At 33.6% G+C, this 60948-nt stretch overlaps 2 long non-coding RNA genes across 3 annotated transcripts; both read left to right on the top strand.

Moving 5' to 3' along the window:
- Nucleotides 1-471: 471 nt before the first annotated feature.
- Nucleotides 472-5825, top strand: LOC134274691 (uncharacterized). Its single transcript, XR_009993679.1, has 4 exons — nucleotides 472-607; nucleotides 2415-2496; nucleotides 2623-2656; nucleotides 5760-5825. It is a non-coding gene; the product is annotated as an uncharacterized LOC134274691 (long non-coding RNA).
- A 9652-nt stretch (nucleotides 5826-15477) lies between these two features.
- Nucleotides 15478-21650, top strand: LOC134274690 (uncharacterized). Of its 2 annotated transcripts, none has more exons than XR_009993678.1 (4): nucleotides 15478-15543; nucleotides 17438-17512; nucleotides 20263-20337; nucleotides 21337-21650. It is a non-coding gene; the product is annotated as an uncharacterized LOC134274690 (long non-coding RNA). The 2 variants fall into 2 exon arrangements; XR_009993677.1 differs by having other exon boundaries at nucleotides 17441-17512; nucleotides 21337-21649.
- The last annotated feature ends 39298 nt before the right edge of the window (nucleotides 21651-60948 follow it).

Raw genomic sequence — 60948 nt, 5'->3', positions numbered from 1 at the left:
CCAATTTCCCCGAGTGGAAACGTATTATTTTTCTTTGCTCCTTTACTCTGACTGAGTACATGTATAAGCATGTTTATTGTCTAGTTATGATGAGCAATAGTACCTCTTTTAAAATTGTTAAATTCACGACCTTCGATTTCAAACATGAAACAAAGTCAATTGTTACATTATAGTCAGATGACTTAAAAGCCCCATGGGCCTTTTGCTCAAACAATTATTTATTTTTAACATTTTAGCCACACTTTCGAAGAAGTTCATGAAAAGAGCAAATTCTATTGGTCGCAACTTCAAACAGATTTCTTGGAAGAATTTAGCGTGAAGAGCATATTTCCGATGCATTTCCAACTTATAGCTTTACCAGCTTGCCTAGTTCATTTTATTCTGTGGTGTATTATTCATTTCTTGCGCTCGAAATTAATCTGTCCGCATGGAAGAGCTGATGATGTTGATAATGAGTTACTGCAGGATTTAGAGGATGGGGGTGAGAGACCTAAAAGTTCTGAGATTGACCAAAACGTGAAAGAAGACGAACCGAAGAGTCCACAGATTGAAATAAATTTTAAAGATAAGGGGAAGAAATTGAACAGAAGCCCAATGTTTGTAAGGGGTAAGTTGGCATCTTTAGTAACAAGAGACGCAAGGGCCTTGAATCGCTCTTCTGATACAATCGTACAATCTATCACTTCTGTTAATATTTTTACCAACATGACCTTCTTTTTGGTCGACACTCTCCGAAAACCCAAAATGAATCAACTAACAAAGTTTGATGACTTTAAGTTAATAAGTATCTTAGACATACCTAATTTAGCCTTATGTCAAACTTGGGTCACAGTGACCTAGCTTTTTTTTATGATGATGCAAATTAATACCTAAAATATTCGAAAGTAGGTCACAGTGACCTACTTTTTGGTCGACATTCTCTGAAAACAATAGATGCATCAACTGACAGATTTTAACAATTCTAAGCCAATAAGTATCCGAGATACTTAAATATGGCCATAAAATGTCAAAAGAAGTTACGTTGACCTGCTTTTTGGTCAACGTTCTCCGAAAACTCAAGATGCACTAACTGACAAAGTTTAAAGATTCTAAGAAAGTACCTAAACTATTCAAAAGTAGGTCACCGTGACCCCTTTGAAAATTGGGAGGGTATACTGTAATCGGTATGTCCGTCCAGCTGTCTGTATGTCCGTCCGTCCGTCTATTACGCTTTAGGGTACCCATCTCTTATCCGAAACTCCTCTTATACCACTGAGGGAAATTTAATGAAACTATCACAGAATCTTTATTACATATTACGCCCCGTGGGGATCCGGGTTAGAATAGGTCCTCAGTACCCCCTTGCTTGTCGTAAAAGGCGACTAAATGGGGCGGTCCTTCGGATGAGACCGTATAAACAGAGGCCCCTTGTCACAGCAGGTGTGGCACAATAAAGATCCCTCCCTGCTCAAAGGCCGTAAGTGCCGAGCATAGGCCTGAATTTGCAGCCCTTCGTCGGCAGTGGTGAAGTCTCCATATCAGTAGAATTTTCTGGAGTGGGACGTTAAACAGTATACAATCAATCAATCAATATTACATATTACCGTTGTACACCTCCTTTTTGATTCGACACATATTTTGGGTTTCCCGGCCACAGCAAAACATGGTCTTGTTATCAGCTATAACCATATGGGAGGCGGGGGGTATCATTTTGTGAGCTAATTGCTCACTGTACCTCTTGTTATACCCCCCGCTTGAAAAGTGGGAGGGTATATAGTAATCGGGATTTCCGTCCGTCCGTCTGTTACGCTTTATCTCTTATCCGCAACTCCTCTTATACTACTGAGTGAAATTTAATGAAACTTTCACAGAATCTTTATTACATATTACAATTGTGCACCTCCTATTTTACTTTTTCATTCGACGCGTATTTTAGGTTTCCCATAGCAAAACATGGACATTGCCATTATATGTTTACCTATGATGTCACATATAGAAGCTACTGGATAACATTTGATAGGACGAGTTATTCCTCTTTACACATTACCGTAAAACAATACATGGCAACACATGGACATTATGGGAGGCGGGGGGTATCATTTAGTGAGCTCATTGCTCACAGTACCTCTAGTTTTATATTGCAAGGTAATCATCACCATTTCAAAGGCAATATGATAGTACGACTTTTTCACTTAGCTGTCTACGATTTTTTTTATCCTTGAAGAGTCTTCCTTAAAAGACACAGCAATACGATAGCACTAATATTTTATGTGTGTGTTTTTCCAATGGACCTTAAGGAGAAATGTTTTTTTTTTCTTTTTTTGACAAAAAAAATTATCACCCCAAAAAGTTTTATTTTCCAAAGAATTGAATATAGTTTCCTTCTTTTTCTATAATATAGTGTTTAAAATGTATAATATAGTGTTTCTCTACAGTTTTCCTATATGACACAAACTTTGATTTAAAATTGGAGGAAACTCGTGATGCGGAAGGACAAGCCGCCTTAAGGGCATCAGGGTAACTTTCATTTACTATTGTGGATACTTTCAGGTAAGAATTTAAATGGGAGAAGTGCACATAACTCATAAACGACTCATTCATGTACCTGACTTAATATTTGTTTCTATTTCCTATTTTCTCAAGAAATCTAGAAGTAACAGATGAAGACAAGTTTACGGTAATATATTTTTGATTAAAATATCTTTATTGCTTGGAGAGACGGAAGTTTGTATACATAAAAAGTGAATTTCTCTGTGCTTTTTAAATTAATATTTCTTCACTTAGGGCAGTTTAGCTTGTATTTAATGTTTATTTATTTAAAGTCAATATCTAGTAAATGACTTAAGACTAACTTTCTTGGTGCTATCTCCCGTACTTTACGGCTGTAATGGAATTTTTTAGAAAATTAAGTATTTTCATGGAATTCAATATGAAATCACATGAAAAGTCCGATTTCTATATTTAATTTGACATTATTTTAAAGAAGAGACCAAGAACATGCAAATTATCGTCATCTGAAAAATAGCAGTCAATCGGGATATATTTTCCATGTCTGATATGTAAAAAAAACTCCCATAATTATGACTTGTTTTCTTATTTTTTCATTGGAAATGACAGTTTTACATTGTAAATATGATTTTTGTATCTTGTTTACCTACAAATTATGCCCCGAAATACATTATTTGACTAAAATAAATAAAACATCATTAGTGGGTTTTTTTTTTATTTTATATATCTGTAGGCACCTTTCATTAACTAGATCATGACCTTAACGTATGCTTAATTTTTGTTAATTCAACGCGAGATATGGCGCAGAAACGAAAGTGTAACAGACAGAAAGACAGACGGAAAGATAGACCGAAATTAATAACTCCCACTTTGGAAGTGGGGGACAACCAAAACACTGACATTATTTTTAATGGGGAAATGTACCTTAAACCGCTAATTCAAGTAATATTGATAGACCCCCGACCAGTCAGGTAACATTACAAACTAGTTGCATTTACTAATATCACCAACTTTTTTTCATCCGAATTAACAATACAAAATTCAAATTGAAAATGGTTTGTAGTATAAAGCGTTGATTATTTTTTTTTCAGAAATGGGTATGATAATAATCATGGTGTAAAAAAAATTCGAAATGTTAAACAAAAAGATCAATAATTTTTAGTCTCAAGATACAATTAAATGATATATATATATATATATATATATATATTTATATATATATATATACATGTATATATATATTAAACAAAACATAATGCAGCGTTGCTTTTTAAAAGGACACAATGAGTCAAAATCATGTCTCTGTAGCATACTGAGAAAGACGTATGAAAATTGTGAGTATATAGCTAAGATATGACAAACTGCAAGAAAAAACTGCACGATATAAGTGCCGGAAAAACAAAGGTTGTATCTACCGTTTCGTTGTTTTCGTGTGTGTCAAGGTCACGCCACTTTTATTTTTACCTCAAATTTGTAAACAACATTCAGCTGGAGCATGGAAAGGTGAGAAATATGTTCTAACAAAGTTTTAAAAAGATTGCCTCTAAATCTTTGGTATACTTACATTCTTTCCTGGGTACTTGAGACTATGGTAACTATGGAAACATTCAACTTTTCTGCGCACGCGTAGAATGAGGTGGAAGAAGTATTGAGCAATATTTTCTGTCTGGGTTATACTAAAATTATTTTTACTTTTATTTTTCTCCTTAAAGTAAAATATTTACGTTCTGAAACCTGTAATTTTCTGAAACCTAATACTTTTAGGAATTAAACAAAATTAGCAAGGGTCATTCAAAAATTCTACAATTGTCAAATTTCCCCCTTGTGTGTCACAATGCCGCTTTAATCAGAGTATTACATTTTTTCTGTGCTTGTAAAAAAAATAGTTACAATAGTTGCCTTTCCATTATCGTTCTTGAAATTTTTTAACTGAAAAAAATATTAATCCATTGATAATAAAAATTTTGCATCTGAGATATCTTACTTAATTAAAAGACAAAGGTTATCAAATGGAAACATTTAGGTAAATAATTAAACAATTTGGCCCATATTCTAAAACCCGGTAAACAAGTTAATAAAAATATTGGCAAGGGAAAATAGACATCAACATCTGTATCATTCATCAGATCTGAATGATGTGGTTGTAAAATAGTCCTCATTACTAAACCCTTACTTGACAATCCATTAAATTGCTTGGAAAATATTCCCCGGAAAGTTATCGCTCTTATCAAAGGGATATTAACTTAACTGTTTAAGCACATATATCAAACACATTATAAATTTGAAATTTCGCCAAAAGCTGTCATTGATTTTAAAATTAAACGAACTGGTTTTACAATCCTGCACAAAGTAAAAAGTTTGGTTTGAAAAATGAATTCAAAATTAATGGATGTCTTTCTGGCATCAAACATAGTGAAATGTAAAACTGATCAACATAGAAACTATATACTAATAGTTTTATACACCATTGACGTATACTATATATTACAACTATTTAATGAGATATTAAGACAAAAATGATTATGCATGGGAATATCGTATTACATGCAACCATTATTCTTGTAGCATTATAATGCAAAAGTAAGCATCGTTTACTTTAGAACCTTTAATGTTGATGCAAAATTACGTATAATGACGTCATTATTTACTGTTACTTAAAGCATCATTGAAAAACAAGATGTGTTTATGAAACACTAATACCAAGGTCAAAGTTGTTGGTATCCAATGAAAGTCTTGTAACAAGGGTTAAATATGTGAAGGATGAAAGCCCTACATCTTATCGTTTAAAATGTCCAAGAATATATTTTTTTTGTAAAAAAAAAAGTGTGTCAGACTCCAAGGTCAATAGGTCAAATTTTGTGGTACCATAAAAAGGGGCTTTTCACAAGGAATACACCTGTCAAATTTGAAAGCCATAGTCCCACCCAGTAAAATGTTATTTGCAAGATTAAAGTTTCTGCAGACAAACAGACGGACATAGCAAAAACTATATACCCTCAAAACTTCGTTTACAGAGACATTAATAGGGGAAAAACTAGTAAGAGTTACATATAACCTATGACAATAAAAAACTCTAAGACTTGACTGATTAAATTCCGGGATAAATTCACAAATGAAGAAAGAAAATTGCCAGAAGTTTCCATTTTTACCATAAGCGCAATCGTACATGCATTTTAATTTCCAATATAAAAGCAAAATGTCAAATTCTGATATTACTAGAAATTGCAATCTATTTTAATAACTTGCTATCCTATATATGTTTTTTTTTACAGTTGCTCCAACGGAAAATCAAACACGTCAAAAAGACTACAGAAAACATCGAAAAAACAACCTTACCGGTAATTCTTACGTAAAACATTTTTTCTTCCTGTATTATTTTTTCTAATACTTTTTTTTGGGGGGGGGGGGTTTAAAATACACATCAAACATCTGTTCGATCTATTTGATAAATGTTTTGGTCACGTGAGTAATTTAAGGTGACCTATTGATATCCATTTTCGTCCGTCGTCATACGTTGTGTGTTATCATTTGGCATTAGTCTAGGTACAGGAGAACAAAGTTGTAAATTTCATTGTCCCTGCCCCCCCCCCCCCCCCCCGGGCCTAATGGGTAGGTAAAAACTACTAAAATTTATGCATTCTTTAAAAATTTTCATTACTCCTGTACATCAAGAAGTCAATCTGTTGGCATATATGTAATGAGCATTGAGTCGTTTTCAAAAATTGTGAATTTTATGGCCCAAGGGTTTGGGGTTTAACTGTGGGGGCTCTATAAATCATTTAGTGAAAATCGCCAAAGTCCGATGGTGCGAAGGAACAATCAGTGTTTATGACGTCACAATAGTCCGACGACATGACGTTGTTATGCATTCGAAATCCATTAATTAAGTATTTGTTTCGCATACAATTTTACCGATTGTGCTTATTGTTTTCACCCACCAGAGCTATAAGGGTTAGTTCTTGTACACCATTCGACTGATAAGGGTTAGTTCTTGAACATCAATGTGTTTCTTCGAACTCACCCAAGAGATTTTATGGTCAGTCCTCGCACACTATCGGACTGATTTGGGCTAGTCCTGCACCCATCCAAGATATCTAACTTATAGTTGTTAGTTTTTATGCCCCCATTCGAAGAAGGAATGGCACATTGTTTTGCATCTGTCTGTCGGTCAGTCTGTCTATCAGTCCACTTAGTTTCCGTTCATTTTCTTCACAACCGTTGCAAATACTGAATTGTTTAGTATACAGATATATCAGATGAATATCTACACCCCTACTAATGTGTTCGGAACCTAATATTTTTCGGTGTTCTGCAAATTATGAAACCTGATGAGTTTAGAGTAGCTCTGACAATGGCTCTGGCGAGAGTTAGCGAGACTTCAGCGAGATAGGGTAAATTATTCACGGAAATGTGGCTAGGAAGTGACTAGCATGTGGAGACATGGTCAACAGAAAAGTTATGTTGCGTTTTAGTTTTCACCACCCTATAATATCGTTCTGTAGAAAATTAATGTACTTCAATCGATCTGTCTTGAATTAATTCAAGTTTGAATTATTTTTAAGTATTCTCTATGATACAATTGAATTTAAATTTCTTTTTGGACAAATATTTTGAATGGGAACCGGGACTATATTTTTGGGCGTCAGATTAGCAAATGAGGCACCAATGTGACTTAAACTGACAAATCAGATGAATGAGAATTGCTTTGAGGGATACTATACGAATACTCCAGGAATTTTACGCTTGATAAATTCTTTTATTGTACTATCCGTGAATACAATTGCCAGGTGGATTCCCTGGCCAACACACGTGATCACGAGTATAGTTATGTAAAAAATGTTTTGTCCATTTAAATGCATACGAGAAGCTGCTCGTTTTCCTTACCCTTGAAATGCTGGTGTTCGGAACTTGACACTTACTATGTATACATTTTATTAAACATATTTGTCTCAACTTAACAACAAATTAAAAACGCTTGTGATATTTTCCATAGTTTCTAATGTTTACATTTTGTTCATAAGAACATTTTTTTATTTTGCTCTCCATTCATATGATCACAGATTGACCTGAACCACGTGTTCGAAGTAACGTGTAAACATGTATTTGGCGTAAACGTATTCAATCAACAATTGGTCAGTTGCTCGTGGTAAGATCCTCTGTGCGCATTAATAGCAATAGCCATATAAGGCAAACAAAGGTTTGTCAGTGTATAAATGATATAACACATTTCTTTACCAGCGTATCGGTCGCTAGTGAGCTGTAATTTTTGCAGTTAACTATAAGATGTATTAATTGGTATTTAACCCCCCACCCCCGCCCCTCATCCCCCTTAAGCCACCCATTTCTGTTGAAAATCATGCAAATCTTTCAGAAAGTAGTGGAAACACAATTTTCACAGGACATGTTTTCAGAATAAATAGACTATAGCAATTTCCTGTTTACTGCCAATTTTATTTATAAAACCGGATCTACCCTATAACCTTTGAATAGGTAAACCTAAACCACGTGTCTTGTTTTTAAATCACAATAACATTAGTAGGGGTGATCTAGGTCAAGTTTTGTTTTGGGTACGGTCGCGCCATTTTTGACAGAGTTATGCCACTTGGAGAAATAGCGAATTGGAATATCAGCAATGCATTTTCTAATTTCAAATTGATCAACAAATATATTTTAGGTTAAAAACAATATGTATCCAGATATTCAGAGAAATTGTCATGATTTTTATACTTATTTGGTATTTTTTTTTTTGACTTCTATTTCCGTTATGTATTCTATAATAAATAGCGTAAAAGGCTTTTGCTATCATTCCAAGACATCACAAATCAATTCTTATTACATATCATGCTAATAAGCATTACTATCCACGGCTGGATTCAAGAAAATCTTATTTCACTAAAACTGTATGAAATTTTCTTTCTTTTATAGGGTACAAATGTCAACTTTTATATATCTTTTCTAAGGTTTCCAAAAACCTTGAATGTCATAAAGATAATTAAAATGACAATTGTTGCATGAAAAAAATTCATTTACAAGCTTCATTTTGAAGCATTTCAAATTAAATATTAGTTTTTGGAGTTATCCTTCCTGGCTGAGGATCGGATATCCTTTACTTATTGTAATATAAGATTTGATCATTAGTCTTACATGTAAGACAGCAAATACCTTGGACAAATCTGATTCCACTTTTAGGATGTCCATAGTTAAAATCATAGTTTTCAAGACAGATAAAGAGCATAGATCTTTCATGTACTTCTTCGCACATACACGTCTGATCTTGAAGCAGCTTCACCAAGATGTGTGGTAATGACCAGCAAGTTGGTTTTGATGGCTTGTAATGCTTTACTCTGACTAGCAACCCATCTCACCTGTAATCATTTATCAAACAAAATTATACTTCATTGTTCTAATAAAGTTTTTAAGTTATATAAATTCACTTAACTATTCTATATGCAACAGACTGAATATTTAACAGGTAACAAATTTTCATGTAAAAATTTAAATTGCAGTGCTATTTTTTTTTTATTCAGTATTATTGTAACATTGTACATGTTAAAATATTCACCTCTTTTAAATCTGGAATATGGGCCAAGTCTGCTTCAAGGACGTTGGCAACGGCTTTTACTTCTCTCCTCCGTTTAGGGGATCCGTGGTAGTACTTACAAATGCCTTTGAGGGTTGCCTCCAGTTTGTGTAAAGCATCAACATCCTTCACTGCATCCATTACAGATAACTGTAACTTGTGAGCAATACACCACACAGATATTACATGGGAATAATCCCTCATCAACTTTCCAGCAACGCCATTCTTTTTCCCCTGCATAACAGATGCCCCGCCAAAATTCAGACCTACAAGACTAGGCCCACTCTCAGTTGATTTTAAAGTCTCTCTGATTAATCAAACTGATGATAAAGCGTTAAATATGCCATCAATCACACCATCTGCATGGCCATGTTCTAGATCAACGACTCCAACAAGCATAGTGACAGGGGTATTTGAACTTGCTGAAATATATCTGACACAAACATTTTCTTGTTCCAAATTGCTTACATCAGTAGTCCCGTCAGCCAGAATGGACACAAAGTTAGATTTATGCAAGTCATCTTTTACTGCATCAGTCATGGCCTCACAAATTGCTTTTATAAAGTCCTTGCAACGATTAGCGTTTAGGTAATTATTTCCTAGATCAACATCTACCTTTTTTATTAATTGACAGTCTATTTCAAAGTCAGTATAAGGTTTTCCATATTTTGCAATCTTGTAGGCAATGTTGAACAAAGAAGAAAATGTTTCTATTTGTAATTTATTGAGTTTGTCGAAAGCGCTCATAATTGGTGTCTCTTTTACTGCTGTGGCACATATTTTTGGCTGATCTTGTTTCTGTTTGTAGTACCTGGTACATAATAAATGAGGTTCACTAACTTAATGAGCTTTCATAAATTCTACCCTGAAAAGGGCACATCCTTCGAAAAATCTATTTGTTTTATTAGAATGTGCAGGCTTTGCAATATTGGGAAATGTTTTACAATACGAACAATACATCAGGTTTTTCTCCGCGTCATGTGTCAGCCACGGCCACTTTTCTTCCCAAGCTTTAATATAAACCCTTACTCGTTTTGTTTGATCATACTTCTTATTTTTCGATACAACATTATTGTTATTATCAGGTTGTGCTTTCCTTTTATCGCCTGGAACGATGTTAGGGCAAGGCAGAGCGTCATCTTTTCTAGGCCTGACGACAACGAATATCTCCATTGCTGATGCTGGTACAATCTGCGTTAAATTGAAGCTTGACACACTTCACATGTATGCATATCATCAAAGCGCTTACTTGATACTATAGCATTGGCCTAGAGGGGGGTATTGTTATTGACGATTACGATTAGAACTTCGGAACCTCTCCGCATTTATGTAATACAACATGCGTGTTTAGTTTCGATTTCTCAACAAGAACAAATTGAAAAACTTTAAATTTATTTATTTTTGTTTTACGGGAAAAGTGCTTGTCCGCGGACAACTACCTCTTATCGAATAGTTGTCCGACCAACAAAAGTGGTCGTCCCGGGCGTCGGGCAATGCTATTTGTCTAGCCCTGAATACTATTGGAAAATGCTTTACAATTGGTGAACTGATCAATATTGTTAAGTAAAAGAATTCTAAATATGCATATTTTCTTTATTTATTCAATTATTCAATCTTTTAAAAATGTTTACAAGGGCAATAACTCCTTCTAAGATCTCTTCATTTAAGCATTTGGTTTATTGTACTTCTAGTGTAAAATAGTTCCCTGATATTCACAATTCAAAAGTATCTTATAAGTAGGAAGTATTTAGGAACATTCTGCATCAGAATAATGCATATTCGAGTGTTTACATATTTCTCATAAAACTGTTTACAAAAAATGTGTGATTGTTTATTATGTTGACATACACTTCTGTTTATTTATGTTTCTCAACTTAAATAATATGGTGACCTATAGATTTCTTGCAATAATTGGAAGATTTAAAGTAAATTAAATGAAATAAATGCAGTTTTTATACTTTGAACCATTAAAACTGTGAGGTTGGAAACACCTTAATCATATCCAAAACTATTTCAAAATATGGTGATGCTTGAAATTCCAATTTCAATGGAAATTATCGTCAACCCCCCCCCCCCCCCCCTTTTCAAGAGCTGGAGTTGTGGACAATTTCCTACTTATCGTTGGTATTCAGAAAATTAATCAATTACCACTGAACTGTTCTTTGTATTAAACAAAGATTTTACAGAGAAATTGCCATTTATATTGGATTAAATGATTGCGAAATGTAGGCGGGAATTGAGAGTTAGCTTGCGTATTTCATTGTTCTTATTAGGGATGGAAAACCTTAAGTAAATCTATGAAAAAAAAAATTTATAAAACACAACTTTTACTAAATATATTTCAACAAATAACCATAGCAAATAATCGACATTTATTTGTAGATCTGTGAGTACAACTTACTTTCAACATATACTGTAAATATATTCATACACATTCTTGATAATCGCCTCGAATTTTTTTAAACATCGGGTTCGATGGCTGTGATAAAAGTGAGATCGGACATAAATGGGAAGCATTTGTACATTTTGTTTTCTAATCAATAATCACAGCTGATTTCTTTTATAACAATTAAATACATTTTTGATTGAAAAAAATATTTATGATGTTTAAAGAAATTAAACGCCTACTTTTTGAAAATTTCACAACAAAATGCTAGTAATGTAGATCCGCACACCGAAACCACCACTCTTCTCTCTTATTCGATATTTCGAGACAGTTTACCGAATATAAGAGTAGAGTAGACTTCAGTTTTCATTAAATTTACGATAATTACTATGCGAATGAAATCTTTATAATAAAGTTTCAGACATAAGCTTATTCCTAGTGTATATCTAAAGTAGTAAGTAAGAACTCTTCAGTGGCGTAGCATTATTTTTGAAAGTGGGGGGGGGGCAGCCAGCGAAAATTTTTTTTTACTTACCTGAAAAAGTTGACAAGCAAAAAACAAAAGGAAAAGGTTGCACAAAAGTCAAAAATCCTATTTCGTGGGGGGGGGGGGGGGTAAACTTTTCCTTAGTGTCAACTACTTTCAGTAACAATTCTAATACTACATTTTCGGTACCTCACTAACAGTGGGGGACCAACCAGGTTTTCAATTAACATTTCCTATGGTATAAGTAAGGTTGGGAAAAAAAAGTAGGGGGGGGGCAGGCCCCCCTGTTGCTACGCCCCTGCTCTTGTACAGCTATAGATCTAGTAAAATATACACTTATAGCAAAACCGATTATAAATATACATTTATTTATTTATTTTTTTGTAGATTTTGAATGAGATAAAGAAGAAAACACTTGAGATAACGAGATACCTGTATGAGAAGAATGAGATAAAGAAGAAAACACTTGATAGTAAGTACTTGTTTTTGATTATAATTTAAATACTGAACAAAAATAAATCTTACTTCATGGAAATTTGAATCGGATGTCCTTTCTTATGGCATTTACGGATAAATGAATTTGCATAGATTTATCCGCTATCGAGTATGGGAGCTTCGTCGAGTAAACAAAATTAATGGCAATAAAATTGCGATCCAACTTGTTTTTTTTTTTTTATTTACATTTTCTTTCTTGAGTTATGCCCTAATTTTCTTGATGTGAAATCATAATCTTCGCAGATCTGAATACTGGGGCAGCAATAAGATCATTATATGGGAAATTACACCTTATAAAACTTGAGACATTTATTTATAAGAAAAGCCGCGGATGACACATTTACTATCATTATCCAATATTTACATTTGCTGTGTTTTCCTAGTAAGCCAACTATGAAATTGATTTGAAAACCATTTTCGTGTATACTCACGCGTAGAAATATACACGGAGAAACGTGCGCTAACGTGACGTCACAATGAGGCTACAGCGACGTTAGTAATAGTATAACGATATAGGGCATCGAAAAATTCAAACATTGAGTATAATTTGGGTGCTTCCAAACTTGTAAAATGTAAATATAAAGAATGTGACAAGGCTGTGTGATTCACACACCAATAACTCACACAAAACATAAAAACATTCCTTTATTGTACAGACATATATATTGACTTTTAGCCTTAAAGAAGTACCTCACTAGGCGTTGTCACTTGCCTTCTCTAATATGAAAAGTGTGCCGTATGGCACAACTACTTCAAGGATAATGCATTCTTTTTGTAAAATTCATCGTGTCAAAAGTGCTGTTAGAATCCTACTTTCCTTTTCAAAACTTCCAAAGTTATTTCACTAGTTTTTTGGTCGATATAACGACCTACAGGGCTTGTCAGCACATACAATCTATTATTATGTCAACTGTCAATGGACGTTTTTCACACCATAACGCGAGTTTCGAGATTGTAACTCTCCTACGATTGAGGCGCAAAAAGTACCCATTTCTGCATTGAGGTGGGACAGGTTCTTTCTGTATACAAACGTGCATAAATAATTGAACAAAATTTATGGCTTTTAAAATTTATTAAATGTTATAGAAAGATAATAATGTTTAGCAGAGATGCATTTGATGATTTTATCAAGCTCAGTTATGCCTATTTACAAATCAACCTTCAAGTATAGGGTACTTGAAAACGAAAGAAGGGTCATAGTCGTTTTAAAAAGTAGCCGATTTTCTTGATTGTACAAACATTTTTTTAAAAAGTTGGAGGGTATGACAAGTTATGACAAAGAAAAAAAAATCAATATGTCATTTAGATTGGCGACGTAAAATGATCTTGATCAGATGCATGTGTAAAAACGTTAACGTATTTAGGTGTGGTCCATATCTCTTCCCTCGTTTGAAAAACACCACATCCACTAATATTTTCTCTTTTTGTTGCGATTTTTTTGTTTTAAAAAAGTTACGCCTTTCCATTAATTCGGTTATTCTCCAGTTGTAGAATGCATGCTGACAATCATGTAGTTGTGATAAACTAGTTTATCGATGATGCAATGTATCCAATATATAATTATCTGTCCCACCTGTCTGCTTATGCCTAGGTCACATTTAAGCTGATGGTCGGGCGACTAAATTTTTCTTGTCTTGTCGGCTGTAAGAACATGATCGGCCGACACAAGTTCGGGCAATACGGAGCAGTCACATTAATTCCCAGGAACATCGATGACTTGGATAAATAACACAAAAAACTTTTTTCTTCAGAAATCAGCAATATTTTTCATAGATCTAAATTCAGATATGTGACGAGAGTAATGTTTGCAAGGCAAAGTGGCAGAATTTTGTAAGATTGGGACTCAAATGTTGAAAATGTGTGCAAAATTTTGTATAAAATTGCATAAAAAACGACAAATGGCGCATATCTACGCAGCAAAGAATGCTTAAGATTTTTTTTTATATCTTACGGATTAATTATATATGTTATTTTTGTTCCAAAAATATCAATCAATCCATGCATCAAAATTTTGTTTGTGTTATGTTTCCATAATAGGTTAAATATTCACAAGTCGGCCAATCGTCGCCCGATCATCGAGCTTTGAGCTACAGTTTGATTTTAACCGTCGACCGAAATTTGGGACACCCTTGTTGTCGAACGAAGGACGACCGACTAAATAAACTGACCACCGATGGTCGGACGATGATCGAAAGTTGGTCGACGGATAACTTCAATTGATGAAATCGGCCACCGACACATTAAAAATTATAACTTGGACCGATGGACACAAAAATGGTCGGCCGACAAAAAAAGAGGTCAAAATTGGGGAAGACAACGGCCGACGAACTGTCGACTGTCACCCGAAGAATCCCATTTTTGCCTCAAAACCCGTCGGCCGTTGGTCGTTTTTGGAAATGTGACTGGGGTTTTACGCGGCAATGAAACTTCCCTCCTCAACAAAAGAGCGCAACAAGGGAGATAATCTCAAATTTTGCGTATTGAAAGGTCATTATCTTCACACTGAATTGTCCTTGAATCTTACCATTATTTCCCGATCATTTGATGACTACAAATACAATATGGCGGGTGTGACCATCCTACAGGATACGCTTCCTCTTCAATGACAACTGATTCCACCTCTGATGATTATGAGGTCCGTAATTGCTCTGCTCCTGGTCTGTATTTTCTGAAAATACTTTGAAGCCTTAAAGTAATATGTGAATATAACAAACAGTTTTCAAGATCAAATGTCCATTCACACGATAAAAATCAGGCGCAGTGTATACATTGACCTCTTACATATCAGAGATAGGATCTGCCATGGAGGAATGAGTTCTGGATCTGTTCGCTATCTCTGTATTTCATTTTACTTGAAATCTTTCACCTTCTTTACAGTGTGTAATAAAGGAAAAAAAATGTATTAACCACAAGATTCTAGCAGCATTTTCAAGTACCAAATTCATTTTTTTAAAATCATCTCCAGCAGATATGTACAACATTTACTTTTTATTATTTTGCGTAATAAATACAAATAAAAAAAATTAAATGTGTTCATTTTAGCAGATCCTTCGTCTTTTCAAGGACCGCCATCTTCCCAACTTCGAAGTTTTGACTCGATGGAATCAGGTAAAGTGCTATGAGGAGATTTTTTTCCTTTTCTCTACTCGCTTTTAATTGGTTGTTTGCTTTATAATTTAATTGATTTGTAAGATATTTGATTGCAAAGGGAAAGTTATCTTTTTATTTGCGACCGTTTCTGCCTTCACGGTCGCACACTGCGGTGTGTAAGATCAGTATTAACGGTTCAAGATACAAACGAGAAAAAAATACCAAGTTACTCCCATTCTAACAACGTCTTTTTTTAAAAACTAAATTCGATTAACATTGTTTTGCGCTGTTCTGTTATATCATGACGATTATATAAATTATAATGCATATGTTTTGTAAAACACATTTTGATTGGCTAATGGACTAACTTGTATAATGGCCCCGCTTGGCGGGCGCCCTATAGTGATCAGTCTTTCCGTCCGTCCTTCCGTCCGTGATATGTTGTTCGGAACATATTTTCTCTCTCTTTGGCCCAATCTGGCTCATGCTTCACTCACAAAGTGTCCTTGGGTAAAGGGTGTGCAGTGACCTTTAACCATGTGCTAGGTCAAAGGTTAAGATCAAAGCAGAATTATATGTAAAATCCTTGTTCGGAGCATATCTTCTCTCCCCCTGGTCCAATGTGATTCACTCGCAGAGTGCCACTGGTGAATAGATGTGCTGTGACCTTGAACAACGCTTTTAGGTCAGGGCCAAAAATAACCTCTCTGTTTAAATTCTGTCGCCCGCGTGGCGCAGTGGTTAAAGTGTCTGCTCTAGAGTCGCGAAGTAAGGAGTTAATCCTTACGTCGCGGGTTAGAATCCCACTGTGGGACGTGGAGACCGGTCCTTCGGGTGAGACCGTATAAACCGAGGCCCCGTATCGCAGTAGGTGGTGGCACGAAAAAGATCCCTCCCTGCTCAATGCCCTGAGTGCCGAGCATAGGCCTAAATTTGCAGCTCGCCACCGGCAAGTGGTGGCGTCTCCATATGAATGAAAAATTCTCGAGAGGGACGTTAAACAATATACAATCAATCAATCAATCTGTTTAAATTCTTTTTCGGGACATATTTTTCTTTGCTTGGACCAATCTGGTTAATATTTCACCCACAGAGTGCCTTTAGATGAAGGATGTGCAGTGACCTTGAACTATGTTTCTAGGTCAAAGGTTAAGGTCATAGAAGAATGAAAAATCCTTTTTCTGAGCATATATTCTCTAGCTTTTGTCTTATGTGACACACACTTCTCGCACAGACTGCCTTTGGTCAATGATTGTGCAGTGACCTTGAAAAAGGGTCAAGGTAAAAAATAACCCCTCTGTTCAAATTCTTTGTTCGGTGAATAATTTATTTCCCTCACGTCCAGTCAGCCTCAAACTGTACCAATTGACTAAGGGTATGGAATATTTGTGTTTTTCCCTTCGATATTTTGAGAGAAAATGCAACAATTTTCATAGAAAGGTTTTTTTTTCATTTTAATATTTTTTCAGAGAGTAGTTGCTTTTTGCCCCCTTTACACTTAAACAAGTTAAAAAAACCCTTTTCAGCTACTTTACATTTCATGTTTGTTGCTGATAGCGAGGCCCTTTGAGATGGCCACCATCTCAATGATATCTAGTTTTTAAGAAGACGATGGGATATTATTTATTATTATTATTATATTTTTATTAAATTACTTGATTATGACGTCATAAGAGAACGACAAAAAATGTAAATCGTATTTAACAATTAAAGTTCCAAAAAATACGTTATATGAATGACCATTTTCTACTTTGTTATCTTCTACAAGTAATGCATTTGCTAAAACTACCTTTCATGTCTCGTACTTTATATAACAAAGCGCAATAAAATCATTTCAAGCAGATATGTGCAAACTTTTCTTGTTATTATTTTGTGTAATAAAAAGAATAAATTTATTATGTGCTCATTTTAGCAGATCCTGATCATCTTTCCTTTAGTCAAAGACCGCCATTCTCCCAACTCCCAAGTCTTGACTCGGTGGAATCAGGTAAAGTGCTATAAAGGATATTTTTTTCTCTTACATTACCGTTTTTTTCTTGGGGGGGGGGGGGTTGTTTTATAATTTATTTCATTTGCTAAATATTGATTTGCTACCGTTAATGCCGATTTCACGGTCGCACACTGAGGATTAGCATTAACGGTATAAGATATCAAACGAGAAAAAAAGTACCAAGTTACTCCGATTCCAACAAAGCCTTTTTATATAATTTTACAAAAAAAAAGTACGATTTACATTGTTTTGTGCTTTTTTGCGCTGTTCTATTATGTGATCACGATTATGTAAATGTACATGTAAATTGTTATGCATTTGATTTATAAAACATATTTTGAATTTTGTCTAGTGGACTAATATTTATTTTTAACAAGAATGAAAACTTGATGATGACTTCATAAGAAAAGGACGAGAAAAAAGAAAGGAATGTAAATCGTATTTAACAATTAAAACTCCATAAAAGATGTTGTAAGCCAGTGAAAACACTTGTATTTATTTCAAAGTTTATGATTAACTCCAAATTCACAATGATCGTATAGTTTGTATTAATTGTCAACAAAATTGTAATCAGTATAGACCAATGCACTTTATATTGGATAGTTAAACAAGTCGAGACCACTACCTTATATGGAATGCAATTTTCAACACGTTTTCGTCACGCGCGTTCTCCAATCAAGTGAAAGAGTCCCAAAGCATAACAGTCTACCACGTGTTTACGATTCAATGGCTACACGTGGTTTTCGTCGGTTTACTGCACAAAATTTAACTCGTCACCGGAAAAACTGTAGAGCTTCTTTATGACTTTTGTAGACCGAAATTGAAAGATTATGTTTTAAAGACACTGCTCCATGCTCACATTTAATATTGGAGTTGTTTTAGATGCAGGGGCGTAGCAACAGGGGGGCCTGCCCCCCCCCCACTTTTGTTCCCAACCTTACCTAAACTATAGCAAATGTTAATTGAAAACCTGGTTGCCCCCCCCCCCCCCCCCCAGTTTTAGTGATGTACCGAAAATGAAGTACTAGAATTGGTATTGAAAGTCGTTGACACTGGAAAAAAGTTAGTGTCTAAACACCCCCCACCCACCCCCCTACGAAGTAGGATTTTCGACTTTGGGCAACTTTCAACTTTTCCTTTTTTTTTTGTTTTGTTTTGCTTGTCAACTTTTTCAGGTAAATAAAAAAAAATTTTCTTCGGCTGCCCCCCCCCCCCACTTTCAAAAACGATGCTACGCCACTGAGATGATTAACACTTGCTTCGAATATCGTACAAACGCTTTGACTTTTGCATATACATAAAACACTTTCTGATAATATTGAGGGTTTAAATAATAACTGCACACTTTCTCCTGGTGTCTAAAAACAAGGACCTATATACTACCTGCGAAAGCTATGTACACGTGTATCACGTGGAAAGAAATCAATATTTTATCGACACGATAGCACTGATACATCTCTTTGAACAATGGTATACTAGGCCGATGTATTATCAGTTGATATAAAGCTTCATAAAGCACATTTTGTAAATGTGAGCATAAAAATGAAAGATTATACATCATTTTAAATATTTCTTTCAAAAATTTTAAAAAAGAATTAAAGATAAGTTTCCAAGGGACAATTCGAGTTGCCTTTAATTTTCAACACAGCTAGGTACTTGTCGTAGCCCACAATGCATTGTGGCTCATTCAGCAGTAGGTAAAGTAAACATATTAGCTAATTTACATGCAAATTTATTCTGACGTCAGAAAATCTAGTGGTCTCGACCTGTTAAACCTTTGTTTCGAATACTTGAAAAGAGCATTGAACTAAAAGTACGAAAAATATGAGTTCAAAATTTAGCCAAAAAGAGTAGTCCAAAGAAAAAGGTCAGGAGTCGAAAGAGTGATTCAAAGGAATGCTGTATTCAGGTAAAAACAGGGTTTTTGTGCTCAGAGGGTATTCATGGTCCCGGATATAAAAATGCATTTCATTGGCTGTCCCACCAATATTACCACCTACATTGCTACACTTTGTCCGTAGTTCTGTCTGTTGACCTATGAAACCCAATATGGCACCACCCTCAAATGCAGTAAAAGACTCATTACTAATATTTATGGGCTCAGTCCCCATCTCTACACCACAGGATTTCTAGCCCTAATCTCTTAAATTTATTTACTTCAAAATTCTCAATTTTATTACTCTTTCTTAAAAATCTTAATAATACCGTTGAATTTCCGTTCAAATTTTATTACCTACTTTCGTTGGTCTTGATTGATCCTGGTCAATTTCATTACAAAATGATTTACCAAATAATAGTACAATGTACATGTAACAACAACAAAATCCGATTTGTCATTACAAGATAAAAATAGCTCTTAGAATTAAAGTCCTCTTCCCAATTAAGTCAACGAATTTGAGACATTTATAAGATACACTCTCATTTAATAAATTTTTATTTCATTTTACTTGTACTACTGATAACTAAAAGGCATGCGTATTCCAAAAATATGCACTAACGTAGTTGTAGTGTTTGAGAGTGCTAGCAATTATAGAAAAAAGAAGTTCAAATTTGGTCATGATCCGATGATTTTCGATAAAGTCATACCTCTTGAACGCAGAAAAAAGACATCGACATCATTGCGGGGGCATATATGGCCTCGAGACACATAATTGAAAAAAAAATCGATTCCTGCAGATTGTACCCGTATAAGTTTTTTTTTTTCTGAACAGTTTCTATTTATTTTGTAATATTTTGCTTTAATATAGCTCTACGTTCTAGACACTATATAAGGGATTTTATGAATGGGATTGATTATACGTCTTCTGAAGAATCCGACTCCGGTAAATCGTCTTCATAAATGAATCTTATATTTCTTTCTCTTTTTTAGCTCACCTGAGCTGAAAGTTCAAGTGAGCATTTCTGATCACATTTTGTCTGTAGTCTGTCCGTTTGTCTGTAAACTTTTTAACAGTTCGACTTCTTCTCCAGAACCACTGAGCCAATATCAACTTGCCACACAGCATTCTTGGGTGAAGGGGATTCTGGTTTATTCAAATGAACGAACCCGCCCTCTTTCAAGGGGAGATATAACTAAGAAATAGTAAAAATTTCTTAAGAACCACTGGGTTAAAAAAGATGAAACTAGTGTGGGAGCATCCTCGAAATTTAGATAATTTTTTGTTTTAATCTTTATCACGACCCCCGGGGATAAGATGAGGCCACATTGTACGATCATCAAAGCTTAACATAGGAAAATACTTGGTGAAATCTTTAAATATCTTCTCAAGAACAACAACAAAGCCTCGATTGGTTATATTTATATGGAATCACCCTCGGGTCAAGAACATAAAAGCCATGCTTGCTCTTATTATATGGAAGCATCCTCGGGTTGTGTAGATTCAAATTTGTTAAAATGGTGAGCCCCGGGGGTTGATTGGGTAATTGACAAAGTTTTACATAGGAATATATAGGAAAATCTTCTCAATAACAACAATCCTATTTTTGGTCATATTTATATAGAAGCATTTTCAGGTAATGTAGATTCAAGGTTTTCAACTCATGACCCCCTTCCACCTATAAGGGGGAGGTAGGGACCACTTGCATTTTAAGTTTTCCAAAAATGAATTGATTTCTGCTTTTTTCCTAGCCACAGTGCAGTGATGAGCGATGTGGCCCATTTGGCCTCTTGTTAAATATTAAAACTGTTATAATCTTTGCATATGAATTTTTTTAAGATTTGATTGATAAATAAAAAAAGAAGTAAAGTCAGGTTAAAAGTTTAATTTTGAATGAAGAAAAAAGTTTAAAAGAATGACTAAAATTTAAAGTTCCTTTTTCAGACTCGGACCCGTACATGTACTACAAGTAAAGAGCTCTTACCATTCGAAACTGAAAATTAACTGCTGTCTTTTTTAACAACAGCAATCTGTTTCAAGTTAACCATGGGCTAACAATTTATTTTGAGTGATATTATGTAATATCAGAGAAGAGTATAGAAACTTTTCTTGTATATAGATGTTGTTTGTCTTTATGATTTAATGGTAAATATTGTTTCATTAATGTGAAGGTAAACTTTTTAACTTAAATTACAATGTAAAATGCTTTGCAAATGTGAACCCGTATAAGCTTTTTTAAAGCAGTAAGGGATGACTAAAATATTGATATTGGCAGTCATATGAATATTAGGTTATTTTATATCATAAAAGATTTTTTAGGGGTTTAATTCACTTATTTCAAAGTTTTAAAGATGATCAATATTTGCTTTCAGGAAATATATATTACTTGAACAAGTATTACAGTAAAAGTTTTATTTTTAATTTTTAGCATATCATTATGAAATAAAATATAACATAGTTTACAATAGTAACAAAGTTGTTACTTAAGATATTTCCATCCTCAAAGTTTTGTCGGGATACAGTATAAAAAATACTTTCACTGAATATAGTTAAAATCAGCTTATCATAACAAAATATGCAGAGATTGCCATATTATTTAAGTAGTTGGACGAAAGTGTATCTCAGCATTACAATTGTTCATTAAAGGGAAAATATTGCAGACGTTAGGTAAAAATTTGTTAAAATACATAAATTTGATGCTAAAAGTTCAAAAGTAATTGTTACTTTATAAAATACTGCAGGTGAACATCAGGCAAAGCAGTTTACATAATATGTAAAGAAAATGTCTGGTTACAAGAGGAATTATTGCCCTTAGCAACATTTTACAGATTGAGGAGTATATTAAATATGTTAATTTCTTTAAATTAATTATATGCATGACATCTTTTAAAAAGTATTCATTCAAAAGATACAATTCTAATAGAAACGGATTTAGATTAATAACATTTTATGCAAAACCTATGACATAACTGGAGGATGGACATGCCTTGAGTTTACCAAAATTAATTATTTTTGCCTCAAATACCATACCGTTTAATTTGTTTATCTTTTTTATATGTGACTGCTTTTCAAAAAAGGAAATAATACTTGTAAAAAAATGACATATTTTTAAACACCACCTATTTGATATACAGTTCGAAAAAGAGAATAATGATTCATTGAAAATCAACGTATGCAAACATATATTCTAAATTATTGAAGGTGTCTTGTATTTCTGTGCAGTTGTTTTTTTAAGAAGGGATAACGCATTTTTGTAATAGGTACAAAATGCATATATTGATAAATAAGAGGTGTTTTAGAAATGTTATTTTTCAAATTTCTTAAATTAATTTCTGATTGTTTTTCTTCTGTTAAAACAGCGCTTTCTAGAAAAAAGCTCGTATGTCTTCGAATGGAAAGTTTCCAAAAGCTTTTTTGTTAAAGTACAATGCTTTTGTGGAAAGCTACATTGGCAGAAAGCAGTGTTTTTCTTTTTTTCTCAAATGAAACAAACAATTGCTGGTCTCTATAGGGACTCGTAAATATGTGTACTGTATCACACAATATATTTGTATACATTTTATGCAAGGCAGATACCAAAATACATGCACTTTCTTTCAATTAAATACACTTTTATTTGATTTTTGAGAAATATGTAAAATTTTTGTATGCATATTTTAATTACAAAATGCTTGATTCCCTACTTAATTTGTTTATTTTTTTTATAAACTTGAAATAATTATCAAATTATTATTTTCTTACAGATGATAATGAGTTCTATAATATATCTTGAAATAAAAGGAATTGTATTGTCAGAGACCCATGCTAAAACGATTGATAAACTTTAAAGCAATATGAGCTGCATATTAGGAAAAAAATTGCTGTTAAAATGTGTATTATGATAAATTTGTATGTAACTTAATCCTTTATGATCAAGTAAACTAAAATAGATAAACTAAAATAAAACAAGCTAAAATAAAGCAGAAAATAGAATTATATATATGCAATCTAATATGCAATGTGTGAATACTGTATTGACTCTATTGAAGATACCCATCATTATTTCTTTGCTAGTCCAATAATTCTTCCCCAAGAAATATGCTTTTCCAAACAATCTATAATACCATTGATTGTGACCAAATTCATGAACTTGATCTATTTTCGTATGGTAGTCCCAATCATGGAATTGTATTAATATTCAAATATTTGAACCAGTGCATGCTTTCATCGCAGCAACCAAACGTTTTATTGGACACTGTCATGTATGTTTCCTATGCCAACACTTTCTAACCGGTACTACATTGCAACTTTTTCTCTCTCTACTCTCTTTTTTTCTTGTTTCTTTGTAATGTTACTATGTTTGTCTATTTAGTTTCATACCTATATACTGTTTGTTCATTTTGACCTTGTAGGAAGAGGGCTAAAAAAGCTTTGAATAAAATTTTGTATACATAAATCTAATATGCATTTTTATGTAAGAAATAATTTTTTTTATAAGACGATAATAATGAAACTTTGATTTAATCAAAGCTTATCAATTATTTGTACATCGCAAATATGAAAAACATAGGTTTATTAACCTTATTTTTCTGTAATTGAAAAGGTTATTAACAGATTTGAAAACAAACAATTCTTAGTTGCAGCTCATACTGCTTCAATAAAGTAGTTTTAAAGAACATATAAGATTTCAAGATATATTATAAGTTCACCTGAGTACACTTACGTGACCTATTGATATCCGTTTTCGTACGTCGTCGTTCGTCAACAATTGAACATTTTCAGCTTCTTCTCTGAAATCGCTTAAACAATTTCAACCAATTTTGGCATATGACATCTATGGGTGAAGGGGTACAAAAATTGTGTTTTTTTTATTTGGTCCTCCCCCCCCCCCCCCAAAAAAAACACAAAAATGAAAACCACTTAAATAAATGCAATCTTTGAAACTTCTTGATCCAAAACCAAAAACTGAGAACAGACTTAAGTCCAAATTTCAAACCAGTATATATTTTGAAATAATTTTGAAACAGAATATCAGGAAATGTTTAAATTTCAATGATACAAAATTGCAAATTAAGATTCAATTAAATAGGTAAAATAAAACTGAAGTTTGTAAAAAAAAAAACAAACAAAATTTTGACTTAAATCTGTTCTCAGCTTATGATCTTGGGGCCTGGACATCAAGCAGTCTGCTGGTCTGATTGTAATCTTCAATTGAGTCTTTTACCAAAATTGTGAAATTCATGACCCCCGGGTAAGGGGTTCTAGTGCTAGGGCGGGCTTTAATAGATCATTTGTTGAAAATTCATTATTTCTTCGACATTCTTCTCTGCTCCTGGGTATTAAATATAGTAACCAAGTACATAATTTACTGGTAAGTTGAATAATAATGCTGCCTCCTCGAAAACTGAATTTCATAACCCCAGGGTTAATTTGGTTTTGATTTTAAGTGGGATCTATTGATTATGTAGTGAAATTGCATGAATTCTTTAAAAATCTTTTATCTCTGAGTATTATGAGGAAATTTTTAAATTTCAGAACCTCTGGGACAGGGGTTCTTGTGTTTGGGCGGGGCTTTAATGTTTATATAGAGGAAATGCATGAATTCTTTGAAAATCTTTTCCTTTGCTCCTGGGTATAATGCAAATGATTTAATACATATTTATGATTAAGAAAGCTGCCTTATCAAAATTAATTTCAGACCCCTGCGTCAGGATTCTTGGAGGGGGGATACATAATCTGAAAATAAAGTATTACTTAAAAATCTGCTCTTTGGTATTAATCAGCAATTTATGATGAAAAAAAAAATTAAATATGTGGCCCAAGGGTAAGAGGTGCCTGGTGGATTGGGTGCACAACTGGTTATATAGCGGAAGTGCATTTCCTCTTTTTACTCTGATCTACCTTTGAGTATTAGGTAACCAAGTAATCATGCGGTGTATAATTATGATAAGCAATGGTGTCTCTTTCAAAATTATGAATTTCATGGCCTCTGGTTTAAAACAGGAATCACAATTCATTGTTGGAAAGTTGTTACATGATACTCAGGTGACATGATTAGCTCGTGGGCCTAATTTATAAATATACATTCTTAAAATTATTTTTGATCTTGTTTTTATCGCACTTGACATCATTGCATGCTATACGTTGATTATTTTAGTAATGTTCATTGTTTTATCGCTTGATGGTACTGGTCTTTTTTCCCTCACTGTCTGTTAGCTAGTTTTCATTTTGGCCAGACAGTGTAATTACGAAAATTACCAGATTTGGTGGCAGGGGATAGTTTTCTTAACGCCGAATATATGCCTAGACGTACACATATACATGCGGTCAATAAAATTATGAAGATAGGGACAGTTTGCTTTGGGATTATTTTACTACTTTTTATATGCCCATAGCTCACAAACTATGTCAACATTTAACTTATAACCTACCTATCAGAGTGCTCATATACCTAAATGCAATTTGGGACTCCCCAAATTTTGGCTTGTTTTTCTAAGCTTTCCGCCTCGGTCGAAACCATACAGCCCTCCCAAGTCTCGAACTATAGAATAGGATAAAATACCTGTAAAACAACACATGCCTAACAGAATTTCACCAATTGATCTGTTGCCATTTAACTTCCCTCTGAGACACACCTTCTTTTAAAGCCTACTGTTTCCAGCTTAATTTCCTATGCAAATGACCACGTGTGTGAGTTTAACATTTACTACTATGTATATACTAAGCATCATGGTGACACCTAGATATAGCACATCAATTTTATTCAGTAGGCACTCTGCAAATGCGTCCCGTAATTATTCAAATCATTCTCCTACACGAACTATAACATTTTACAGAGAATATCAGAGTTTTGAAGAAATTTTGACTGGTGCTATAGTACGAAACTAACCTCTGCCACCTTAGACAAAATTTTTAAAAAAAAGAGAGAGCTATCAAACAAATAGTTTTACTGAAAAAGACATAAAGTTACCATCATATTGGGTAAGAGTTCGGATAATACAACATCTATAAAGACATGTTTCTCTTTATTATGTATTTTTATACTGTAGTGATTACTTTTCGGATAAAAATGTATCTGAAGCATTTCATGTGTATTACAACTTTAACATAGTGATTTTTTAAATGAAATGTTTATGTTGTGTATGGTAAAGTGTCTGTTGTGCGTCTATTCGTTTGTCCATTTATATGTCAAATATGCAATCTCCAATTAAGTGTCCAATTTAAAAAAAACACGGTTTTTAGCCAATTTAAATTTGGCATACTACATGACATGTAGCTCTGTTATCCAAGTACTTAATTAGACATTTTGTTGTCATAGGCCAAAAATATTCAGTGTTAGTTGGGGGGAGGTGGTGTCTGTTACTTCAAAGATTTTCATGAGCAAATTTTTTAAAAGGGTTGGGGTGGTGTCTGTTACTTCAAAGATTTTCATGAGCAAATTTTTTAAAAGGGCTTCAGGCGTCATTATTAAGGAGAGATCATTGTTCCGTTGATTGGTACATGTTGGTATTTTTTAAAATGGTAAAAATAATAAATTCATGAAAGATAAAGAAATTGAAAATTTCTTTAGTGTTCAAAATTCTACCTTTCTGCAACCGGTCATAGTAGTTTTTAAAAATTTTGTCACTTCAAATTCCATTTTGGTGAAACTTTGAATAAAAAAGTAAGAACAAGATTCAAATTGTTATTTTCACTTATTTAAACAAGATTCAAATTGTTATATTCAAAGTTTTTGATGAGCGTTTGTATTTTCTGTTCCAAGTGATATTTCTAAGTACACATCATGTTTTATCAGATAGTTTGCATTTGTGTGTTTTAGTGTCAATTTAATCACCACACATGTAATAACCACCTGCCGGTGGAGGGCTATAAATTCAGTTTTGGACCCTTACGTTAATTGAGCAATGAGTGACTTTTTTTCGGGCCACATTCATGACATTGTTTTTTTTTAAATAATAAAAAATTATTCACATTCAGAAAATATGATGCGTGTAACTGTACAACAAACATATCTCAAAAACATTGAAGTATCTTGTAGATTAAAACCAGTAGAGCTTACTTTTTTCCATCATATTTTTTTTTGTGTTCTTCAATTGCTACTTTCGTTTAATTTTTTCTATCTTTTGTCACTTATTATTGAAATAAAAAAAAAGAAAATGAGTGTTTTGGTTTTGAAAAGATGTGTACTTACTTTAATTTTGAAAAATCTATAATATGCTATAGCTCTGTTTTTCAATAAATTTTTTTTTTTTTAATTCTTTATCATGCAGTTTATAGTGTTTATAATTACCTTAAATACCAAAGAAGCTTCTTTTTTGCGCAAGTTTAATTTTTAGATTGCATTAATTTTAATGTTTTCTGTCTCATCTCTCAGGCCCAAAGCAGACACAGACAATGAAATTCATGTTTTTGATACCAACTGCAAACCTGGAATTTTGTTGTCATAAATAACCAATGCGGCAACACCGTTCTACTTGCGAAATCAAAAACCAACACCGATAGCCAATTATATTGAAATCAAACTGTAGTAGGAGTAGCATTTTGAAAGAAAAAAAATTCTACTTTTAGTCTTTCACGAAATCAAAATCTGATACAAACAATTATGTATAATAGCTTTGTGTGCTTATATTGAAATTATAGCATTTTGAAAGAATTTCACAGAAATTTCTATTTTTAGTAACCATGGCAACACTGTTCATAGAAATCAAAAACCGATACACATAATCATTAGGGTGGGACGATATACCGATACACCGATACATATCGATATTTTCCTCCAAGATACGGTTTAAGTACAAGCTGAAACATTCAAATATCGGTATGAAACGATACACGAGCGACCTATCCAAAAATTGAAAATGAAAGTACCTGTCCTTGGAAAATGGCGGCTTGTACGAGCGAAGAGATGATGTTGATACTGAAAATACACTTTAGAACTACTAAGTCGTTCGTTAGGGGTAAAATGTTTTCACTTTTAAGCAGCCTCGGAAGATTGGTTGGATGATTGGACAGGAAAAGTTCAATATGTAATGCGTGCTATATACACAGAAAATATCGTTTCCAGAACATTTGATATTATAAATTGCTAGTCCATCTTGTACTTTTTTTGTAATCTCAACTTTGCTTCAGACTTTCAGCAATGAATTTATAAAAATGTAAATGTGATGGATGTTTTTTAAATGAATTTTAGTTAGTGTTCTCTCATAAACAACTTCTGAATAGTAATTTGATAATGATCTGATGATAGTATGCGCAGCACAGTTAAGGTTACAGTATGGAGGCGGGGACTAATTTATACGGGAAATGTTTACTATGACGTCACGCATAATATAAGGTCTTCAAAATACCACAAAATGAAATTGTTTTCTATTTCAAACACCTTGATAGCTGTATACTACACACAAACTTACTATTACATGCTGTTTTGTCGTTTGTTAAATCCCACACAACAGTATATAAACGATGCATCGATCGCAATGCACTTGTCAATGTGACGTCATCTCGCAAAAATGACGCAGCTTGTACACAGTGAAAGGCTGATCAAGTCACATTTTGTACAAAGAAAAATGTCATTTGTTCTCAAATAAAATATTATTTGCAATTAAATAAAAAGCCGTTAACTTGGATGCGATATCTATTTTAGTAATTTATTTATAAACTGTACGTACATTTTCCAGACAAGCGATACTAACGCGTCTTTGTATGCAGATTCATTGAAAAAGTAATGGTAGGGCCCAAATAAATCGATTTATTGCAAGGGCATACCCTCAATGTATCGTGTCAAAATTTTAAACATAAACTTAAGAAGCATTAAGATATTTGAAAAGTGCTGCGAACCTCTTGAAATCTTGCAAAAAAATTAATTATAGCTATATTTAGTGTAGTTGACCAGCAATTTATTCAACCTGCCGTACAACAAATTAAATTTTAGCAATTAAAAATGGGAATCTATAAAGGTTTGCAGCACTTTTCACAAACTACATATGGTGTTGAAAAGGATTATAAATTAAACTAAGATTTTTAAATTGGTTATGCCCTTGCAATATTGAAATTTATAGATGACCTCTAAACTGCAAGTTTAATTGCTAAAGTCATGTGACGTCGAAATGACATGACAAGTCTTTAAAAAAAATCTGAATGTCCCCAACATGTAGATTTAAACCACATTACATTTTTTTTTATATCAGTGAAGTCCTAAAAAGAATCGCCCATCCTAATAAAGTATATATTTTTTATCTTAAAAAATCGCCGATATTTCCATTTGTAACCTTACATTGTAACTGTGCTGCGTGTACATGTATTATTGTTCTTGTAAAGTTTTAGTCAATGAAATTCATGAACTTTAAATGAACTTTAAAGTATTATTTTCAAAGCAAACATGATTTGATTTAAAAAAAAATAATTGTTGATTTAATGTCAAGACAAAAAAAAACCCAATAAAATACTTCTTTTGAATAGTTTTAAAATTTCTCATAATATCGAGATACGTATCGTATCGCGCCAATATATCGAGATACGTATCGTATCGCAAGATGTGTGTATCGTCCCACCCCTAATAATTATGTATCTTAGTGTAGTCTACTTGTGTGCCAAGTTATATTGAAATCAGACCAAAACTGTAAGAGGAGTAGCATTTTGAAAAATTGTTAACAGACAGACGGACGGACGCATTACTATCGCATAAGCTCTTCTGATCTCTAACCAGTACAGCTATCAATGAAAATGTTTGACCTTAAGTATATAAGTATAAGCAATATTATTCTATAAACAATTTTATGGTTACCATGGTTACAGAGTGTAACCATGCAAAACCAGTAACTAAGATTGGGTTAATGTTACTGTCTGGAGGAAAATTCAAGACTGGCAAATATGCATCCTTAGGACCTTGCAACACCAAAACCATAAGAAAAATTGGGTATAATTGCTACTTTGCAGTGTTACCATGGAAACAAAGTACCAGTGCTTTAAAGTGAATTATTTTTCGCTGCATAAGAATGAAATTGCCATTTGATCAAGAAACAAATTAAAGGTCTCAGCTTGAATAGTACTTATTATATTAAATATTGATAAAATTTGATAAATAAAACAACACTGTTGCTATGGTTAACAAGAAGGGAAAATATTCGATTTTGTGAACTTTATATCAATATTAAACCCTGTGTACCGACTTCTTGCATCCACTTAGAGATTGGATGATAATCAAAATTAAAAGTCAAGTTAGCTTTTAATAAATAACAATCATAAAAATTTTGGGAATCTTCATTTGAAGGTACGTATCCAAGGAAAGAAGGTGGATATCCTGCATAACATCCATGTTTTGATTTAATTGTGGGCAAATGTTATTTTTATGCCCTGTAATCGAAGGTTCGGGTTTATAGTTTTTGTTCTGTCCATCCATCTGTCTGTCTGCTTATCTGTATGTCTATTTATCTGTATGTTTGTTAATCTTTTACTTTTTACTGGATTGGACTCATGGTTTTTATATTTAATAGGTGAATTGATTTATACAAGACCTCCCTTTTGGAACTACCAAATTTGACCTCTTGAACCTGGAATTTGAACCACTTTTACAATAAATACTAATTTAACATTACTCAGAACTCGATAATAAAGATATCAGTCTAATTTCCGAGTGTAATGGTATATGAAGTTTGATAAAATATGTCGAATTGTCATAAATAGATCATCTTAAGCATTAAAAACTTAGTGACGGAACTGCGAACCGTTTGTTTTGTTAACATATTTTATTAATTGGTATTATCATGCCCAGTGCATATTTTTAGCATCAAAGAAAAATTTATTTTTTATTAATCAACCTTAATATTTTTAACAAAACTCTTACAATGTTAATGATGCAATAGTATGTCCATTGCTGTTTAAATACAGCGGCAAGGGGTCACTGGGGAGCGCCTTACAAAAAAGCACTTTAGTGAACTATAGTTTACTTAAGTTAGCTATAGCAAACTATAGATAATAAAAGTTCTCAATTTAGTAAATCAAATTATTTTTACTATGAATTTCAGATAGATGAAAAAGCATGTTTTGATTTAATTATCGGGAATGGTAAATTTTTATGCCCTGTAACTGAAAGTTCGGGTTTATAGTTTTTGTCCCGTCCATCCGTCTATCTGTCTGCTTATTTATATGTCTGTTAATCTGTTGGTCTGTTTATATCTTGCCCATAACATTTGATCAGATTGGATTATGGCTTTTACAGAATATTTAATAGGTGTATTGATTCTGATTTTGATCCACTTTTGCAATTATGCAATTAAATTCTGAGTGTTATGATATTTGAAGCATTGTAAAACATAACGAATTGTCATTAATTAATCATCTAATGCATTAAAAACTTATCAACGGAACAGCGAACAGTTTGTTTTGTTAACATAGTTTATTAATTGGTTTTATCATGCTTAGTGAATATTTTCAGCATCAAAGAACAAGAGGCCCTCGGGCCTTATAGGTCACCTGAGTATCATGTAACAACTTTCCAGCGATTATATTTGGTTTGTGTTTTAATCCAAAAGCCACGAAATTCGCAAATTTTGAAAGGGGCACCATTGCTTATCAAAGAGCATATTTCAAAGCATTAATTTATTTTTAGTCAAAGTACCCCCCTGGTACCCCTGACCCAGCAGCCCTGAAATTATCTATTTTGAAAGAGGCCCCTTTCTTCATTATAAGGCCAGCATTTTTTTATGTTTAGGTTTAGTTATGAACATGAGAATAAAAAAGTCCCAAAGGAGAAGGAAATAACATTTTTTTTTGATAAATCAATTATTAACATTGGTACATTCTTTTTTATGCTATCCTAATAGGCTCCTTACCACTGGACACATAATGCTTACAAATAGGAAAGTAAAACATTTAATTGATTATTTCATCATCTGCCAGTTAAATAAATTTTGTGATGTTGATCAAAATATATTTCAATATATCTTCATTTTTTTTAATATGTGTAGATGTGGCAGAGTGGTTTTAAGTAAATAAATAATCAATAAAGAATATTTATTTATCTTAAATTGTTTTATAGTTTTCATTTTCATCATTGCACTTTTCACTTTGCATGTTACTAATTCTGACTGGCTGACCTTGTCGACCTTTGACATTACGAATTACGTAGTTTTATTGGCCAAGGGTTTTGGCGGTATGTTTCTATTGTTCGATGTGGTGTGCGGGGGCACTTCCTTCTCCTACGGACAGCCAACGTTACCAGCTGTGAGATCTATCTCGACCATTACATATTTTATACACTTGGGTTTTACTACAAGATTTCAAGGTTACTACATCGAGTATTAGTGTACAGGTCACATACAGTAAGTTATCTATTTTTCTACTTTTATCTTTCTATCTTTACGTAACAATTTCTTTGATTGAAAGAGAGAACGAGTGAAGTTTTGAAATAAAGTTTATTGTCTCTTGTAAAGTATTATTATCAGTAATAATATTGATTATAAGCAATACTAGATATAGATGTTGTAATTTGTACAGTTTTATTATTTTTATGATCAGCTATAATATTGTCTTGCGATTACGGCTGAACCTGTGATTGTTGTTTTTATATAGGTTCTGTATAGATGTAATATTCGAGCCAGCATTTTTGTTAGTGCTCAGCCTGATTCCATAAATTGGTACGCTATATGAATTATTACTTGTTTTTACATTTTTAATATTCTTTGATTAATTCTCCAAACTTACGGAAATTTCTATCTAAACACGATTTTGGTAATTCTGTAATTTGTAAGAGTTATTTCCCTTTTAACGTATTCATGAATTTGGAACATTTATAATTTGTTAAAACTATTTTTATTAAAATCCGTGTCGATGTATGAGGACTGCATTGAACTGAATATATTGTTTGATGTCATTTACTTATTGTATTTTATTTCTTATAGGGCCGATATTTTCTTTATTGATTGTTTACATGTGGAACGAGATCCATGGCAATAAAGAATCCATGCAACCCTATAACTGTGTTTTCTTCAATATGACACGGTCACATAGACATTGTTCTAAAATTTACTTGATGCCTAAAATTATAATTCCTATCATAAAACAGACAGAGAGTATTGGGGAGTAGGGTCAACATTTTTTCAATTAAGTGTAAAATAATTTTTCTGGCTGATACAAATGATACTACATGCCTGTATATATTTGTATATTCTTGCCTTTTAATAGTTGAATTTTTTTTTATTTCTTCAGGTTATTGTTTATTTCTTCCTCAAATTTGAATTCACTTCTCTCATAGTTTTATTCATTACATCTGATGCACAAGCAACCCTTTTCTGAGGAATGATGCTTAGACTGTAAGCTATAACAGAGACCTAAACAATGTCCCTGGCAATATGCAATAGCTACCACGGGCAGTTAAAAACCTGGGGGGGGGGAATAATTTACAGTTACTTTTGAAACGAATACATAATTATCTCACCAGCATGTCATTGTGCAACAAAGTCGTCAGCATTTTATTTGTCTTTTGAACGGGTGAAACGTTTTGAATGGCACTCTTATCGATGAATTTTACACTAATCCAAGCTATCTTCTCAGACCCGCCGTTTCATCCTAAAACCGAAAGTGCGAGTTCGTAAATTTGAAATCTCGATCCCGACTCAAATTTGACATCGGAAAGAAAAAATGTTTTATTTTTTTTTCTGAAAATTCAAAACCTTGAGCGGAGAGTTTGAAAAACTAAAAATAAAATAAATCCTGGCCTTAAATATGTAATTAGATCATTAGCATATTAACCAGGGGCAAAGGATAAGATGTTCAAAGAATTCATGCATTTCCCTATATAATCATTAGAGCCCCACCTTAAAACAAGAACCCCTGGCCCTGGGGCCATAAAATTCACAATTTTGGTAGAGGCACTCTTGCTTATCATAACTATGCACTTAGTTTGTTTATTTAATACCCAGGAGCAGAGAAGAAGATTTTCAAAGAATTCATGTATTTTCACTATATAATCAATAGAGCCCCGCCCTAACACCAGAACCCCTGACCTTCGGGCCATAAAGTTCACAATTTTGGTAGAGGCACTCTTGCTCATCATAACTATGAACTTAGTTGGTTTATTTAATACCCAGGAGCAGAGAAGAAGATTTTCAAAGAAATAATGCATTTTCACTACCTACTTATTTAGCCCAGCCCTAGCACTAGAACCCCTGACCCTAGGGCCATGAATTTCACAATTTTGGTAGAGGACTCATTGCTGATTACAATCATGCAAACAGTTTGCCTGCTTGTTGTCCAGGAGTAAAGAAGAAGATTTTTAAAGATTGCATTAATTTCATTGGTTTTGGCCCCACCCCTCAGGCCCCAGGGGGGCAGGGATCATGAAATTCACAATTTTTGTTCCCCTTCACCTATAGATGCTTTGTGCCAAATTTGGTTGAAACTGTTTCAGTGGTTGCAGAGAAGAAGCTGAAAATGTTCAAATGTTAACACACGACGCACGACGCCGGACGAAAACGGATAGCAATAGGTCACCTGAGTTTACTCAGGTGACCTAAAAAATCAAGAGTTATCCATCAAGCTTAATATTTGTTAACAAAACTATAATATTGATAATAATGCTATTATGAGTATTGGTGTTAAAATACCGCGGTAAGGGTTCACGAGGGAGCCCCTCACAAAAAAGTACTATGTATAACTATAGTTTACATTGCTTAGCTAAAGCAAACTATACGAGTTAATCAAAGTTTTCAATATTTAGTAAATCAAATTATTTTTACTATGAATTTCAAATGGATGAAACATATAAAGGTAACGAACATTACTCAAGATCAAAAGTCCATAAAACAATACCATATATTTTATTTTCTCAACTTCCTTGAAGTAATTTTTTGGATTTTGAATGAACATTTTCTTGTATATTAACATAATTTATCGAACAATTACATCATTGGTATGTTATATGTATTAAAGCTCTTTATCTTCTAAAAGCTTCAAAGTAAACCAAAGTAACAAAGTATTCACTATAGTAAACTATAGTAGATATTTGTTGTAGGAGAGAGGGGGCTTATAATCCCAATGTCACCTCAGCCCTGTGGGGTTCTAAGAAGTTCTTATCTGATCTCTCCAATCATATATTGTTTAGCGCCTAGACAGAATTTCTCTAAAGATGCGTTGCAAATTATGTTCTGCCATACTTTGAAGTGTAAATTCTAAGTGTCAAGAAAAAAATCCCACTTAAAGTTAATTGATATGTAGCACAGTTGAAAGTAGATTTAACATTCTTGATTAAAATTTCATGTGGTACTGTTTAGACTTCGGTATTGGAGCAAAATACAACGTCAAATGACGTCAGAGTCAGGACGTGAAGCATATCTCACTTGCGGTTTGACGAGCCAGATTTAAATTTAAACTGAATTATCTCTGCTGTCGAATCGTAAACACACTTTTCATCGGATTCCTAAGTTTAAAATATAATTATTTTGATATGTTAATATTCTAATATAATCCTCGAAGCGTTATATAAAAACGTAAACTACATTCCCTCGCGGTTTATAGAGCGTTATGTGCCCAAGTTATGTTATATCGTATAACATAAGCTTCATCCCTATGATTTAATTTAAGTGTAGACAAAACGACAATTTTTCCTCAAAAATAGATTCAGACTGAGCATATCCGAAAAGTAACGTCAAGCAGAGTAATACGTTTGAGACGTAATGAATTGTGATGTGGGCATATTATGTTATACGATATAGATTAAATCTTTTATCCAATCAAATGACGTGTAACACCAAAAAATTGAACTTATCTAAATGTACTACTTTTTTAAGAATGTAAGAATATTTTGAAAATGTTATGCATTTTTAAACATTCAACCAATTTACTTTTTGAAAATACTTTAACAAATTTCTACTTCTGATCAGAATTTCTAACCTCGGTCAAAACTGACTTATGTCTATAAAAATATACAGATACCAACTGTTTCTTTACCGTTCACGGTAGCCTAGTGGTAGAGCGTTCGCTTCGTGATCGGGAGGCCCGGGTTCGATTCTCGTTCCCGGCGCCGCGTCAAACCTAAGGCGTAAAAATAGGTAGCGACTGTTCCTTCGCCAAGCGCTCGGCATAAGTAGTGAAAGTCACGGGTCTTTCGGATATGACCTTAAAAACGTAGGTCCCGTGTCACGGTAGGCGCCGGCACGATAAAGAACCCTCACTGCTCAATCGCCCTGAGTGCCGAGTATAGGTCTAAATTTGAAGCCCTTCACCGGCATACGGTGACGTCTCCATATGAGTGAAAAATTCTCAAGAGGGACGTTAAACAATATACAATCAATCAAAACCAACTGTTTCTTTGTCAGACGCTCTAAATAAGAGTGAATAACGCTAACAACATACAATCAATCTTTTAATCAACATTACAATTTTTGGTCCATATTTCTACAAATAGATTTTTTTTTTATCTGAAGAACTTATATCATTTTGAATATTTACACGCAACATGTACGTGCACAGATCATTATGGTATATGTAATACTTGTTGAATTCATGAATATTACAATCCTTGTAACAATCAATTTGACTTGAATGAATATTAAAAAATCCTCAATGGATTATCCGATACTTATTGACTTCATGACTAATAACACAGCTTGTAACATGTGTAATATTTTTCACAAATGTGTGAAAACATGTCTCAATAGTTTATTCAATATTTGTTGACTTTACGACTTTTTCGGTCTTTTTCACTTTATGTAAACATTCTGAATAGTTTATTCGATATTTGTTGATTTCACGACTTGTAATATTTTTAATCTTTTTCACAAATGTATGAAAACGTCCCCCCGTCACAATTATAATCTCCCCAGATGCCCCCTCGGCAAATCTGTACACAGTCCCCTACCCAAGCATTATCCGGTTCACTGGGGTACCAGTTGGAGTAAGAAGTGACGTCACGGTTGTTTCCTGTCCAGACAAATCTCCCCCTCCTGGTCAATATCATTCGCATCTATCCAATGTGAACAACAATGCCATCATGTACTGCATTCCCCTGGAAGTTGTTAAATAAAAAGATGAAAGTTCATCAATTTTGTTTAAGAAGACTTTCAAAAGTGGACATCCGATTTGCTAATCAATCAAATCTTATGTTATATATGCTTCATGGGAAATAATATTATTTAATGATATTTTTATCAAGAAAAAACTGTACCAGGACCCCAGACTGGCACGAACGTTTCTGTCAACCATTAATTTTCTTCTTCCGTGTCTATGGTAACCAAGTAGGCCCCTTGCCTTTCACAGTCAACCTGAAATAGTCCTTTCTTATTTATTGCCAATAGACTGATAGGAAATGAAAATTTTAAAAGATAGAATTGTCCAAATTATGAAGCATGTGCTTTTATGTATGTTAGGATAACTGACATGTTACATGTATTCTTACCTTGGCATTTGTCCATGTGACCCTATTCTTGATTTGTAAGTAGTAATGCATTTCATACAACAGCCAACCTTCTCCTATAAAGATCAAATTTTTGAGTTTCAGAAGTTTTTTCTTTAGCTTTATTTTTATCTTTGAATGTAAAGAAGATTGAAACGTATTCAAAGATAAAATAAATCAACAAATCTGTAAAGAAACAAGCTAATTCAGAGAATTCGTGTCCCCCGGTTAGGGAAAAAGTCGGATCCCCCTGACTGAATTTGTAGAATTATTAAATGTATGCATGTATACTGAAGCAAATAAAATACATGTACATGTATGTCAATATGCATGTAAAGATTTGATTGCTTATTGCAGCCCGGAGGACCGGGCTGCAGTATACATATAGTGTTGTCGTATGGAAATTTGGTTGGGAGTAGTTATTCAGAATTAAAGGTTTTCTAAACATTGTTAATCAGAATGTTCTTTCCCTTTATAAATTACGAGATACATAATATATTTACTTCCATCAAGTGAATCTTTAAAAATATGTATGTTTTTATATTTAATATATAAAGTTGCTTATCATTTACAATCGAAAAAAAACGACAGGTCCCTTTTTTATTAGAAGATCGAATTTTATTTCTCGCATAAAAACGTACTCTGCAAAGTTCGTGTTTTGTATTCTAAAATTGAAAATTAAATACATTTTGAATATAGGGGATGCATGTGCCTAACTTCAATTTATCCATTTTATGTAGCCAACATTTACTCGAGGAATTGAAGTTTAAAATGGTATCGTTTTTGTTTGATTTTTATCCGACTATGTTTTCAAAATATTCGCAACTATCATCTCCATTAATTAGATGCATGCCTTTTCACACATATCGAAGCGGTTTGATGATCAAGACTCCAAGATGGTTACTTCAATGTTTTCTTGTTCTTTATTATGTGTATAGAAGATTCTTTTTATATGGAATATTTATCACACTGTAATGATGATTTTATGAGTTTGTACAAGCCAGACCTCATAAATTTTTCATTCCACATGCTGAATACTATCATTTAGTAAAAAAAAAGTATTTCGAAAAAAAAGTAAATGGATCGTCCGCGATTCGAATCCAGGACCTCTCACATGTGAAGCGAGAGATATATCACTAGACCACGGGGTTACCGACCACGGAACTGCTCTACACTGGGGAAATTATATGCAAATATGAAGTCACATACATGTATTCATATATTTACGTTCGATATTGTCAAAATTTTACACAATGCATGGTGTCTAATTTAACCTTTATTAAACAGTTCTAATGTAAAAAGAATATAGAGTCCGCCGAGAACCTGTTTTATACGTAATAACTATGCTCATGCCCCTGTGCTTAAAATAGCGACATGTAATACAATAAATACTAATAAAAGAAACGGGGCGGGACACTCTGAGAGGAGTGAGAGAGGTCCTAGGGAGTTTTGATATAAAATTACATTGCAAAATTTATAAATCCTCTCGAAATATCGCCCGGAAAGGATAGTTTTACAGACGTAATGTATAAATTTACGACGTTGAACTTTGCCCTTTTGACCTCAAAATCAATAGGGGTCTTCCTTAGGCCACAGGGAATTGTTATGTAAACTTTCATTGCAAAAGCTCAAAGCGTTCTAGAGATAGATGGAAACGAAAGTGTTATAACAGACGGAATTTGCGAACTTATGACCTTGACCTTTTGACCTCAATATCAAGAGGGTTCTTCTTTAGTCCATAGGGAGTTGCTATGCAAAATGTCATTGCGAAATTAAAGCTCAAAGGGTTCTCCAGACATGTGTGGAAACGAAAGCGTTACAGTCAGACAGAATGACGGACGGACGGACAAACCCAAATGAATATCCCCCACTTTTCAAGCGGGGGACAAAAAACTGGATTGTACACATTGGAACCAATTTAATTTAAATACCTTTGATACGTTAACAAATTTGACAAGGTACCCTTTTGAAATAAACAATATCATCAATATAAGTTCTGAATAGGCTTTCGTACGTATGCAAGATCTCCAAAATAACAACATAAATCCTGTTCGCATAAGTTAATAGAATATGTTTGATCGTATAGTTTTTAAGGTTATAATGATTGGATTTTAAGTGAGGAAAATTTGTAAAGTTCTAAAATGGTTGTTGCAGAAATTCTAAATATCGTAAAAAGTTTAAAATTTCTTAATAGTTTAGAAATATACTTTTATAATCTATTACAACCAATTAATATGGATAAAAACACACACATATCAATACAGACATCTGTTTTTGTTTCTTTGATCTGCTTTTAATGCTCTAAAAATCGTTATTTTCTTTTTTGATATTTCCTACCTTCTAATTTTGAGTTGTAATTCCTCCACCCAGTCTCGTAATCAGTTATATTCACTGAATCACATGATTTATATAAATGACATAACTTTGTGAGGGAGTTGAAGCCGAGACAGTGACAGTTCTGACCACACATAGCGGAACACAGCGTGAGAGAGTCACAATTGTGTAGTGACAGAAGAGAATCATAGAAAACTGCGTCATCTAAGCCACTGTCCGCGAAATAATGAGACTGGAAGAGTGTGGCCCTTGTCCAAATCAACACAGAGCAGAGAATTAGACAGGTGCAGAATCCTAGCATTACTACTAAAGATTATGCAAAGTTTAAAATCAGCGCTGTTGTGTAATATCGGCACCAAGTTTGGTTATAAATTATTTCCACAGAATCATATGATTATAAGGATGACGTGTCTCCCTCTGGGAGGTGTATACCTGTATTATCTAAATCAGTATCCGCGAAATACAAAGCACAACATCAGATGGATAGGGCATTTGAACATTTGTGAGTGCATAAGATTTAAGGCATGAAATTATTTAACTTCCTTTCAGTTATTTATCAAGTGCAATATTGCAAACAAAATTTAATCTGCATATATCCTTAGTGTATGTATTATATCCCTAATATCAATACGATACGACCATTTATATATTATTTATATATTAGCATCCCTTCTTATGTGTCTCTTGAAACCTTATAGAACTCTACGAATGCTATAAAGTCGACTGTAAATGGATTATGAATTATTAATCATCTAAAATAAAGTGGAACTTCATATTTGATTGCAAGATCATTTGATGATTCTGAGTATTACGAGTTCATCAAAAGAGCAGGATATCCATCTGATTGTATTGTAGAAAATGTGGCAGTTTCTTCGACCCACGAGAATTGGAAGACTTTGCTCAGTCGATTTAACTTGAAGAAATACAAAGACCCATAAAAGGATGATATGATTTTTCTTAAGATAAAATTTTTTTTTAAGAATTGTAATCGGGCATCTTATGTGTCTCTATAAGATGAAAAAAAGCTTTAAATTTTATAGAATTCTACGAATGCTATAAAGTCGATGTGTAAATGGATTATGAATTATTAATCTTTTTTTTTTTTTTTTAAAAAAGCGGTACTTCATATTTGATTAAAAAAAACATTTGATGATTCTAAGTATTATGAGTTCATTAAAAGAACAGGATATCCATTTGATTGTATTGTAGACAATGTGGCAATTTCTTTGACCCACGAGAATCGGGGCACTTTGCTCAGTCGATTTTAATTGAAAATCCTTTTTATGTTATCTTGGAGGAATACAACGACCCATGAAATCATGCTATGATTTTTCTTAAAATAAAATCTATTAAGAATCGTAAGCTGAATAAAATTTACGGAAAATGTTCATTGATATTTCAGTGACAGAATCCAGAAATATATTACTTTAAATACATATTTTCGTGGAATGAGGAACGAAAAAAATATTGGTTCATAGAGTTTTGCTTTCGTGGATGAAGAAGTATTGAGTATTTACCGTATGTACAATATAGGACATTCTTCTTTCTGTGGTTGTGTTCATTGTTCACATTATGAAATTTTAAAAAATAGTTATTCCTTAATAACATACCAATGATTTTAATTTTTGGATAAAATAAATTGCTATACAAGAAATGGTTCATTTTATTTTCTGAAAATTAGTTTTAAGAAGTTTATAAAAATGAAAATTATTTGTAACGGGACTGTCTAGGGGTTAGTCCCGTACATAGTCCGAGTTCAGAAGGATAAAAGAATAACAAGAATTTTTAAAAAATTAGAATCTGTATTCTGTTGCAATATTTACAGTCATTAAAACAAACTTTAAAGATATGAAACATTGTACAAAATCCAAGACTGCGATAATTGCCAGTACAGAATTTAGCCATATTCCCCAAAATACATTTGACCAATAATAATAATAAAATGTAGACATATCTTGATTCACGAATGAACATAATGATATAATAATAATAATTCCAAGCCGGGTACTATAGACCCAGGCGCACCTAACACGGACGGGTTATAACACAAAGGGGAATACCTCTAAACAACAAGTAATGACAAATAGCGGGAAATATGAAGAAAATATTGCACACATATATAAATACACTGTTATTAAATACCATATAATTTAATACACATAAAAACCACCGCACTCCACCTTCTTTAAGTCCTTTTGTGTATATATTCATCTGCGTATAAAAAGATAACCTTGACCGCCATTTGCATCGTTAGTTTCGTAAACTTCGTTCCTCAGTAGTACTTCGTAACGTAATACACGTAAGCTAATATTTAAATACACAGTTTAAATACTGGTTATTTTTTAGCGCTCTACATAACATCTGAAATTCATTAAATACATGTAATGTTTTTTAAAAAATTCATCCTTTTCTTTACGGAGATGGTTCTTCAACTATAACGCTAATGATACAACCCGTTTGACCATGTAAGCATGGTCTGGAAAATGTAAAATCGCTGCATATGCAATAAGGCATGTTTATTAAATTGTTTTACAATAATACACGATAAAGAAAGAAAGAAACATTGTTTTTCTTAATATTAATTGTGAATATGCTTGAGTCTTTACCTTAAAGACTACATGTTTGCTAATAAAGGAGAGTGTGATGGATGAAGATATATACAAAAAAAACCCCGGGAAATTATTGATTCGACTTTGGAAGATAACTTCGGATATCTCGAACCCCTGGATATCTCGAAGTCGTGTCTAGGTCCCCTCAACTTCGAGATACTGATATTTCTCTGTATATATATACATGTATATTTAAAATATACCAAAAACTGTACCGATTCTTCATTTTGTTTTGAAATTATATACATGTATATTTACATTTGAGCCTTATAAATCCAAGTAATAATTCAAAGTAACATACATTTAATTATCATAAAATACCTATAACGTACATGTATCAATATACAGAAACTTCAAGATTACAAACATGCAATTACTTACATGTACAATTACAGTAAAATATCTTTTTTATTTTTCTGTATTTTTATTATTCATCATTCTTATTATATAGCAGTTTTTAGAGGTGTGTATTTGGTTTGTTTTGGTAGTTTTTTGTTGTACATCTTAATTTAAACATACAATGTAGTTAATTCAAATGCAATACTTACATTTTTAAAATAAAAAAAAAAATCATGTTGACTGAAGTTGCAATTGATGAAGCAGATATTTTGATTCCGAATGACCCCATTTTAATTTTTGTTATTTTTTTTTCTCTCCATTAATAAAATTTACGCTACATCTGTACAACATTAAAATTAAATGGATTTAAGTAAAAATTGATCATTTCTCGGCGCAATCTATACATTTTTGTACATTATTCTCTTTGAGCAATGGTCTGGTTCGTTAAAAAGTTCTATAAAGCTTTTATGAATAGTAACCTTGATAATCATAGAATGTAAAGAATGAGTATAAGAAACACATTATGGGAGAGGACTACCTAAGTTGTAAGAACTTGTGTCCGATCCCTTTGACATATTGTCAATAAAATATGTTCAAAACAAAAAACAAAACATTTACAAGGGTTTTATCGTATTTAATCAAAGTTTCAAAGTTTTCACTAAGTAAATCAAAGTTCTAAAGTTTTCACTATAGTAAATCAAAGTTCCAAAGTTTTCACCATAAGAAGTTAAATTTCCAGAGTTTTAACTATAGTAGATCAAATTTACAAAGTTTTTACTCAAGTAAATCAAAGTTCCAATGCTTTCACTTTAGTAATTAACAGTTCTAAGGTTTTTGCTTTGGTACTATATTTAACTATGTTAACATGAAAAATGCAACTTATTATCTTGCATATTGACATAAATATCTTATATATGTAAAAATATGTCGCATGTTGACATAACTAAGTCACACGTTGAAATAAATATCTTGCATGTTAACATAAATAAGTAGCATGTGAACATATATTAATTATCTTGCAAGTGAACATAAATATCTTGCATGTATACATAATTGTCTCACATGTTAACATAATCAACTTGCATGTTGACATAAATAAGTGGCATATCTACATAATACTAAATTGCATGTTGACGAATATCTTGCAAGTATACAGTATTTTCTCGCATGTTAACATAAGTAAACCCATACGAGGGTTGTTCGGAAATTAAAGAGACATTTCTTTTAACTCCATAAAAGAAAGAGATCAATTTATGAAAATTTGCCAAAATTTAATCAAGAACATACACAACAAATATGAAAATTTTCTGTTCAGTGGCTTTGTAGAAAATTCATGGGGAGAAAATGAATCTACCAATGTTTAATGATTCGGAGCAATTCGCAAGGGTTTTTCGACGTCAATTTGACGTTACATCACGTTAATGTTTGATTTAAGCACAATTACTCCTTCTCAAATTAAACGACATCTAGGAGGATGCACTTCTCATGCCGAGCAACCAATTTATCATAATCAGTTCTGCTCCAGTCATTTTCTAGTGATTTAACAGCATTCAATGTGGCTCGTTTTAGTTCATTTGATTTACTAAATTTGATGCCGCGCAACTGGGATTTGATTCTAGGGAAGACAGCAAAGTCCATAGGAGTGAGATCCGGACTGTTGGGGTGGGGGGGGGGGGGTGGGTGGGTAGGTGGGAGGAGTGTAGCTGTTCGAATCCCAATAGATCAATTTCTATTTGAGTATTTGCTGCCGTATGTGCCGGTGCGTTTCTTGATGGAACAGGATTTTATCCATTTGACAGGAAAGTTCAGGTTGTTTCTTCCGAATGGCGTTAATGAGATCTCGTTTGAGTACCTAAATAAAAAATGAAATTAATGAGATCGTTCTTGCTTTAAAATTAGGCCTATTTACCTGGCTTTCATATAATTTACATGTCATGAACTCAGACGGATTTTTTTAAGATTTAAGAAATTATTTTTCCTTCAATAATTGTTAGTACCGGTATATTTAAAATTAGCTAAGACTTAGATTGCTTAACATTGAGTAATACGAAGGATTCACTGTTTGTTTTCGGGAAGAAAATGGGACAGAAGAATGCCCCTACGATCCATAAACATGATGCACATATGTTTTCCAGATGATCTGCAAACTTTGGCCTTCTTAGGAGGTGCTGATCCCTTAACTTTCCACATCAATGACTATTGTTTGGTCTCCGGGTCATAGTGATTGAGCCAGGTCTCGTCCGTGGTAATAATCCTATCTAAAAAAACCTTGCCTTCATCTTTAAATTTTTTTTTTAATGTCAGGAATTTACTCTTCTTTTTCTGTCATCAGTTGTGAGAATCCGAGGGACCCAACGGGCACAAACCCTTTCTAGGTTTAAATGTTCCTTTAACATTTTGTGCGCTGTGGCAATGTCAAATTGCACAGAAATGTCTCTCACTGTCTGACGCGCGTCATTCCGTACTGCCTCTAGCACGTTAGTTTTTCGGTGATAACAGCTGGTCGTCCAGCTCCTTTGACTTCACCCTGGTTTAATATATTTTTGCTTATGCCAGCGATAGACAAGTGCTTTGGAGACATTTTCCCACAATTTGTCTGTCTCAGCAGGTCCTTGGTCTGGACGGGGGTTCTCCCGAGCTCCACACAAAAATTTTACGTACGTCCGCTGCTCCGACTTAACGTCAAAATTCATTTTGTAGCGCCAATCAGATTCATAGGGCTTGATGATCTTTTGTATGTAATTTCAGTACTTTAAATTCAAATTTTATCAAATTTGCACAAAAATGACGTCACAATGAAATTAAAACATGAGGTGTTTAATTTACCTAACTTTTCCCACCTATTCTGGGCACATCGGTGGTTTGTTTGTTTACGCAGACTCCTAAAATATTTTTTTTTAAGACTGCTCCGGGTACCCCTAGCAGTGGGACATTTATGTGCTATTATTTTGTTTAAACATATATTTTTGAAGTTTTTTTTGCTTATCCTTATAACAGGTATTTATTCAATACTAATACCAATTTTCATCAAAATATGCATATAAAAAAGGACAATAAACAGAGTGTCTCAATAATTTCCGAACAACCCTCGTATAAGTAAACCGCATCTTGTCATAATTATGTTGCAGCTTGCATAAACGATGTCAGATACAGGTGTACGTACGTGATTTTCACCATATTAAAATCAGATTCTTATACAAAATTTTTAACTTGCATTACATTACTATCTTGCATTTTGACATAATTATCTTGCATGTTAACATAATTTATCTAGCATGTAGGGGGCAGAAATATGCCACCATGGTAATGAAAAAGTACAAGTTCACCATTTGGAGTCGCTTAAAAAATATACATGTACTAGGTGGCGTCATCTGTAAAAATTGGAACCCGAAGGGATAATGTATACACGTATACAATACACATTACTTCCGGCTTCTTGTTACATCTTGGTTTATTTCACGAAGCAATATTTAACAGTTAGAAATGTTTAAACACTAATTACTTATTCAATGCACTTGTTATAACAGTAGCCAATAAATATACAGTTTATCTAAAAGGTCTAGTGAACTTCACGTTTTCATTAAACAAACCGTTTCCGAAAATTCTCGCGATTTTTCAACTTTCAGACGATGCAGTATCACAATCATCGGCTGAGGAACTTCGATTGGTATCGAAATGAAGAGACGAGCGGATGATAAATTAACTTTCAGTCCATGTAACTTTTCCAAAAGACGGCAAAGCCACTTACTAAGGCATAACGTAACGGAAAAAACATGCGAGAAACACCTGAATATCCTAAATATGTATCAACGAGAAACCGACAATTCCATATAGCAGTATCAATACCAGCAAACCCGATTATGCTGATAAAGTATCATCGTCCGCACAGGCTCAGGTTAGAGATCTTACTTTATGTACAGGTACTTGTTATGGTATATCAACACAAATTTATTTCTTAATACACAGAGACTATATTAAATCTAAGAAATGTTTTGATTTTCACTTATTTTTGATATCAGAAAATCTCATATTTTACACACAGGCTCAGCTTTTAGTATTACAGAAAATAATAAAGTAAAAAGCTGATGACGAGATGAATGAGTATTTGCTAGCTTTATAGTGTTATTAAAGTTGTTAAATTTTTATTAATTTACATTGTATTCCTCAGTACCTACTTGCCTTTTGTTTATATTTACGTTTGACCAATTTGGCCATAATGGAATCTTCCGCTGGAAGGGTCTAATTGTTAAATTTAAAAATGGGTTCTGCCCGGAGGACGATTCTATTCATTAACCAATCATATCCAGGGGCTTTCTATTTCTCTTTGAACGCCCCCTATCGGTAGCCAGCTAGCGCCACCTATTGACGTCATTTTCATCCAATCAAATTGCTTGTACTATTTTTAAATTCGACCACTGTTTCAGCCAATCATATCGCTTTATTCATCTATTTCAACCCATGTTTTGGTCAGTAAGCATTACTTTCTCAGAAAATCCTCTGAGGAAGAATCCACGTCGTTTGACTCTGTGATCAAAACTTAATTTTTTTTGTGATCAAAACTTAAATTTTTTGTGTGTGTTCCGTGTGACCGTCCAAGGCCGATCAAGTTACATGTTTTAATCGTGCCATCGTGACTTACCATGGACGCCGTGACTACCAGGGTCGTACAGTTCTTCGGACTTCCGACATGGTACGTTCTTTACGACTATGAGGCCTTGCGCATCCACGCCATTTTGGTAGACTGTGACTTCGACATTGCCAAAGCCTTATCTGACATTTCGCTCGACTGCTCCGCCATGTGCAACGGCTGTATCTTTTGCAATCCCGAGGATATTATTCCACTGCCTGCCTGTATCCCTAGGCATCCCAGGAGCGCTTAAGTTCATCAACTGTGATTACCCCATTTTGTGCATGTGATCTTAAACTTCCGGTGACGTAACAAAATGGAATCTGATGGAGAAAATGAAGTCTCAATGACGGTTGGCGAGGAAGCCGTCCGCAAGTGGGCTACGGCCGAAAAATTGTCCAGTAGGACCACCGCGACCCTCATCAAGATAAGATACGATAGTATGGGGGCCCTATCGCTTCTGACGAAAGAAGACTTGTCGCAAACCGAGATTCCGATAGGCCAGAGGAATCTGATCTTACATTGTGTGAAAAACACTTTTCCATTCGGACCCGCGGCCGGGACGAGCCAAACCAGTGAAGTTCCAAGCATTCCATGTACACCAGGTCCGTCCGCGACGGATCAATTCGCCTCGACCCTAGCTCCGGCGCGACCGTGCGACCAATCATCTGATAACTTCATCTGAAACGTTCTCGGACAATTGTCTTCCGCACAACAGCCCGGACATCAGCCCCCGTCTTATGGTGGAAATGGAGTACAAGCCTTAGAAAATACAGGTACGTTTTCTTGGCAAGACCCCCAAATTTATTTAAAATCATATTTCAAATCCATCTGCAAATTCTGACTACTTAGATATCATAGATTTCGCCAATTCATCGGCAAACTTCCAGACGGAAAGAATCCTTTCTGATAATGATGATGGGCAATTGATTTTTAAATCGGGTCCCGCTAAACCTAAACTCGAGTCATGATCCATATCGCAATGGTCTGTGGCTAACCTGGCAATTCTGAACAAATTGTTACAGGATAATTCCTTGGCCCAAGGTCAAATTCTTGAATTTTCTTCCGCACACCACAAAGGTGTATCAACTTTTTACTACTCATGATGTAAAATCCGTCTACTTCTATGATAGGGAATATAGAAAGCTGCAGCATCAGCACAAATTTAGATGGGGCACAGATATCCCCCATATTCAGACAGTCTTTCTAAGATAAAAAAATGTCCCTCCCCCTCAGTATTCCCATCAAAACAAACAAAATTCAAGACCCCACATAGGACCTTCCCCTCATCCCCGAGCCTCCCATACATCCCAGGGAATAGAGATTTGCAGGCGCTTTAATGCCAAACGCAGCTGCACTGTGCGGCAATGCAAATATGCCCATACGTGCTCCGTACCTGGCTGTTCGGAGAAGCACCCTGCTTCAGAACATGTCGTATCAAAAACGTATAAGCAATCCCTTGGGTTTTATCCTCTCTGCCTGGGAAGAAGAGCTTTCCCAAGACCCTGACAAACAATTTATTATTCAAGGTATTAAAAATGGATTTGACATCATCGACCCGACCTTATCCCCTATCCCAGCTGAAATGGAAAATCATCCTTCCTCTCTTAATTCAGACCTTTTTGACAAAGCGACAGACCTAATTCTCAACGAAATTGCTGAAGGTAATTACATTATTGCACCGTCCCCCTATTATTGTTAGCCCCTTAGGAATTATTCCTAAGAAGGACGGGGAGTACGTACATGTATAATCCACGACTGTAGCCGACCTAAGGGGCAGGCTGTCAATGATTATGTTTCTGATCCTCACAAAGGATCATTCTCTATAAGGCCCTTTTGCGGCCTACAATGACTTCAAATTTTCAGATAGTATTTTTTCCCTTAAAAATTGCATGAATCACTAGGCTTATTTTCCAATTTAATGATAAATATTGGTTGGTTCATGATACAATAGTATTTTTAATGATATCGGGTCACAAAGTAAGGCACTATCGGTCCGTATTAGCATTAGAGTAATGGGAAAACTCAAGAGGGTGGCTGTGTTAGATAACTACTACGCATGTCATAACCACCTTTAACCAACACCAAAATTTGCATGTACAATTCTTATGAACATAAAAAGTGACTACCAAATTATGAATTTGGTTAAAGGTGGTTATGACATCTAAATAAAAACTTTTCACTTCATTTTTACCATATTTACAGAAAAAGCTAACTACTCACAATGAAGGATATCAGCTTATGTAGATTATTTCTTTTTATAAACTTTTGGCTAGAGTATTATTTTCTGTTGATTTACTAAGATTTATATCAGCCATGCATATTTACTTTAAAAAAGTGAACTTTTTACTTAAAAATCTAAAAATCAAAGGACTGAGAAGACTGGATGTCAGACTTTGAAATTTCTGATAAAAATTAAGAAATAAAATGTTTTTACAGAGTAAAAGGTGTGAATATGAGTTATCTTTTATATTAATAATGATAGTTTAGTACAAATGTATATCTATATATGCTACTTCTTTGAATTTCGTTATGAGTATCGCATATATTCTTTGTTTTTCCTTATGATTGCTGTTTATGTTCTAGAAATGATGAAAGCAATCTTTGTTGAAGTGGTAACATGGATTTATTATTTGTGTTATAGACTTTTTTCTTATGGGTACACACATAATTTTTATATGGACAATTACGTACGAGTATCATGTGATCAATATGTTACTAACTGGGTCTTAATATTAAGAGGACTCAATCTATTCATCACACTTCTTTGATATCATCAATATAAGTTACGATAACATTAGTCCTGTCTTAGAAAATAGGTAAAGAGGAGAGGGATTCCTAAATGTAATATGTGATTGCTAATTGAATTTTGCTTTACCCCATTTAAAGATTTTTTAACCAGATAACAAAATCATCCCTTTAAGATCAAGCGTTTATGCATAGTTGCATTAATAACCAACTCCCAACGCGGGACAAGACTTTTTTTTTTTTTTAAAGAAGATATTATCCAAATGACCGATGACATTTTACTTTAAATGCTAAAGACTTAGGTATTGAACTGTCACTATCCATGTTAAACAAGTTTTTAACGCTGCACTGGGAAAGAGACTGAATTTAACCTACATTGTTTCAAGAGTGGGAAAGGAGCATCAAGCCCTAGGGGTCCATTTTGTACCTGGGTGTTGTAGAAGTCTTAAGTCCCTATACTACTATATACGAAAACTTCAGAATCTGATATGCATAGCTGAAGGATCAGAAAAATTCTGCTCCATTTTATGTTTTGCCGTTAGACAAGGGGGGTTAGGGAGGGTTGGTGGGCTCTGAACTTTTATACATATAAATACATGTACATAAGGTTTAGATGGCATTTTTAATTGAAAATATCGTGCAAAACGAGTAACTAAATAGGGGCAAAGCCATTTTACGGCGCTATTTCATTTTACTTAGAGATGCATATTTTAATGCAACCGCTCTGATTTATATATATTGACTATTTACATGTATATGGATAGTCAACATGTACTTATTTTGATATTCTTATGCTGTTAATTAATTATTTTTTGCAATTATTGAATTTCCTTTCTTAATTACTACTTCAGTTTTATTTAATCACCATTAAAATCCATCCAGTGCTTTCAACATTAGATATATAAGTTTTAGAGTTCAATAGAAACTTAGAAACCTCATTTCTAACATGGTTATTTTATGCGTAAAATAATTACCACACCTATGGAAATGATATACAATTAAAATATAATTATATATGATATAACACTGTTCAATAAATTGCAAAGCAAACTTTTTCAGCACCATACAGTGTGAATTTCGTAAAGATTTACGTTCAAAATATGCAAAATGAAGATGCATCGGAATTCTTGTCATAAAAAATATCTTGAACCTTAAATTTAAAAAATCTTCAAATTTATTTCTTAGATCTGATGTATTTCCGACATAAATAAAAAATTTTTGATCATTTACATTCAGAAACATGCATATAAACTTGATTTAAATAGACCTACCCTCAATTTTTCTTTAACTGTCAGCCATTTTTCATTTCTAAATCACGTGACTTAGATGATCGATGTTGAAAAACAAACATCAAAGTCATGAACTAGAATGATTATAATTATATAAAATCACATTTGAAAGTGATTTTATCGTAGGCCGAAAAATGGCCTTATAGAGAATGAACCTTTAAATACCAATCTTTAGATGACGCTACTCAGTTAGTCAAACACAAATCCTTTATGGCCAAAATTGATTTAAAATCTGCATACCGCTCAGTACCTATCAGCAGACATAGCCAGTCGGTCACTGGCTTTAAATGGACCATCAATAACAAAACCTCTTATTTTTTCGACTCTTAATTGCCATTTGGTTCCAAAGAAGCCCCAAGCATTTTTAACAGGTTGTCCCAGGCAGTACGTAGGATGATGGCTCATAGGGCTTCATTATAGTGGCTTACTTAGATGACTTTTTTATTTGTGAGCCCTCCAAACACAAGCGCCAAATAGCTCTCCAAACCTTAATCTCCCTTTTGCGAAAGCTAGGGTTTTACATCAACTGGCAAAAAGTTGTTGACCCCACCACAAAACTAACCTTTTTGGGTATCGATATAGATAGCATCGCTATGCAAATCTCTTTACCAAATGCTTAATTAGCAGAACTCAAATGCGATCTCAGCGAGTTTCTAGGGCGAAGCCGCGCCTCTAAAAAACAGCTCCAATCCCTCGCAGGGAAACTCAATTGGGCAGCTTCGGTTGTTTATGGAGGAAATTAATCAATCTAGCATTATGTCATAAAAATTTGGACTCTGCAGTGAACATTGGGGATGGTCATCGGAATGTAAGATCGGCCCTGTACGAGTTGCCGTTGTACAACAAGACCGGCAAAATCAAATATTTGATAGGGAGCATCAGTCTAATTGCGCTGACGAAAGAGGTCTTGGATAGTGAGCAAAGAGAGCGCATAAATATTCAAGGTGGGAAGAATCCTTGCCCTTGATAAGAACGTGGAAATTTTGAACAGAGACAGTAAGGTTGTATGTTCTGGCTACCAGACGAAGGCCAGCATATTGATGCATTCCAAGGAATTTCTGCTGGTGGAATCTGCCAAGCATTTTGACAAAATCTCAGATGCAAGAAATCGAAAGGGATTCCATTATTTACCATCTTACAAAGCACCGTACAGAAGGTCACAACTAATTTGATAGCTATAGCTGCTCTTACCACACAGAATGGACGGAAGCTTCATTGCAGAAAACTGAACACTGATAGAGATATCTACAGGGATAGTCACCTAGGAATGACATCACTTCTGCATCGACACAGACCATATGTACCATTCAAACGCTTGAGAGACAGGAGACTTTGAATGACATTTTGTCTTGTTTGGATCATCTTAGCTCAGAGCTTATCTGATTTTCTGATCACATTTTTCTGATGTCTGTCCATTTATCTATAGATTTGACCAAAACATAATTTGACCATGACTTGAGAACCCTTTGACATAAAGACTTCAAACTTGGAACAGGGGGAAGTGGCAAAGGTGAATCCGAGATTTGTTTACCATGATCTATTAATAAAGTCAAGGTCAATATTTTTCATAAAAATATAGTCTAGGTAATAACTTTGTATCTTTTTCAAATCAGGATTTTAAACTTTGAACGAGGAAGGACAAATTAAGACTTAATTTAAAAATTAAGTCTTAAAAAATTCACTAGTAGCATTTCAACTAATCAGTAATATTTTTGAAGCAATAATCAGTAGTGCCCCTACCACACATGAACCCCTGACCCTTAGGCCTAGATCCACACATTGCACAATTTTTGAAAAGTCATCATTACTTTACAAAAGTATTTGATTAATACCAAGGAGCATATTTCAAACAATTCATTCATTTTAAGTAACAACATTGACTTCGTTTGTAAGGCTCATTATATAAATTGCATTCTAGAAGAACTTGGATTGAATTCTACAAGTGATAATCCCTACTTATACTCATACTTTTCTTTCTAAGGAAGAAATTCTTCAAAATCACCTGTAAGTATTGAATACTTTTAACATCCCACAAATCCAAAATGAATTTGAACTACCTCATACATTTTGTATATATATTGGATTCGGAAACTTCATAAGAATCCTTACTAACAAAGATACATTGCAGGTTCCTGTAAATGTTCAACCAAGCCCCTTTCGTTACTTTTCACTAAAATATTGACAGTAGTGAAGGAAAAACTTCAAGAGTACTGTGCACAATATATATAAGAAGTGGTGTAAATCAGATGTGGACTCTTAACCAGAAGTCTCTGTCGAGACTGAAGCTCTACTGGTTTGTACTTAAAGCAATGAAGAGAAAAGCTCTCAAGCAGTTGTGAATTGAATCTTTACCACAGCAATAAAATGAATAACGATCCTTGATCAAGTCTCTTTATGTTCTTAGTGTAGTCTACTTGCATGCCACATTATATTATAATAATCAAACTGTATTTGGAGTAGCATTTTGAGATTTATATTTAACAGAAATTTCTATTTTTAGTAACAAGAGTAATAATGTTCATCAAAGTCAAAAACTGATATAAAGAATTGTGAATCTTAGTGTAGTCTACTTTTGTACCAAGTTATATTGAAATCAGACCAACACTGTAGGAGGAGTAGCATTTAGAAAGAATTTCACAGAAATTTCTATTTTTAGCAACCACGGCAACATCGTTCATCGAAATCAAAAACCGATACACAGAATTATGTATCTTAGTGTAGTCTACTTGTGTGCCAAGTTATATCAAAATCAGACCAAAACTGTAGGAGGAGTAGCATTTTGAAAGAATTTCACAGACATTTCTATTTTAAGCAACCACGGCAACATCGTTCATCGAAATCAAAAACCGATACACAGAATTATGTATCGTAGTGTAGTCTACTTGTGTGCCAAGTTATATCAAAATCAGACCAAAACTGTAGGAAATGTAGCATTTTGAAATAATTTCCCAGACATTTCTATTTTTAGCAACCACGGCAACATCGTTCATCGAAATAAAAAAACCGATACACAGAATTGTGTATCTTAGTGTAGTCTACTTGTGTGCCAAGTTATATTGAAATCAGACCAAAACTGTAGGAAATGTAGCATTTTGAAAAATTGTTTACAGACAGACAGACAGACGGACGGACGACGGACGCATTACTATCGCATAAGCTCTTCTGGTCTCTGACCAGTAGAGCTAAAAATTCTTAAGAACTTTTGGACAATTTGAAATCACAAGACTTTACATATACATTGGTGAAAAAAATTCTGAAAAAATTCACCTGTACCTTCTCATTTAATTTCGACAGACCACTTTAGTACATTATGTATTTTTAAATATTTTAATGCTATAAATGAATGTTATTTCATCTTTACTATTCGATATTTCACATAATTACAGAAAGCCGTTCATATGGATGTAGAAAATGTACATGATCGGCAATAACAAATGGGGCAACTTAGCAGCTGACAGCACCATGAACGTCACAATTCAGTTGTCTGTTTGTCGTAATGAAAAACCAATGGATCTATATATACTGTAATAATTCATTTATACATAATATAAAATAACATGAACTTTCCCTTCTTTTGGTAGGGAAGATACTCCTGATCAACAAGACTTAGGCTCAATTTAGTACATCTATACAATTTTACAACTTGGATTTAATTCTACAAGTGGTAATCCTACTTATACATATACTTCTCTTTCTAAGGAAGAAATTCTTCAAAATCATCTGTCAGTTTTGAATACTTTTAATATTCCACAGAGCCAAAATGAATTTGAACTACCTTATATATATTGGATTCCGAAACTTCATAAGAATCCTTACAAACAAAGATACATTGCAGGTTCCAGTAAATGTTCAACCAAGCCTCTTTCGTTACTTCTCACTAAAATATTGACAGTAGTGAAGGAAAAACTTCAAGAGTACTGTACAACTATATATTCAAGAAGTGGTGTAAATCAGATGTGGATACTTAAAAATTCTAAAGAACTTTTGGACAATTTGACATCACAAGACTTTACAAAAATCAACAGTATAAAAACTTACGACTTTTCAACTTTATACACAACAATTCCCCACGACAAATTAAAATCCAGGCTTTTTGATATCATTGACAGCTGCTTCTTCAACAAAAATGGAACTCGTAAGTTTACTTATCTCGTCATCGGTCATTTGAAAAATTATTTTGTTAAAACAGATTCTGATTGCACACATAAATACTCTGAAGTTGACATTAAGAAGATGCTTGAGTTTCTGATTGACAATATCTATGTGGTTTTTGGAGACCAGGTATTCCAACAATCTATTGGAATTCCCATGGGTACAAATTGCGCTCCGTTATTAGCAGACTTATTTTTATATTCATATGAAGCAGAATTTATGCAAAATCTTTTGCGTGAAAAGAAGAAAACACTTGCTGTGGCCTTCAACTCGACATTTAGATATATCGACGACGTATTGTCAATTAATAATGATAATTTCCATTCCTACGTCGACACGATATATCCTGGTGAGCTTGAGATAAAAGATACCACAGAGTCCGACACTTCTGCTTCATACTTGGATATTTTACTTGAAAAAGACACTAATGGTAATCTAACAACCAAGCTATATGATAAACGTGATGACTTTAACTTTTCTATCGTCAACTTCCCTTACTTATGCAGCAATATACCTTCATCACCTGCATACGGAGTATTTATACCTCAGTTGATTCGATACGCAAGAGCATGCTCTACGTATGAACAATTTCTTAAACGAGGTAAATTATTGACAAGCAAGTTGATGAAACAAGAATATCAACAGTCTCGTTTAAAGTCATCATTTCGTAAATTCTATGGTCGATACAATGACCTTGTCAGCAAATACAATTTATCATTGAATGAAATGCTGACTGACGTTTTTCATACCAGTTGTTAGTCCATTATTTATACACTGAATTGACAACGGATTTTTTCCATTATTTCCTGATTATAACAACGAGCACACGGCGGGTGTGACCGGTCGGCAGGGAATGCTAACTCCTCCATGGCACCTGATCCCACCTCTGATGTTTCGGAGGTCCGTGTTTGCTCTGCTCTTATTTTGTATATTTGTTTAATGGACGTTGAGATTGAATACTGTTCGTTATTTCCATATCCTTCTGAAATGCAAGTCTGCAAATTAAGAAACTTTTAATTTTTCTGCAACACTAAAAATAATGATAGGTGTACCCACTATATAGTAATCCGGATGTCCATCCGTCTGTTACACTTTAATTGAGGTACCAATCTCTTACACCCAACTCTTCTCATAACCCTGAATGAAATTTACATACTAGAATTTTGGGTTTCTCACTGGGAAACATGGACACGGTTATCATAATCATATGGGAGGCGGGGATATCATATAATGATCTCATTGCTCACAGTATCTCTAGTTTTTCATGCTGATCTTTAAATTAAGCTAGAAATGGGATAATGCCTCTACGTGTAGCTTTTGTCAGCAATTAAAATAGCAATGACGAAGTTTTATAACTAACCAATCTTTAAATATTAGCTTTATATATTAAAACTTCCAGAATATTGTCGACTCAGATAATGTCTAGGAAAAGAGCAATGGTCAGGAGAGCTCAACTTCCCCTACTTATAATGATGATGACGATTATATAATGACCAATTCTCCAAATGACCAGCCATGGTTTCCATTGTCTCCTACTTGCAGATGTACATATCAACGCAGCATACAATAATAGGTACCTCAGAGAAAAGAGACAGAGAAAGAGGCTGAGATTCACTATGTAAAATTATCCATAACTTATGGGAATATTTTCTAGAGTGATGAAACAAATTCATCTGGTTTAAGAAAGAAAATGGAATAGAGATGCCATCCTTCTCTTCAGTAAGAAACTTTTGTATAAGTGGTAATATGACACCTGAAAGTATGTTATCTCGTGCAGGTATAATGGACTTAAACACTTTATATATAAGGTCGACACCATGACAAACAATGAATGGAAAAGATCTCACATGTGGTAAACCATACGTCAGACTAGATATAAATTTCATAGTATATATTTTATGCCCCCTTCAAAGAAGATAGGGCATACTGCTTTGCTGCTGTCGGTATACTTAGTTTCTGTTCATTTTTTCGCAGAGGTTGCACATAGGTTTTTGTGTTCGAGCCATGACGTAAAATAAAGTTGATTCATACATAAAAAGTGTAATCATTGACATTGTATAAAACATGGGGTATATGTATGATCTCACATGATTTGTAGTTGGGTATGATTTTTATCCAGCAATTAAGTTATATCCAACTACAAATCATGTGAGATACTTTTTATCCACCACTATCAATGATTACAATGTTTTTTATTTTATATAGGATATCACTTCTGTAAATCTGGCCATCTTTTTATTGGAATGTAATTGATTTAAAATCTATAATTAATAAATAATTGAAATAATCCGATATTTTAGGAAGAAAGTAGTGATGGTAATCCTTATTGGATAATAAAGCCAAATGCCTTGCTTGGCAAATGGCTTCATCACATCCGGACACTGCTGCCAGCCTGCTTAGGTACAGTAATTCAAAGGTAAAGAGCTAGGTTAAGTAATATATTTTACGCATTTAAATTTCAAGTTAATTACTTTTTACGATATTCACATAATTCTTTGAAGAGCTTTCATATTTTTAAGCAACATGCTCTTATAAAATTCTATGAAGTTAATGTTAAAATGCTATTAAATTAATCAGATTTATTGTTTGTCTCTTTTTCAAGATAAGAATTTAGTTAGTTGTCTGTCCTTCATTTGGTGGTCAGTGTTTCGGAAACTGAGACCACAACTATGTATATTAAAAAAAAACAAGCTTTACCTGTGTTAAAATAGTGAAAAATGACAAACATTTACAAATGTATAGAAGTAATAAAGAAATAAGGTGTCAATTTAAAACATCTATCGGGATGTAAATACGGTTGATCACAAGATTTAATTCCATAAAGCCCGGACTCTTAGGGCCTTATGATAAATTTAATCTCGAACCAACCCTTATTTATAGCCCGGTAGGTGTTTTGAAATGATACTTCATTACTTATATTTACATTTGTAACTTATTCAAACTTAAGATTTGCCTGATATTGACTTTCAATGTGTTAAACACGTCATTTTTCAAACCCAACGGCATGTATGTTATCCACTGAACGCGCGTCGACTCTTTAAGACGTCACAGAAAAATTACGTCGAACGTTTATCTATACGCACATCTATGACCTCTTGACCCTGTACCTGTATTTATACAGTTAAAGATACGCATTGCTTTCAGTAGTGTCATATAAAGGAAATATTTGCAAATGTAAATATGTGATTATAACCTTTTTTAAAATTCATTTTATCGATTTAAATATTCACTAGTCACTATTCTGGACTGCTTATTTTATGAACTGATTGTGATGTCACAAAGATGTCTGACAAGGAATTGAACAAATGAAATCTTAGCAGGATCTCTATAGAGATATCAAGATCTTTTAGCATGGTAGCCCAATCTGCCAAAAAGCCCAATTTTGGCACAAATTCTGATCAAGAGTCTTGCACTCCAGTAAAAACTTCAACCCCAAACACACCCCACTTTAATAGATGAACCCAACCATCATGAACATGTTTTGCTGCTCCACAGTATGTGTTTGGGGGGCCTATTACTATATCTATTGAAGATATTCTACGGACAGCAGAAGCTGTGAAGACAGTGAAGTTGACTTTAACCAGTGAAATTGAAGAAAATCATTAACTGGTTGAAGAAAATGTTAAAAAAGTAATAGCACCATTACAAAACAAAATCGAGTCTTGAGAAAGAAAACAACTATACTGAGAGTATTGCAGAAGCAATGCATGTCCCCTTCCGGGTTCCCCTTTTTTTCTTAAGGATGCAAAAGTTATGATCAAGGTAATGCTTGATGTAAAAATTAATCACAGGAGTATTATCACTTACAGAAAATTTCAGTATCTTAAAAGGTATGTATAAAGTGTCTACATCAGACACGCATAGAAACTTGCTTGCTTTATTTTTTTTCTTCATAACTTTTCATATGACAATAATCAAATCAAATTTGTTTTATAAATCGTTCTTAATTGCTATTTTCCGGCAACCTTTGAATACCGTTTGTGACCAATTTTTCATGGGTGTCTTTTCCAACAGGAAAGTCAAAGTGATTAATAGATGTCACAGCACAGAACAAATTTTGTAAATGTTCAAATCCTTAAAATGGTGTTTACAGGGCAATGCACTTTTAACTTTTCTAAATGTATTCCTACATGCCCTTAACCTAAAAAAATAATCCACATCAAGACGAAAATTTGATTCATTTTTTCGACGTCTTTATCTCGCTTTTTATTATATACCTAATGTGTATCACCCAATTTTACTGTTGAATTTACGCTATCACATGACTTCGTGATCCGATTTTCCGATTATATATATACAAAAAAGGACAGGGAAACAACGTCAGGCCGAATTTACACATGGTCAATCTCGGAAATATTTCGTATTCCATAGAAAAAAGAATGTAGCCAATTAAATTATAACTAGAAATCAAATTACAATAAATAATTTTTAATAAAACAGAAACGTCGTTACTTTTTATAGGGTTAAGTTGAGTAATACTAACTCGATATACCGTTGTGCGAGTCGATGTACTTTAAGTCGTCCACTAAATCGAGGCAAAATTCGCATATTTTCTCAAGTTTTGAAGTCTTACCGGAGATGGAAAACACAAAGTAAGGATCCAGCGTTCACGAAAATCATCTTTTTCTTTTGTTAATTGCAATTTAATGGTACAACATCTCCGATTTGAATAAATACGGTAGCTTTTTTCGTTCACAGAGAGGCTCGAGCCCAGAACAGACGACATTTTGGAAAAAACCCATAATTGGTAAAAGGTGGAGCGTGATTGGTTAGATCTGTTCTAGAAAAGCACCATTGACCAATCACATCTCGCGTTAAATATTGGATGCAATGTTTAGCGAATTAAGTGGACGACTTAAACTACATCACTTGCATGACAGGATATCGGATCTGCAAAACACGACTTACACGATTCCTAAATGACCGCGATGGTATTTTTATTAAAGAGTGATTATTACTGAATGATCCAAGACGTTATTTCACTAGCAGCAAGGTATTTTATTGAAAACACGAGTCATTTCCGAGATCGACCCGTGTAAATTCGAGCTGACGTTGTTTCCCTTTCTCTTTTTGAATTCATAGAGTGATTAC

Source organism: Saccostrea cucullata, unplaced genomic scaffold (genome assembly GCF_032062105.1).
Source record: "Saccostrea cucullata isolate Sc308-1 unplaced genomic scaffold, CSIRO_AGI_Scuc_v1 ctg1497, whole genome shotgun sequence".
In the NCBI taxonomy this organism is placed as follows: domain Eukaryota; kingdom Metazoa; phylum Mollusca; class Bivalvia; order Ostreida; family Ostreidae; genus Saccostrea; species Saccostrea cuccullata.
This window is presented reverse-complemented; position numbering and strand designations above follow the sequence as displayed.